Source organism: Podarcis cretensis (assembly GCF_951804945.1).
Source record: "Podarcis cretensis genome assembly, chromosome: 8".
Classification (NCBI taxonomy): domain Eukaryota; kingdom Metazoa; phylum Chordata; class Lepidosauria; order Squamata; family Lacertidae; genus Podarcis; species Podarcis cretensis.
Window position 1 is genome coordinate 56,453,761 of NC_137177.1, and position 72,089 is coordinate 56,525,849.

Genomic DNA, 72,089 nt, shown 5'->3' on the forward strand with positions numbered 1-72,089 from the left:
AATTAACCTGTCTGCTGGTGAGTTTTCATAAGATCTCTGTTAAAGCAGGGGTTGGTTTTGTGGGGGTGGGTTGGGTTAAGTTTTGTGGGGTTTTGAAGAAGCAAGGTGTGACCTCTGTCTCTATACACAACAATATTGTCTATTTTATGCATTAGGGAGGAGTGGGTCTGGTGTTTTCAGTTTCTCTTTCTTTCTCATTTTTCCAAGCTGAAATTCAGTTCTCCACATTGCTACATAAGGTTGTGGGTTGTTTTGTTTTTTTAATGTCTTCATGAAAATTTACCTGCTAATTTCTCCCATTTTGTGTATGCCATTTTTGCCAAATACTTTTGCAAAACAATGTTCCCAGCTATGATGCATTTTTGTATGTTATTGTCATTAATATATGCTCTCACTCTCTCTTTTGCACACTTTACCCTAATATATACATTTTGTACACATTACTTGGATGGAGAACTGCATTGCAAAATTCAGAGAAGTGCATATTTCAAACACTGCCTGCATTTTTGGTTCTCATACTGTTTTGGAAAGCACCAATTAGATGTGCCTTTAAATGTGAACTGAACTGAATTTCTGCTCCTTCTCCATCTACAGTGTGCAGATGTGTGTCCCGATGTGCACAGCATCATCATGGCAGACTCTGTGTCAGTCTGCTGCACTGCCTGTGCACAAATATGATTCTTCCATGTACAAGGTGTGAAATTTGTCTCAACAATGGGCCTGGCAAAACCTTAACAGTGTATATCTGAAGCACAGTTATGTAAGACAGTGCATAGCTGGTTGTGTTTGGGGTTCTCTCTTGTGTGTCTATGTGGAGGCATGTTAGTGTGAACAGTTCCTCTGCAATAGCTTTGGCTAACCCTGGTTCTGTTTACACTGTAATTGTAGGTAAATCCTGAGAACCCACATTTATCTCCCATTTCATGCATATGCATTCTAGGAACTATGCAGAACAGGAGTGGGGAATCTTTGGTCCTCCAGATGTTGCCGAACTTCAAGTTTCAAATCCCATTGATTTTCATGAGAGGGAAAAACATGTACTTAACATTCTTCTTATGCTGAAATCAGAGAAGTAAAAAAAACCACACACCAAAAACTCTTGATTTGGGCTAGATTGCCCCAGGGCATGAGATGTGTCACTGTTGCCCACTGCCTTGAAGGCGCACAGATTGGTTAGGCAGGTGTTATTTTTTAAATGCATTATTGACACTGATTTCCCTACCCTTTGTTGTTTCCTACTCTCTGATTCCAAGCTGAATTTGGCTTGTTTTTATTCTTTACCCTTCACTCAAATTAAGTGGAACAAGGGCAAACATTTTATAGCACAAATTGGACCACTATTGGATTGCGGTTTGAGCTTGAGAATGTGTGTGTGTGAAAGAGAGACAGACAGACAGATGTCTGCTAAAAACACGGGAATAGCTCAAGAACTATGTTGGGTGAAGACTATGAAGGGATGGAGCAGGGAGAGGAATTCACTTCAGATCTCATTTAAAGATGTAGATAACTTCTGAAAGCAATATGCACACCAAAATGCAGCTTTCTTTTAGACTTCACTCTTCACCATATTTTGGGAGGAGGTGTGAAAATGCATGTACTGGGGGAAAGTGTGCATAAAAATGCACATATTGCTGAAAATAACACATGAAGATGCATCATACTAGGGGAAATTACTTGCCAAATATTCCATTAGGCAAGATTGCAATCCCAAAAAAATGTATATAGTAGGAGAAAGTTGAACTAAACTGCTGATGGGTTTTCATTAGGACTTTTTGTTTTTGTTTTTTTAAAGCAAATTGATGTGGAAATGTGGAGAACTGAACTGAAGGTTTGAAAAATGAGACACTAAGAGAAACTGAAATCAACATATTTGCCCATTCATACTGACATGACATAACTATTCCAGAAGGAATTAAAGTCACCCTCTGGACTATGTTTGGATTTTGTTGTTTGGGGAGGGGTAGTACTTCTGGTGGAGGACATGTTGTGCTCCTTCTGGGGTAGTTTGTCCAACTTTGGTCGCCGCATTGCATTTTGCTCTCACCTGTGCCTCCTAAAAGCTGTCAGCATGGGAGAGTGGCCACACCCCAAGAATGGCTTTGACTAGCTGGCAAAATCAGGTGAAGGTAGTCAATTGGTCTCAAAACACTTGGCGAGTCAGGGACTTCCCCTGCATGCAAAGACAGGCTCTGGTGGGTTGAGTGGATGAGACCAATAATGGGTTCAGTGGTCAAGAAGACAGTTTCTGAATGTGCTGTAGAGGGAAGTGAGGGGCACATGAGGCTCATTAATCTAGGAAGGTAGCCCATCTAGGAGAAGGGAAACTATGATCCTAAACCTCTGCTGCCTTGTGGGATATCTTCAGGAGAAGAAAATGCTAAGGAGTAAACCCTACACAAATCCAGAGTGGAATCCTTAAGACTGTTGGATGGCACCTTGCATGCCTCTGTCCAGCAACCCCTGCAGCCAAGCTGGTGCCAAATGTATTGCTCTGCTTTCCTTTGGACCACATCAGTGAGGCGGAGAGCCAGGTATTGGGTAGTTCACTTAAGTCAGGGGTCGGCAAGGTTTACCTCGCAAGGGCCGGTTCACTCCAGCAGAGATCCCTCTGTGGGCCAGATTGTGCGCATGTGTGAGCAAGCGTGCCCATGATTTCCGGCATCTGTGCAGGCGCAATTTCCAGCACCGTGGAATGAGTTACCGTGCTGAGCCGCACCAGTTTAGTGCAGTGTGCAAGGACTCACCGAGCGGGCGGCTTGGTTCGGGGACGGTTCGTGGGCCACTTAAATGACCCCCGTGGGCCACTTGTGGCCCATGGGCCTTAGGTTGCTTACCCCTGACTTAAGTGCTGCTAATGCAGCGGTTTGACTTAATCCACAGAGGTGCACTCCATTGTCTCTCGAGACAGACAGATGCCAACAACGTTTACTATGTTTGCTTTGAGTGTGTGTAAGCTGCCCTGAGAATATTTTTCTTTTTATTTCTGCAATTGAAGGGCAGCATAAACATTTTTAAAGTAACTACAGGCAAACAAATAAACACACAAGGATGGCCCTATTCCAAGTCTGGCAGTGTTGCATTGTAACTGTGATTCTTGGGAACAGCAATGCTGATTTCTCTCCATAGAGATGCCTCCATTCTTCCACAATTTCCTAACAGTGCCGTTACTTGAGGATAGAGCATTTGCTCCAAATGAAGCAAATGGAGCAGCAATTCTGAAATAGTAATTATCATAATTATTTATTGATGTTATTGGTCACTTTTTAAAAAGTAACTCAAAGGCAACTTACAAAAATAGCACATACCATAAAACTAAAACAAAGTAAAAGCTAAAGACACTTTCAAATTTATGAAAAGGCAGGACAAAAACATCCCACTCCTTGAAGGAGGCCACAGGTAATTTAAAACCAAAGACCTGGCAAAAAAGAAGCACCGTAATGAAGGTGACAGGTGGGTTTCCTTGGGGAGAATAATCCATCCCTAGTTCTTCTGCAACAGTGGTGGAAACCTGTGGCCTTTCAGGCATCGGTGCCAACTCCCTGGGGCCCTGGGTGCCCAAGCACCCACAAAATTCCCCATGAAAGGGCCAAGTACCCACAAATTTGGGGGCCAGGACCATGGCACCCACAGCCCTGGGCACCCATGGTCACAGGGCGAAGTTGGCACTCCTGCTGCCAAGTGTTGCTGAATGTCAACTACTATCCTGACCATTGACCATGCTGGCTGGGGCTGATGGGAGTTGGAGTCCAACCACAGCTGGAGGCCTGCAGGTGCCCCATCCCTGATCTAGAAGAAGTGTGCAGAAGTGTGTGGGCTGGAAACTGGGAGGCAACGAGATATCCCTGAGCAACGGGGGGGGGGGGGGGATCTCGTCTGAAGGCAAGGGTAGGCAGTCCGAATTGTGTCTATTAATCGATGTCCACGATTCTAGAATCCACGCTGATCATTCTATCTGTGTGCCTAAAGAATCTCTCTCTCTGGCACTTAGCTTAGGTGAGCAATATGAGCAACATCCCTTCCCTCCCCTCTCCGCCTCGACGTGCGACTGTGCGCCTTGGGTAAAGCGGTGAATCCCCAATTGAGGGTGGGAAGCTAACAGAGGCGGGAGAGTTACTCTGAATCCCAGGAGTACCGTTGCCTTGTGCCCTTCCGTGGCCACCTGCTTGGTGCGGAGCAGGGATGGGCGACAAGGAGGAGGGTCCGCTCCGCTGGCGAGAAGAAGAAGGCGCAGACGGTGCACGGCGGCGGCGCCTGGAATCAGGGACCGGTTTAGTTTGGCCCCCGAGGTGGAGGAGGCGAGCTAGGGTTTTGCTTTTTTAAAAAAAATTAATAATAAAAAACTGGGGAAGGGTGTCAGGAAAGCGAATCGCTGCTTTTTCCATTTTTCCTCACACACCCGCCTCATTTGCATGCCCTCCTCCCTCACCGCCTCCTTTCTCCGAGGCGCGTTTTTGCGCTGCGCTCTTGGAGAGCCCTTGCCAAGAGCGCCCTTGCGCGCTCCGGGGGAGAAGACGAAGGGGGCGCTTCCGTTCGCTCCCACTTCTCGCCAGTCTGCCTCGCCTCCCACTCGCGCTTCGCCCCTCCGCTCTCCCACGCTGAGCTTCTCTTTCTCTCTCGGTGTGTGTGTGTCTTTCCCCCTCCCTCTTTCTCTCTCCTCTTGGACGTCTCAAGGCGACAATGACCAAGTCCCTGAGCCAGCCCGAGCAGAGGGACTCGGCGGTGGCGCCCTTGCGGGACTGCTCTGACCCGCCGCTCCAAAAGAAGGACGTGGAGCTTCTCCTGGTGAAAGAGCAGAACGGCGTACAGTACACCAGCAGCAACCTTCTGGAGACCCGTAGCCCGCGCTACAGTCCCACCGCCGCGGAGCCAGAACGGGAGACGTGGGGCAAGAAGATCGACTTCCTCCTCTCGGTCATCGGGTTCTCGGTGGATCTGGCCAACGTGTGGAGATTTCCCTATCTCTGCTATAAAAACGGAGGAGGTAAGAGAAGTCTCTCCTCTCTCTCTCTCTCAATCTCTCTCTTGTACACATACGATCTTCTCTTCTGCATCTTTGTGTTTCTCCATAGCATAACCGACCCGACTAGCCTGTGGAAGTTTTACGCGAATGGTTAGGAGAAGGTTTGGAAGCCAGGGAGTGGAAAGCAGGTTCTTGTCCCTCTGTGCCCTCCCTCGATGCGCACGAAGGCCCTTAGCAAGTCGCATGCTCCCACCCTCAGTTCCTACCAGGAGAAGGGAAACAGCAGGGATCTACCTCCTAGGGTTGTTATGAGGGTGGCCGTAGTAAAGAACACGGGGGCACCCTGATCTGAAACACGGTTGCTTACTTAGAGTTTATTTATTTGCTTATCCTTCACACCTCTTCCTTTCCCTTCTTCCAAACAGTGTCAAGGAAGTAAACACCACCACCTCCTCTTTTTTAAAAGAAATTATATTGAGTGACAGGGTTGTCTTGGGATCTCCTAGAACTTCACTGGATGAGTAGAAATTTGAATCCAGCACATCATGCTCCTTGTAGTACTGCTAACTGTGCATTTTAAACTGTATTCTAACTTTCATTTTAATCAACTGTTTTTGTGTGTGTGTTTTAATGTTTTTACTGTATTTATATTGTGTTAGCTGCCTTGAGCCCTGTCTTGGCCGGGGAGGGTGGGGTATAAATAAAAAATTATTATTATTTATTATAGGATCTAACCTTGACAGTCCCAGCTGATGCATGTTTTACTTGAAAGGTGCAAGGGGTTACACCTATGTGTCATCCTATGCATGTTTACTCAGAAGTGAGACCCGCTAAGTTCGATGAAGCTCAGCAACATAGTAGGGATTCCCACTGAGTCTTACCCCACTGATAAGTGTGTTAAGGACTACAGCTTGTGTTCAGGATTGCAGTATGAAACTCTTTGCAGATTAAAGGGGAGTGTAGTGGGAGCAGTTGGTGGAAAGGGCAAGCTGTTTTAAGCACTTCTGTTTTCCTTGACTATGAAAGAGGGAGAGAGCTGAGTTACAAACTGACTATGATGAACATTTCTATACAGATCCGGGACTTCAAAATTTCCCAGCATCTTGGGGCTGATTCATTCCCTGCACTCTAGTCAGTGTCTCATTGCCTGATGACTCTGAATGGGTGATCTGCTGTGCTTTCAAAGAGAATTGTGTCTTTTGGGTCATGAAACAAATACTCAGATTGCTTTTCATGATTGTTATATTAATGATTACATTTTTTCCCTTTCTTCCTCCAAGGAGCTCAATACAGTGTAGAGAGGTCTCTTCTCCACCCCTTCCTTTGTTCACACCACAACCCTGTGAGGTGGGTTAGGCTGAGTGAGTGATCAACCCAAGCTCAACCAGTATCTTAAGTAGGATTTGAACCCAGAACCACTACTTTTGCATAGCCATCACTTGGGGTGCAACAATCCTCTAGTGATTGATGTGGTAAATCTATCCTAAAGAAAGTACAGAAAGGCTGCTAAATCAGAACTTTGTTTTTTGTGAAATAGATGTGCACCAATCCACCCACTGTGGCTGTCCCAGAGAAGCTTGACTTATTTTGAGAGTGGATCAAATCCAGTCTCCCAGTGATCAGTGTAGGGCTGTGTACAGAACCCCCCCCCCCTGTCCCTGTGAAATTACTACCCCAGGGACTCCTAAACTGTGGTCTTCCAATCACCAGTGGTGCACAAGCTTCATCTATGTGGCCTGTGGTGTGTCTCTAAAAAAACAATCGCTATTTGAATTCTATAGAATTCAATTGGATTTGGATTGCAATGCAATCCAATACTACATAGAAGATAAACAGGGAATAAAAATGCAAATTAAAATCTATTACAGGGCACTGCAATTGCTACAACAGGTAGAATATATATATATATATATATATATATATATATATTCCAAGTGGTCTGCCAAGACCTCGACAATTTGCAGGTGGTCTGATGTGTGTATGTGCAGATTTGGGAAGTTTGGCCTATCCAAACTTTTCCGCCTTGCTGTATTTAAATTTGGATGAAAGCTTGGATGTGATTTCCAAGCTTCTCTGACACGCAAAGGGGTTTGCTGGATCACATCAAGGACCCATCTAGCCCACCTTCCTCCTTCCCACATCAGTCTCCTGCTGGGCCCTCTCAGCAACTGGTGTTCAGTAGATGCTGCCTCTTAATTCCAATTAGCCATCAGGGCAAATAGTTGTGGCTCACCCAACAGCTCATGCACCCATTTCTTCACCACTGCTGGATTTAAGATTAATTTAAGATTCCATTTCCATGGCTATGTATCTGTGGCTGCATACACACCATACATGGAAAACACATCTGCCTGGAAACTGTAGTTTGTCCCTCACAGAGCTACACTTCACAGCACCCTTAAGAAACCATAGTTCTCATGGGGTTTTTTGGTGACTTTTTCTTGTGGGGTGCTTTAAATGTGTTGTGTGTGTGTGCAGTCTATGTCAGGGACATGTGCTCCCTGCTGCCATCCCACTTGAACAAGAACTCCCCTTCATTGCAGAAACTGCAGGGAACCATGAGGACTAGGCAGTTGTGCAGAGTTGCATGATTTGACAGCTGTGTAAATTTGTCACAGCACAACCAGGTGCAGAGCAATGAATTAGGACAGTTCAGATTTCATCTGGTCAACAGATAAAAGGGATAAAGGCAGGGCCGGATTTAGGTTTCATGAGGCCCTAAGCTACTGAAGGTAATGGGGCCCTTTATATGTCCAGCTGTCCTTTGTCAACAACAAATTGTCGCTGTTTTTTTGTGTTGAATATATGCTATATGGTAATTTATGGACCTAATAGGTATCTGAAGCCATTTGCACATTACAAAATATGTATTTTATCAAAGTAATTGTTGAACTGAAATACAATTAAGAAGAAGTATATCAATAGTGAAATAATTATTAAGCTCTAACTTAAAATGATTTTTTTATTCATAACAAACTTAATAATGCAAACACATTGGCATTTGGCAATAACAAAAGTTCCTTTAGAAACACAGTTTACAAAGACTCATAATGAGCAAACCAGGGATATTTTAGGGAGCAGGCTAGCAGGCGGGGCCCATTACTTACATCATAGGAGCCTACACAACACAAAACACTGTTGCTGTTTGTAGGTTTTATTTTATTTCTTTTTTTGTCTTATATTTTGGAAACGTAGATCCAGGTTTTTTTTTTCCTTAAAATTTTTTGGGGGCCCCCAAGAGAGTGGGGCCCTAAGCTATAGCTTGTTTAGCTTCTACATAAATCTGGCACTGGATAAAGGTGCTTCTCCTTAAGGAGAGGAGCTGTTGCTCAGTGGTAGAGCTTCTGCCTTGTATTCCAAAGGTCCCAGGTTCAGTCCACAACATTTCCAGGTAGGGCTGGGTATGTGCCTTGTCTGAAGCCCCGGAGAACTGCTGCCAGTCAGAGTAGGTGATGCTCAGTAAGATAGTTCAAGGGACTGGTTTATATAAGGCTGTGTACACACAGGAGGCCCAGTCCTTCTAGCATCTGTCTAATTGGACTTGCTTTTGACAACAAGATGCCTTCTGCATGCTTGCTGGAGTAACTCCATCTTTGGGAATCTGCCAGTTCCATGCTGGAGGAACAGAGAGCATGGCAAACAGATGGAGAACTCTTGGCAAGACTGGGGTAGACGTTTGGCTACAAGGGAACCAGCAACAGAAGACACAGCTATGCTATGAAGCCTGGACCACTTGGTTGCCAGATTATAAAACAGTAGCTAAACATACTTCTTGCTTTTTAATAAATGATTTTTATTGAGTTTTAGTCAACATGCAATAAACACAGAGCAATATAGGCAATATAGGGACACAGGTGGCGCTGTGGGTTAAACCACAGAGCCTAGGACTTGCTGATCAGAAGGTCGGCGGTTCAAATCCCCGTGACGGGGTGAGCTCCCGTTGCTCCGTCCCTGCTCCTGCCAACCTAGCAGTTCGAAAGCACGTCAAAGTGCAAGTAGATAAATAGGTACCGCTCCGGCGGGAAGGTAAATGGCATTTCCATGCACTGCTCTGGTTCGCCAGAAGCAGCTCAGTCATGCTGGCCACATGACCCAGAAGCTGTACACCGGCTCCCTCGGCCAATAAAGCGAGATGAGTGCCGAAACCCCAGAGTCAGTCACGACTGGACCTAATGGTCAGGAGTCCCTTTACCTTTAATATAGGCAAAGTACGTTATAGGAATGTCTGCAACAGGATTTGGAGTGGTATTGCAAAAGTTCATAGCACAGAATATCTGTAGCCGTGTGCGGTGATTCAGAGTGGACCAATATAAGCAGAAGTTCTCAAGCAGAAGGTAGACATTATAGATATGCCCTCCACAATGTAAGCTGACTCATTGAAAGTTGCAGTGGAAAATAGAACTCAAAGGGGATAGGTGAATGTGCATTCCCCATAGCTTGGTGGGAGAGCATCTGCTTTGCATGCAGAAGGTCCCAGGTTCAATCCCCAGTATCTCTGAGTAGGGCTTGGAAATGCTAGATGGACCTAATTGAGCTAGATGAGTCAATGAACTAAATGGGCCTGCTTCTGCAAACCTTTACAATAATGTTTTTTACAGTGAGTTTTGATAGGTATAAATTAGAATTGCAAGGGATGGAACTAGCCTCCTAGAGCTTATGTTTTAGGGCCCAGAAAACAATTTCCAGTCAGAAAACTTGCTTTGTTCAAGTTTACTTACACTTGCTTATGTTTCTGGTTACAAATGCAACATAATGTTCACATTCTGAAACTGAAGAGTGTTTGGCAAATTTGTCATGTGCCATTCACACAAGGAGGACATCACTTGCTTGCCCTGCATATGATTCCTGTGCATTTGATATCTGATGGCTGAACTTGTGAACTGACTTGGCTGAAAAGCTTTGCGTTTGAGATCATGGGGTGATAGGAACTTTCAATTTGTTCTTTTCTTTCTTTCTTTCTTTCTTTCTTTCTTTCTTTCTTTCTCACACACATGTACCACATAACTTTATGTAACCATTGACAGGTGATGGACACCCATATCTGAACCAGTTATATGTGGGTCACCAGAACCCTCAAGCTATAATCTTGTCCACATATTACACTCAATGCATGAGCAGTCTGTGTACCTCTGCACAAAATAGTTGATCTGTACACTCGTACAGTTATTCACATGCAATGTGCAACTGGTGTACAATTTCTATACCTTTATACACAGTAGTTGAGCTGTACAAATCAGCAAGTGTACACTCTTCCACACAAATGTGTGTGTAGGGTCAGCATGTACCTGTATTCAGTGCAACATGTGTCAACAAGCCAATAAATAAATATCTTTCCCAAGTTAAGTAATATGCATGGACATCCAAACCAGTCATAGGCATTAGAATGATTATTCCCTCATCTAGATAGCTGTGGTTATCCCTACAAGTCCTCTGGTGACTTGCTCTGACAACCCCACACCTAAGCAAGCCCTGGGCCCATTGTCATTTTGAAGTTGGAGATATATCAGATTAAAGCTCTCTACCAGCTAGCCCATGAATTTGGGTCTTTCATTTTCATGCACAAATGCCGGATGCTTTAACTTCAATCACCTGGGTTTAAAAGATTTGGCCCGATTCCCCAAGTAGTAGCATAAAGATATTTAAACACACACACACACACAAATCATTTCCTGCATTCTGGGGCTTTGTTCTCTGGTGATTTATTTATTTATCGTTTGCCTTGGGAAGGTCATGGATGAGAGTTCTGGCACAGTGCGTCCTTTGTGCAGACGGCTTATCTCTACTAGCTCTTGCAGTAATTCTCCCCAAAGCATGACAAAGGTGAATGTAAAAGTCCATTTTCTTTGTAAAGGGAAGACATTATGGGTTGTCTGGGCTCTGCAGGGCTAGTGTTGGGAGCTGGCACTGCTGGGAACCTGTCAAGGCCTTCGCACCAGATAGCAAAACACATTTTTTTCTGCTCTGCCCTGTATTCATTGCATGCAGCGTGGTTTCCATTCTGCTGCAGTTCATCTTCCACCAAAGCCAACCTTTTTCATATCAGTGTCTGCTGCAGAAAAATTGTGCAACTTATGTACTTTATGTAATTTGTGACATTGTTCCACCCTGTTCATTTCAGGGCAAAGAAAAAACAATGCAAAGGGAGGAATGTAATCAATTACATATGATTTTGCAAACTGAAAGCAACAACAATGGCAAACGTAAATTGCATTCACATGTTTGATATTAGTTCCGAGCATCGGGTAGCATTCAATGTTAGGGTGGCACAGAGCATACCCACTGAAGTTAATGAACATTATGATTGCCGTATTTACTCAAATGCAGTGCTTTTTTTCTTTTAAAAATGTTTAGGGATACTCTCATTTTCCTACTCATATTGAAATACTGCCCCTCAAGGAGGCCAGTGTTTAGATTCATGAAATGTTTAGGGGTATGCGTACCCCTACGTCCCCCCAGAAAAAAAAGCACTGCTCAAATGTAATGCACACCTTTTTTGGCCAAATTACGTCACAGAAATTAGGGTGTGCATTAGATTTGATGGTGCATTAGATTCGATTGCAAGCTTGAAAAACACCCTCTGACTTGGCAAATACTTTTTTGGTTTCAAGGTTTTGAAAAGAGAGGTGTGCATTAGATTCAATGGCACATAAGATTTGTGTAAATATGGGAATTTCATAAGGTCTACTCTGAGTAGGACTAGTGTTGCACACCACCCATAGAATAGCATATCATGAGCATTTGCAGTTTTCACTCCCTTTTCTGTTTTCATCTGAATTCTCTGAGATCCCTACAGCCTCACTTGTGTTGCTTCTCATCTTTATCCTTGCTCTTTGCAAGTCTGTGAGTTGTAAGAAGTTCGAGGAAGAGGAGGAGGCGGCTCCACATAACTTTGCTCTCTCTTGGGTTGTAGTGTGGAGAGTACAAGCAATTTAATTTTTATTATTATTATTTATTTATTTCTTTGCTCAAGGAACCCCAAAATATGGAGCAAATACTGAGTTGCCTCTCCGCCTAGACTGGGAATAATTTAATGCTAATGGTGCACTAGATGGTCTTTGAGCAACTGTGAATCTTTCATGCTCCAAAATGCATGCAAATCTTAACAAGGATGCTCCTGCTCCACAAGATTTTAAGCTGAGATGCATGGTCAGCGGCGCTGGATGGTGCAGCTCTTTCTAGACTGTCCCAGTTCGAATTTCAAATGGGGAACTACATATTTCAATGCACTCCATGTAATAATGTGATACAGAACATTACAGTATAGCAAAATAGGGGTGGGGTAAAAGGTCAACCCGAGGGTCACATTCCCTCCTGGGCAACCTTCCAGGGGCCACATGTCAGCGTGCCCTTGGACTCTAACACCTTCTGCTTCCCTGGATGAAGGTTATAGCAGTGAGTGTGTGTAGAAACTAGCCTCCTGTACAAAGGTTAGAATTTACATTTGTTGCTGTGTCCACTTGTCTCTGGCTCTGCCGATCTCTGAGATATGGAGCTCAGACGTTTGCCCAGAAATGAATATGGCCTTTGGGATGAACAGGGTTCCCCATTCTTGGGATGGGGGTGATCTGAATTGCTCACCCAGGCACACACTTATGGGTGTCCATACATCATATGTGCCTATCTTTCTCTGCCTTGATACTGTGTGTGTGTGTATGCGTGTATATATGTGTGTGTGTGTGTGAGTGCGTGCAAAGCACTCTGGCAAATCACAAAGCCATTCACCTGACATGTGTCAAAAACCTTCCTATTGTTCCACGATCATTCTATTGTTCGTTGGTTGGTACTCTGCTCTGCTGGTATGTGTGTAATACGGGGAATCTTTTTTGCTACTGGAGAGCTATTCTTAGCTGATGGAAATAAGAGCCCAATCTATGCCTGCTGTGTCTTGAACCGCTTCCTGTAGAAACTGCATGCCACACACTAGTCGAACGGCAAACTACTGGGGGAAAGAGCAGTTTGGAGAGCTCCTTTTGGAGCTCCCCAGAATCTCATTTTTCCTCAGACCACCCTGATCAATTTGGTGCCACCAGGAAACTTGGCTGTTTTGCTACTTGCCCCTAACTCCAGGGCATTTATGAAAAAGTTACAAAGCACAGGTTCCAGAAGTGATTCTTTGACAGGGGGTGGGGATCCTACTTTTTACATCCCTTCATTGTAAAACAAAAGTAACAATAACTCTGTATATTTATTCTGACTTTCTGCTTCCTTGGAACTTTGGAAGGGAGGTCCAACAGCTCGCCTGTCAATCATCTGACATAGTTATGACATGTGCATTATCCTGCCCACCTGTTGAAGTCCTTTGCTCAGTATTTAATAAGTGCTCAACTGCCAGCTGGTTGTTGGGCACTTGGAAAGTGCAGTGCAAGGTGTTTTGCAAACCATATGCCCAGTGCTTGGGAAGTGCAAGGACTGGGAAAAACTGCAGCCTCATGGGACAAATTTGGCCTGCAAGTTGTAGGTTCTCCATTCTTGCTTTCTGCCTATAATATATATGCTCTCATTTGAAACCAAGAATTCCATCTTACCCATCTTGGTTTGGATGCTTCTAGCATTAGCATATGAATGCTTTCAGTATTTACAGTGTTTTTCTCTCCAAAAGTCTTTGGCATGTTCACTTTGTTCTATGGTGCTTTGTACTCCTCGAATTGCTGTCATGTCCCCCTTGTGCACGCTGATTCCCTAGTTCTACACCACTCCCATTTGCACCATCCTAAACAATTTAACCCTCATCCCTTGTGGATGATTTACCCTGAACTGGAGAGTCCTCATCTACTGTCAGTTTTCTGAAAGTTGCTCTGCCAGAATTTTGGCTGTCATGTCCAACAATCTGTTTCCATTCTGATTCACACAGAGCCCTTCTTCTTTGTATAGTCCTGGCTTGTCCCAAAATGCTCTCCAGCACCTACCAGATCCAGGCATCTTTTCCTGACACCAGTGTCATGGCTACCAGCCATGATGGCTAAGCTCTGTCTCAGGGTGGCCCAACTTTTCATACCAAGTGGGCCACCAGAGTACTTTGACACAGAACCCACAGGGTGCACACTGCCTTATTGCACCGGGGTGTGTGTGTTAATGATCACTTTCCCCAGCCCTTGCACTGCTTTCCCAAAGCTGGGAAAGCACTAACTAGGCTTTGGGAAGGAGGCAGGAGGACTCTTGAACCCTGCTACAGCCCCGTGTCTCTTTCCCAAAGCCCAGCACCATGCTTGAGGGCAGGGCCGTCTTAAGCATAGCCAGCGCCATGGTGCAAAGATCCCTCCGGCGCCCCTTCAAAACAAGGGAGGGGGCAGTGGAAAATGTCCTCTGCCTTCCCCACTGCCCCAATCCCCAGCGTGGTGGCCGTGATCAAGCAGGAAAACGTGCTGGAGGACATGCTCTCTGGCGTCAGAGCACCCGAGAAGGCAGCCTAGGAAGGCTGCACACCGCCTTTCACCAGGAAGCAGAAGGAGGACAATGACCGGGAGCAGGTCTGTCTTTAGCAGATGCAGAGGCTTGGGATCCTAAGTCTCTGTGGGGATCGCTCTCCTCCTGCAGAGGCTTGGGAGGGAAGCTGCCCGCCCGCCAGCCATATAGTTAGCGGGGCGCAGCTGGCGGGCATGCAGGGAAAGGGGAGGCTGCCGGCAAAGCCACACAGCTCCCCCACTCGCTAGAGTGCCCCAGAGAGGTCAGCGCCCTGGCGCAATGAACCACTAAGAGCAATGGGAAAGACAGCTCTGCTTGAGGGCTGGGCTGGGGTTGTCAAATGTTGCCAAGGGCCACCAAAGAAGGCCTTGGGGGCCGCACATTGGATCAGCTTGCTCTTTCTCCATGTGCTTCTGAATACCAGTCATTGAAAACCACAGGGGAGAGTACTCTTGTGTTCAGGTCCTGCTTGCATATTTCTCCTCAAGCACCTGGTTGACCACTGTGAGAAAAGGATAATGGACTAGATGGGCCATTGGCCCAATCCAGCAGGGCTCGTCTTATGTTCTTATATCCAGGTAGGGCTAGGACAAAACTTACCTGAATGAAAGCCTAGAGAGCCACAGCCTGTCGTTATAGACAATACTGAGCTAGGTGGCCAATGGTATGACTCAGTATAAGGCAGCTTCCTTTGTTTCACTAGGCACATGCCCACAACCTCTATCCATCAGGGACATTCTGTACAATACATCCGGCAATCTACCAGCATACAAGTTATTGCTGTTTATTGAGATAATTTTATTTGGAGCCTGGGTCATGAAATGGTGAGGTGAGGATAGTCTGTCCCGGCCTTATCTCACTGCTGCACTGAACTCACACAGCTGCCCAACTCACGTGTTTCCTTGTCTTGCGGATTAGGGCCTGAGATGCTTCTTCGAGTGGGGCTCTCCTCTTGCTCACAGAGCTGTGATCAAAGCTTCCCTGATGATTTTCTATAGAATGAAGAAAATGCTGCTTAAGAAGAGGGTGGGAGGGAATCATTAGCAGTGTGGGAGGATTCACTCTTCTGTTATGTGTTCAGTCCCTTTCATTTGGGGGAGCCTCAAATATATATATTATTTTCTTCAGGCCACAAGATGGAGCCATGTAACTTTAAAATAATAATTAACGTACAACGTATATAAATGTATATGCTACATATTACCAGCTCCTGAAGAAGTCAAGTAGATATTTTCAGGAGTCTTTCTTTCTTTTTATTTTTTTGTAGTACAAAATCTTTGGTCATGTTTTCCCAACCTGGCGCCTTCTAAATATTTGGACTACTCAGTGGTGCTGGCTGAGACTGAAGGGTTGTAGCCCCAGTCCTCTGGAAGGCACCAGTTTGAGAAAGTCCTCTCTGGAATCGTAAACATGTACTTTACAGCTGGGAAAAGGACAAATCTGCTGAGCACCAGTTTTAAACAGCAGCCATCTAGATTAAATCATCTGTACATCATATTTAGCTGGTCAGACCTTCACGTGTACCACAGAATGAAATCTCCCTGATCCCGTAGAGCTGAATTTCAGCCTTCAGTTCAAGGCAAATGATGCAACTCCTGTGTTGAAGGTAACCAGGTCTTGTTCTGTGTCTGAGGCTACTTGGAAAAGCCATGATAGAAGAAATGTGGATAATAGGTTTGTGAATAAACACAATCCAATTAGCAAACTTGAGATTGGAGTTCTCTTCAGCTTTTGGTGCGGTATTACTTTCAGAGTAAAAACGGGTGTGGAGCCTTTTCCCTTTCCCTCAGAAGTAACTTTCTGTATGTCCATGATAGGTGGGGCTGGAGCCCAAAGGTGGGCAGGGCCAGCAGTAATAAGTAGGCAGAGCAACAAGTGTGACTCTCTAGCCCTTTCAAAGAGGGGCCCAGAGAGACCCAGGTTTAAAAAGGTTGCAACATTTAGAGAAAAGACAAGTAAGAGGTGATACAATAGACGTATTGTGGTAAAACTGGATAGAGAAAAGTTCCTCTCTCATATCACTAGAGCTCATGGACATGCAATGAAGCTGAATGTTGGAAGATTCAGGACGGATAAAAGAAAGCTCTTCTTCAACCAAAGCAGAGCTAAACTGAGTCACTGGACCTGTGGCTGCTACTCCAGACATAAACGGCAGCAGATCTGACCTGGTGTTTGTTTTTGTTGTTGTTTTATTTGGAGTAGCTTCTGCTGAAGTAAACGCCTGCAAAGTTTGGAGCTATGCAGAATGCTTTGTTTTCATAAGCAGCATGGATGCTTCTTTTATCCAGTGAACAATTTCTGTATCATTCAGAGAATGGATACCTGCTTTGTATGCAGAGAAAAACAGATTCAGTTAAAGCTCATTTTCTGTTGTATCATTTTATACTTTACATATTGTTGTAACAAGCACCCGCTCCCCTCTGGATGAAATTGCAGAGCAAGAACTATTTCTTAAAAGGCTGTGAAATCTTGAAAGCAGAATTTCCACCTTTACAGGGCACTATGTATGTTTAATTTGGAAGGGAAACAGACTATTTAAAAAAACAAAAACAAACCTGAGGTTTATGAGCACTGTTACAAGATGTGAAAATGTGTGTGTGTGTGCCAGGTGGCGGCGGCGGGGTATAATTTCTCCCTTACAGTGTCTCATCTTGCACACTTGAGCTTTTCAGGATAAGACTTGTAAATGAACACTTTGATGTCAAATAACAGTCACGTGGTTTGGAATAACAAGGGTAGGAAGTGCTCTGTCAAAGCATTCGGAAGAGATTGCAGGATCAAAAGGGAGCAGCTGGATGTGATTTGCATCTCTGCAGGACTTTTTTTGCCAACATTGGGAATCACAGCTCTTCCTGGGGGTGGAGGGGTCAGCCGTGGCTGAAGGAACTGAAATATTACACTGATATCATTAGTTGCACGGCTGTGTAAACCTTCCTATGAGTACCTTAAGGTGGGTGTCCAAAGAGGCTCACTGTTGCCACAGATCAAAGCTGAGGGACACCTTGAAGCTCCCATCTTTGAATTTTATCTGTACTTGAAATCTGTTATGATCTCCGGTTGTGTACCTGCTACAGCTTCATGGGTTGCTTATTTCACAAAATCTGTATACTGCTTGAATGAAAGAAAACAACAACCTAAAAGTGTTTTACATAAATAATAAAACAAAACAAACATCACTAAAAAAAGAGAGAGTTAAAAATGACTTTAACCATTCCAAAAAGATTGAAGTCAACGATGAGCTAAAAACCAGACTAAAGTGCGTGTCTGCTAGTGTTTCACATGTCTGGAGAAACTTGCCTAAACAAAAATGGTTATCAGGTGCAGAAAAGAGTACAATGAGTTTGAGGGTGTGGACGCTGCCATATGGTGTTCTTAGAAATGTGGAAGTGGCTGAGTGGAGATATATAGGGTAAAGTGATTTCTCAGGTCAAGAATATGGGAGAAATTTGATTTAGTTTGTCTTTAAAGGTGGAGTTACCTATTTTGCACTTTCCATGACAATGCGCATAATGAAAGACAGTCATCTTTTGAAATTCACCGTTTTTGGAATTTTGCAATGCTTTTCTCTAGTCAAGTCATGTGTTCAGAAAATTGATATAGTAGGGTAAAATGTAAGTGAACATACAAAAATGCATTCTGTTAGGGGGAATGGCTTTACAAAAATGTGTATGTTGTGACTCTTCACTTTAAGAGATGCATCCTGTTTCAGCTGTTGCTTACTTAGACGGTGTCAGGGAGACTTGAACCTTCTGCAATGGCTCCCATCCAGTTTGAAACCATTCCAGATGCTGCAAATGCACTAGCAGTTTTATTGCTGGACCACTAGGAGATGCATTTGAGGGGCAGCAACGTGACATCCTTGTTCCAGAGGGGCACTAGTACCATGGGCTCATCTTGCCAACGTATTCTAGGGCCTGCATTCCATGCAAATGCTTCTCTTGCTTAGAGTCCTCTAAGACCTGCTGCCTCCGCGTAAGGCTTAGTCTAAGGCTGGTGCTTGCTGAAGCAACATCAACATGACTCTGAAGGGCCACGGACTCTTTATCTGTGTTATGATGCAAGCACTCACTTTGTCATTGACAGGGGTGGGAAAATGGTCCTCTGAGAAAGGGTTGCAGCATTTGGGGCTTTTATAATTGAGGGGGAAAGGGTGGGGCATGATAGAGGTGTATGAAATTATGCATGACATGGAAGAAATGGATAGTTTTTATTTTTCTCTAGTTAGAAACCCATTGGGGAATTCACAGACTGACAATGGACTAAGGTAGTACTTCTTCATGTATTGCTTGGTGAAGTGCCAGTGCTTTTTTATAGAAAAAAAGGCTCTAGAACTGCCCCCTCTCCCCTGCCTTGCTCCTGCCTCGCTCTTACCCCCCTGCTGTTAACCCCTTCCATAGCGGGCTGCTGCTGTGGTCACAGTGATCAATATCTGATCGTGGTGGTGGCAGCAGGTTTCTTGATGGGAGGCAGAGGCGGGCAGAGGGAGTGGGCAGGGGCTGCCAAGTCAGAGCCAACCAGCCTCTAGGAGGGAGAGAGAAGGGGAGTCAGGAATGAGAGGGAGATAGAGAAAGCAGGGGAAGCGGGGGGGGGGGTTCTGGAGGGGAGGACAAGGGGATGATTTAACCTAGAGAAGAAAATCTCACAAGCACTTCTTGGGTAGAAAACCAAACCATAATAAATAAGGAGGGAGAGAGGTGGCAATAAAGCAGAATGAGGCGGTGGTGGGTGGAAAACTCAGACAGCAGTGGTAGCGGTGCTTCAAATCTCTCGGAAAGGCTGACCCAGCGGCTGCTGAAGGGACAGGCAGAGATTGATTTTTTTCCCCTTTTCATATGTATATATAGTGCACTTCTTTGGGATGGGGGGGAGAAAAGGTGCCGGGACAGTGCTCCAGTGCACTCTGGCTCAAAAAAAGTACTGCTCTTAGCCTAAGATTGCCAGATTTTTTTTCAATGAATCTGGGGACACTTTTCAACTTCAATGGATTTTGTATGGGGACTGATTTGTAAATCCGGGGACTGTCCCCGGGAAACGGGAAAATCTGGTAACCTTACCTTAGCCACAGGGAACATAGGAAGTCATCCTGTACTGAGCCACACTATTGAGCCTTCTGCTTCTATGATGTCAACACTAACTAGAGCAGGGGCTGTCCAGGGTTTCAGGCCGAGTCCCCCCCCCCCCAGTCCAACCTGGAGATGCCCATGATTGATCTTGAGAGCTTCTGCATGAAAAGCAGATTCTCTACCATGGAGCTGTGTGACAACCCTTCTCCTGCTACAACCTTGGAAGGTAGAGGCACTTTCTGCTTCAGTTGCTTGGCTGCAGAAACACCACTTGTGAATTAAAACACAGTTGATTGTGGCACAGTGATAAGAGCCTTAAGTGTAATCTTGAGACATTTGTGTTTTTTGTTTGATCCTGCTCTGGGCAGAATTTTCAATCATCTACCTCCTATTGGCTTCTGCATTAATCCTCTTGAAAGACCCACGTAGCTTATTTCAGATGTTTTAAAGCACTTTTCTTCACCTTAGTGTGCAGTGGCTCTCAGTGATCCTTCTCCTCTCTGCCCCTCTTGACCCTTTTCTAAGAAGCTATTTTCTCTTTCCTCTCTAGAATGTGCTCCTTTCCGAATGGTTGTCTGGAAGCTTGTTTGCTTATTTGGGTTTTTTCACTCTGACAATCAAGGAGGAGTGAGCTAAAAAAAGAAAGTATTAAAACATTTTGAAGATCTGACTTAAAGAAAGAAAGAAAGAAAGAAAGAAAGAAAGAAAGAAAGAAAGAAATGCCTTTGCAAATCCAGCCTCTCTCCGGCAGCTGAAGTGTTGGACACTTTAAAGTAGCAATCCAGTCTTAAAGGGATTTATATGCAAAATTTGGTGGAATCCAAAATGACTGATCTTTGTTCACAGCAGATCACGTCTTGCATATTTTAATTTATTTGTTTAAAAGCATTGCTTGACAGCTTTAATATGTTAAAAATCTCTTAAGTGGGTGTATTCTTTACACTGATTTATTTATTCAGCCTATCGTTAATTTATTGATTACCTTCCTTCACCCTAAAGTCCCAGGATAGGTTTACAGCATTAAACACTACATAAAAACAATTTAAAACAGCTATGCCCCACCCTTGCTCCAGAAGGTTACCAGGCCACCAAACCTAATAATAATAATAATAATAATAATAATAATAATAATAATAAGCATTATAAAATCAGTTAAAAACAAACTCTCAACCAGTGATTTCAGGGTTGCCAAGCATGGTATTGTTCTGAGCTTATAGTGTGACAGAAAATATTTTTGGAAGATGCTCTTTTGAAATACCAATCCTCCGGTTACCAGTACCTCAGAGGGGCCTTGGGGTGGGGGTTGTTGGGCTTCTTTGTTTTGTACCACAGTGTCTATCAACTCCCCAAATGGATGCATGCAATCTGCCTGATTCTTATTTTATTTGATCTTGAACATCCCCCATTAACGCTTGTTACACTTTGATATTTAAATTAGCCGTGTCCTGATGAGAGAATGCATTTGCTTTCCCAGAGAGACTGTATCGCGGAGATGGATTTACTCAGCCAAGTGTTGTAGCTATTGCTGTATACACACACACACACACACACACACACACACACACACACAAAACACACCATTATATTATATCACACAGCTGGAATGTTGCTCAGTGCATTGAACACTGTCCAGCCACACAAAGCTTAGCAAATGGGCAGTTGAAAAGTTGGGGGGGAGGGAGACAATGCGAGGTTCTGTGTCTGCAGTGGAAAATGGTGTGGGATGCAGGAAGGGAATCCAGGGACTCAGCTGTACAGCTGCAAACAACATTTTAAGTGTGTTTTAAGTGCATTATTAAGGGGCATGGGTGGCGCTGTGGGTTAAGCCACAGAGCCTACGACTTGCCGATCAGAAGGTCAGCGGTTTGAATCCCGCGATGGGGTGAACTCCTGTTGCTCGGTCCCTGCTCCTGCCAACCTAGCAGTTCGAAAGCACAAAAGTGCAAGTAGATAAATAGGTACTACTCCAGCGGGAAGGTAAACAGCGTTTCCGTGTGCTGCTCTGGTTCGCCAGAAGCGGCTTAGTCATGCTGGCCACATGACCCAGAAGCTGTACGCCGGCTCCCTTGGCCAGTAAAGCGAGATGAGCGCCGCAACCCCAGGGTCGGCCACGACTGGACCTAATGGTCAGGGGTCCCTTTACCTTTAAGTGCATTGTTATACAAATGAGTCACTAGATGACGATGGTGAGCTAATGGCAAATTCAACATATATTTTAAAACTTTCTTTTAAAAGAGCGTTTTCATAGTGCTTTTTTATATATGTCTAGATTCAGCCCAGGAAGCATTGCCTGACTAGGTTAAAATGGGTTGCATAATTAGAAGCAAAGAATTGTAGAGTTGGAGCTTGGTTGAGCTCTGTCTCGGTGCTTCTGTTTCCAGGTGCCTTCCTCATACCTTACATACTCTTCCTCGTCATTGCTGGGATGCCCTTATTCTACATGGAACTAGCTTTGGGCCAATATAACAGAGAAGGGGCTGCCACCGTATGGAAAATCTGTCCACTTTTTAAAGGTAAATCCCAGGCTTTCTGCTTAATACATTTGCAATATCTTCTGGAGTTTCTTGATATTGAACACATCTCCGAGGCTTGCATTGAAAGTTTTTGGCAAGACCAGAATAGCTAACATCTGTATTTTGAGAGTCACTTGTCACTAATGCCTTTATTGCTCATCAGCAAAAAAAAATAGACTTTAGGGCAGCCTTCAGTAACTTGGTGCCTTCCAGATGTTTTTGCACTACAATTTCCATCAGCCCCAGCCAGCAATGGTGCACTGGCCGAGGCTGACAGGAGTTGTATTCCCAAACATCTGGAGGGCACCAAGTTGGTGAAAGCAGATATAGCAGGAAGATAGGCACCATTTTGCATGACGATATATAGGAGATCTTAAAAAAGGTTCCTCCAGGGAAAGTGTTAGCTATTTGACAAGTCTAAAAATATCTGGGCAAATGCTGATGAACTATCCCTGCCCAAAAGCATCCACCTTACTAACAACAAAAAGATGCCGTGCTCATCAACAGGTCTGCATGAATCTCCAAAACAAACGAGTCTTTAATAAAACTGTAGTGAATTATTATAAGGATGCTGGATTAGATGGCACATTGGTCACATCCAGGAGGCTCCTCTGTTCTTTTGCTGCCACCGTTGCAAAACTGGTAGCAAAAGTGAAAATAACAGCAGGGGTGGAGTCTGGTGCAACCTCACCCTGAGCTAGGCCAAAATTTGGTGCACCACCCCTGCAGCCCTCATGCAATGCCAGGCTTTGGGAAGGATGTGGGAGGCGCTGGCAGGATCCTAGAGGCTTCCCTCCTCCTTCCCAAAGCTGGGAAAGTGGTAACTAAGCTTGGTGAAGGAGGTGAGAGGACTCTAGGCCCCTGCCAGAGACCTCAAGCTTCTTTCCCATAGCTGGGCAAGTGCTTCTATCCACTCAGTACCCAACACAGGGGAACTGGCCAGGCTGCCCTAAAACTGCATCTGATGATGATGATGATGATAATAATAATAATAATAATAATAATAATAATAATAATAATTTGTACCCTGCCCATCTGGCTGTGTTTCCCCAGCCACTCTGGGTGGCTTCCAACAAAGATTAAAAATACATTAAAATGTCACACATTAAAAACTTCCCTGAACAGGGCTGCCTTCAGATGTCTTCTAAATGTCAGGTAGTTGTTTATTTACCTGAAAGGGTAGGGAATCAGGGTCACTCCTCTTTCTGCCATCATTTCCCACCTGCCTCATTTTTAATCTGGAACTTCCCCCATGAGAATTTTGTCTCACTGACTCACTCTCAGTTTTCTGTTTTTTCCACAACACCCCCAAGTTAGCAATCTGGGGTTGCCTGCCTCACCTGAACAATAGTAACAGCCATGGTGGATCTCTGTGTGTTGCCATTTAAATTCTAGTACATTTGGACCCAGAGTAAAAATGTAGCCGTTGATGAAATGCTGATAGTGGGAAAGCCTTGGACAGAGCTTGGTTCAAAGCTCTAGCTTTGGGTGTCATGGGCTGCAAACTGCTCCAGAGCTCTCATTTTCATGGTTTTTCATGAATTTGAATCTTTAGTGGCGATGATAAGTCAACAGTTTATCTCTAATTAGTTAAAAACACTTCTAATTGTGGGGGGGGGAGAGGAGTTGGCTAATTTTAGTTTGCTGCACCTGGAAAGACCCTTTGGACCAGAAAGCAAACAGACATTAAACACAACAGGCTAATATTAGCTATAAATGGCAGTGCTGTAAAATCTGGGACTTAGTGGTAATGATGTGAGCCCGCCGTGTTTGGCACCAGGACCGTACCCTGCAATCACTGTGGAAGTATTCATTCAAATGTTGGGATAAGAAGGCTGCCTTCAACCACTTGGGAGTCACCCAGCTGTTGTAAATAGCAGGCTGTGTCCAGATTTGCTTCTCAAATTTACTCTAATGACATGCTAGAATAATATACCCCAAGGGTGCTATTCTGGATTTTCAGTTTGGGTTTACACTACTTTTGTACACATTTTTGCTAGGACTGACAAGCCAATCAATTAACCGGTCAGATCATCAGTTTACTCCTGTTTGTTTCACTACTGTTAAATGTTGTCAAATATTCCAACATACAGGTCACAGATTACCTTTGCAAGAGCCTTTCAAAAGTTGCTATTACTTTCTACTATTGGAATTTTTGTATATTTCAGTAGCTGGGCACCTTTGGGAGGAATTGCAGGAGTAATAATAATAATAATAATAATAATAATAATAATAATAAGTCCAAAACATGACCCTGCTATAAAAATCCAAGCGAAGAACTATGCTATGAATTATTTGCATTTACAGTTTCCAATAATTCACTGCACTTTCCTTAAAAAGTTAATTTAATTGTTCTCACAATATGTTAGCTATTTTTTGTAATTAGCATAAGTATTTGGGTTGCTTGTTTTAATTATGGTGATTTCTCCCCTACCTTTCAAGTAAAAGGCTCTCGGTTTTCTGCTGTAGGTATTTAAGCAGAGACTGGACAACTCATCTCTCAGGGATGCTGCAGTTGCACCCTGCACTGCAGATCCTGCTTTGAGCAGAGGGCTGGACTTGATTACTTTCAAGATCCCTTCCAACTCAATTTCTTAATTAAATTTGGCATCTGTATGGTCAGAAATACAACAAAGCAGGGAAACACAAAGGCTGTGCCTTGATTGACCAGCCTATGTACCCCACCCTGAATGAAAGCCGATCTTGCTTCCCAGCACCAAGCAAACACCTTGGTGTGAAATTATTATTGTTAATAATATTTGGCAAATAGTTGGTTGGGGTGATGAGCAATGGCACCCTCTTCTAGCCCTCACTAGGAAGATGAACCTAATGTGACTTACAGCTTCATGTGTAATCTGGTTTTCCTTTGTCTTCAGGTGTAGGCTATGCTGTGATACTCATAGCTCTATACGTGGGTTTCTACTACAACGTTATCATAGCTTGGTCTCTGTATTATCTGTTTGCATCCTTCACACTGGAGGAGCTTCCCTGGACGAAGTGTGGCAACCCCTGGAACAGCCCTAACTGCATAGACCCCAAACTCATCAATGCCTCAACATTTGCTGCTGGAACCACTTATTCCAAGTACAAGATAACTCCTGCAGCTGAATTTTATGAGTAAGTTTGGGGCTCCTTGTGGCTCTGACTTTTGGAAAACAATTTGCACTTGCTCTGGGATGTATTTAAGGGCCTCTTCTGACATCCCTTTAAATATGCATTCATGATGATTTGTGCTTGTGATGGTTGTCACCAGTGCTTTTTTTCTAGAGAAACAGGTGCCAGTACTCACCATGAAGTTGTTACGGTAAGTGTCACACTTTTTAACAACAACAACCCCCCCAAGGTGCCAGTACTGCGTACCCTTGAGTACCCTGGGGGGAGCACTGGTCATCACAATAGTTATACACAATCTCACTTTCATTACCATTTGAACCTGCTAAAATTTAGGGTGGCCAAGCTGCTTCATTTACAATTGGTGCATGCCCTGTAGCTTCCTGCTCAAACCCTGCAACATTTTATACCACAGTTGTCCTGGGTTTGTGCATTTCTCCCACTTTTGTAGCTCAAGGCAACAATAACCTCGTAACATTCGGGAAACATCACAGGAAGACTAATAAAGCTGATTGATATGTGGGCAATCCAGCATTTAAAAAAAGGTAAAGGACTCCTGACAGTTAAGTCCAGTCATGAACGACTCTGGGGTTGTAGCGCTTTTCTTGCTTTACTGGCTGAGGGAGCCGGCGTTTGTCTGTAGACAGTTTTCCCGGGTCATGTGGCCAGCATGAGTAAGCTGCTTCTGGTGAAACCAGAGCAGTGCACGGAAACACTGTTTACCTTCCCGCCAGAGCGGTACCTATTTATCTACTTGCACTTTGACATGCTTTCGAACTGCTGGGTTGGCAGAAGCTGGGACTGAACAATGGGAGCTCACCCTGTTGCAGGGATTCGAACCGCCGACCTTCTGATCGGCAAGCCCTAGTCTCAGTGGTTTACACCATAGCACCACCCGTATCCAGCATTACTCTACCACTAAATGCACTCTTACTGCATCAATGACTTGTTGCCAACCTCTCCACTAGGCTCCATCTGAAGGGAGCCTAAGTCATGCCCCACCAATCATTTTTTGGCATGGGGGCACATGCATATTTTTGAGTGAGTATTGTGGACACCACTGCCTCTAGCCACTTATTTTTCCTCTACCCCAGATCAGCCGCTTTTCCTGGGGACAAGAAGCATGATTGAACCTGCACACAAACTTTGCTTTCAAGAGATCTTGATAAAAGTTTTATCTAACAGAATTAACCTGAACCTTGAAAAACACATAGAGATGAAAGTGGAAGTGGGAAAGAGTGTCCTTCTTCCATCCTCCTCCATCTCCTCCATCTACTTTTCAGGGGAGAAAAAAGTAACCAGGGGGCAAGCTAAACCCCTGATATCTCCTGGAAGGGCTGGAAGAGAACCCTATCTGCAGTCTTTGAGAGCTGCTGCCAGTCAGGACTGAGCTGGAAGAACCAATAGTTTGACTGAGTATGAGTCAGCTTCCTGTGTCCCTTTGTTCCCCTGAACCCACTCAACAATGGAAATAAGTTTCCTGAGTCTGAATGCTGTATTCAGGATGGAGCAATTGACGATTCAGATCCTCTTGTAGCCATTGATACCACTGTTTGTGGACTGCTGCTGACATATCTTTGGGACCTAGTGGATGCTTCAGTTTCATTATCTTTGAGCCCCTTTCGGTCTGTGTTATTAAATGGCACAGAATTCATGATTGTTACTAGCCAAGGCACAATGTAAAATACTAAGTGGATGTCTATTGCAACACACCCACACCCACCCATAGGTCTCTATTATTTGATCTAGGCAGTAATTATGGCAGTGGAAGTGGAAATAGACGTGTAGTGTTTTCTATTATTTCCTCCATAGTTGTATCAAAAAGATAACGCAAGAGAGAAGTCCGGAAAGTGGTGCTCCTTACTCAAGTTGGCCTCACAACACAGGGATGGAGCAATTTCCCTCTCAGCAAAGTTTATTTGTTTAACAATCTATTTCGCATTGTAGTATTAATGTGCTTTCTTTTTAGAAGACAAAAAAATACATTGACCAGTTTTAGAACCATGGGATCATTTATTACCTTTAAACCTTTAACCATTTCCCCTCATTATTTTGATAAGCTTCAACAGGCATAATCAAATGCCACATAATACTAAAAACAAATAATAAAAATAAAAGCAGCTATTTTCTCCCACCGTCTCTAATCTAGCACATTTCAGATGTTACTGGACTGCAACTTCCATCTTCCCTGACTGTTGGCCATGCTGGCTGGGGCTGATGGGAGTTGGTGTCTGACAACATCTGGAGGGTTAGAGGTCTAACGAATGTTCATAATGGTTTTGCCATTAGTAGTAGTAGTAGTAGTTGTTGTTGTTGTTGCTGTTATTTATTAAATTTATATACCGCCCTTCATCTGAGGATCATAGGGCAGTTTTCAATATAACAACACAAGAATACATACTACAGTAACACACAATAACCCCTTCACACAGTTTAAAAGACCATAGATTGTTTAATTAGCTGAACGCCTTGGAGAAGTGGAATGTTTTTGCCTTGTGCCTAAAGATATGAAACGGAATGAAGGCCTGATCTAGGGCACGGGGAAAATGGGGAAGGCTGTGTTGTAGATAAAAACAGCCAAGAACAGCTTTATCATTTTCTTCTTGCAAATGTAACATCCCACATTAACCTTGGTTTGGTTTGGTTTGGTTTGGTTTGGTTTGGTTTGGTTTGGTTTGGTTTGTATGTGTTTGTCTCATGAAGTTCTGTTTTGTTATTTGGGTTATATAGATAAAATTTAATAAAAATATTTTTTTAAAATCAGAAGTTTGGAGGGACACTTTTATAGTCTGATTCACAGCTGTAAGGCTGTGCCCCTGAATCCATGTGCTGACAGAAATGACTTTGAAGTGGAAGCCTTCATATATACAGCTGTGCATACCAAAACTCACATGCAATTGGTCCATGAAAACATAGGAGGCATCATTATACCTGGTCAGTCTATTGGCAGCGGCTCTCCAGGGTTTCTCCAGTTGTCTCTCCCATCTCTACCTGGAGATGCACCTTCTGCATGCCACTCAGATGTTCTACGACTGAGCTATGTCCCTAATCACTGTTCTAGTTTTGAGATAACTTATGAGGTCTATTTTTGAAGAATGTGTCCCCATTGCCTCTCTGTCCCAGCATGCCTCTCAGCTTCCTTTGCCCAGCTTCATTACTCTGAAAGCAATTCCCTTCAGCCATATCTTAAGCTTGAAACAGCTGCATGAGAGGTTTTGAACCTGTTATTTTCTACATGCAAATTTGTGGGTGGTGAAAACTGGGGAATTATTTTGCTGAGTTTTCCCCCAAGAGAGGAGAAAATCTCTGAACAATATCTATAGAGATATGGTTTCTACGTCATGTGTTTAAGAGTAGGGTGTTTGTTTTTTCTGGCTCCATCTTAAAGACCAAGATTGAAAAACAAAGTGGGCACATCTCATCAAGGCATTTCACATTCTTTTAAATTCTGTTTCCTGTTTAGGCTTCATGTCCTTTTAACAGCGACATAAAGAGTGGACTTTCAATACAGCTCACAAAGGAAAAAATTGAATCCACAATAGAGGGCAATCTAAGGGTCTTGGGTTTAGTTTGCATCCCTAATGACCATATACCGGTATATATATTTTTTGTCAGAGGTCTCTAAGGCTCCATCTATACCATGTATATAAAGCTGTATCATACTCCATTAAACAGCCATGTCCCCCAACCCCAAAGTCCTGGGAAATGTAATTTGCTAAGGCTGCTGGGAGTTGTAATGAGACCCCTATTTCCCCCCAGAGCACTACAAACTACACTTCCTACGATCCTAACCCTCTATTTGCCTCACCAAGCTACCATTTCCAGAGTCCCCTGGCAAGAGGAATTGACTGTTTTAATCACTCTGAGTATTGTAGCTCTGGGAGGGGAAATGAGATGTATTTATGGAAGAACAAATAATGCACTTTGCCCAGGGCAACAAATTCATGTGAGCATTTGCAACACCACCGGGGGGGGGGGGGGCTGAACTCTTAGCTTTCATTTTCTTAAAGTTCTCTCCACTATGAGAAAAGGATGCTGGACTAGATGGGCCATAGGCCTGATCCAAGAGGCTCATTTTAGGGTCTTGGGCTTGGAGGGATGAATTTACCCTTCTGGGCCAGAGGTTCCACACCCCTACTCTAAAGCAAGAGTGTATATTCGGGGTATTTTCACAGCTAAGGCAAAACCTGTGAAAAGTGACCCACTTGAGTATGCATTTTTGCTTAAGGACACAAGAAATGCCTTGATGGAGCAAAAAGAGATCCACCTAGTCCAGCGTCCTTTGCAACAATGCCTGAGTAAACTGCCTGAAATTGATTACTAGCTCACCACTGAACATGGTCTACATCGTTGCTTAAGAGGAATATGCCTGGGGGGTGCAGGAGGGCTCCACCTCCAATCTAGGAAACCTAGATGACCAGTCCTGACATCAAACTGAGCTGTGTATTACTTTCTTTTTGTTTTTACTTCTATGTTTTTCAGATCCCTTGATGAGATCTGATCTTGACAAACAGTTCACTGTTTGTGTGTTCAGAGTCAGAGACCTCCCCCCTAAATAAACACACATTTGACTCAAATTTTAGTTTTGGTTTTTGGCAAAATTTAGGCCACAACTTTATTGATTACAAAAACTGAGTGGTTGCAAAAGCTGTAGTTCGACTAGCTCCCTGCACCCTTGCAGGTAGTGCTGACCCAGAGCTCTATCATAGGTTAGCCAAGGATGAACACCTGAGGTAGGTGGAAAGCCTGGGAACAGACTATGTCTACTCCCCAGATGCTCCCTTGGACTCAGGCATGGGCACAACCCCCCTCTCGGGGGTTGACCAAACCAAGTTGAGTCCCTGGATCCCTTCACATAGGGATGGCAAGACTGTTCTCCCATCCCTATCACCTGAACCAGTGCCTATCTACAACCTTACAAGTTGTGATGATTTGCTATGCGGCAAACGAAACCCAAATGGCAACAGCCAATCAGCCAAGTGGGGAAAATTCCTGCCGTGCCCCTGTCCCAATGACAGATGATGCACAATGGCATAACAAGGTCAATCACAAATACCCTAAATATAGGGAGAGGTGGGTGGGTGTTCCAATGCATGAGCCGAAAGAGGAAGCTCTGGGTCACGTGCATAGGTATATATAGGTCCCTCGATCTGTTTAGACTGCACCCCAGTGGCCAGATTAAACCCTGCAATGAGGGACCTACCAGTCGGATGTTGTGGCTGTCCAATTAACCCACTCACAACACAGGAGGTCAGTGTCCAGGTCTCACTGCAACATCTGCCCTCTTTTAGGGAGGACATGCTTTGCTGAAACCAAGTCACACCACTTCAAATAAATGTGGAGCCAGTTAGTGATTGTTTTTCCATACAAAAGGATCTAACTCAATCCCTCTTCTGTCTCTTTTTGCTTAGGCGGAGAGTTCTACAGCTTCACCTAAGCCGGGGGATTCATGATATTGGCTTGCCCCAATGGCAGCTCACACTGTGTCTCGTGGTTGTGGTGATCACTGTTTTCTTCAGCCTGTGGAAAGGTGTGAAAACTTCAGGAAAGGTTGGCAAATATTTTCCTAATACATACATTTTTTCTTTTAAAAGGGCTTTTCTATTAGGGTTTTGGTGGTTCAGATGTAACATCAAACCATGGTTTGTACAGAACACTGTCTACTTTCAAGCCATGCTTTGTGTTCCAGACATATAGGCACACAGTGGTTCATGCAGCTTCTACCTTCCCTTCACCTTCTCTGATGCTATGCCAAGCAGTGGAGTACCCCCTAAACTGTGATCCTGTCATGAACTGGCTGGATGCAGAGTTGTGGTGGGAGGCACCAGCTGGGGAACCCCCAAGGTTAGAAGCCAAAAAGGTAACAAGGTTGGTGAGCAGGAAGAGGTTATGGCAGAGGGCAGCTCAGACTCTGAGGCAGAAACGGAGGCTGGAGGAGAGTGGGGCCAGAAGACAGAGAAGCAGACTGCTGAAGAAGCCAGGGAGTCTCCCCCTCCTGCTGTGGCCAGCTTCCCTTCCCCTTGGGTCTCCTAGAACACAGAGAAAAATGAAGAAAGTGGAGCACAGTTTGCAACTGCTTGGGAGGAGGAGCCTTAGGGAAGGCGAGGACCATCAATCAGTCCCTTCATTTGCCTTGTTAGAACAAAACCTGCTGGGAAGAGTTGCTGTTATGGCTTCTGGAATAAAGAGTTAACTTCACTGACTCTGGGTTGATTGCTGACCTACATTTGACTCTAGCTCCTGACAGCCTCAACCCTTCTAAGACTGACCTTACCCCACTCACCACACTTTTGTATTGTCTCAATTAAGTTTCAGCTTCTTTGTCCCCATCATCCATTCCAAATTACCCAGGCTATATCCAGATACCTGTTCAGACTTCCATAGCCTCCCTTGATTAGGTGCCAGAGACTGAACATGGTTTGATTGAGGTTTGTTTTATGTAACCACTGTTAGATCAAGCCACAATTTCCTGCATTTAGACTTAATGGCAAATTCTGCTTAGTTCAATCTCTCTTTATACATGAAAAGCAGAAGGGAGAAAGGAATGGGGAGCAAGACAACCTTGTCCTGATGTATATTTTGCTCTAGGAGGTTTAGTTTGGCCAGAATCAAATATACACTCCCAGAGTTGGCACTCATTACTGCTATGTGAGCCACCATAGCCACTAGAAGGCCATGAAAATTTGTGCCCTGGGCTTTTAAGACTCGTCTACCCATGTATTATCTGAAACCAAAGGGGCACATTGGTTGCCAGATGTGAATTCCCCCCCCCCCAGCTCTCCTACCTTACTATACTGAAATGGAAAGATGCTGTTCAAATGGTTGGTTGCATTTCTTTTTTAACAACGAAAAAAGCAGTCAAAGAAAGAGGAGCATCTCTACCCCCATCGTTAAGCCAGGACACTGAGGTCCAGCTCCCAAAGGCCTTCTAGTGGTTCCTTCCCTGCGAGAAGTGAGGTTACAGGGAACCGGGCAGAGGGCCTTCTCGGTAGTGGCATCCATCCCTTGGAACGCCCTCCCATCGGATGTCAAGGAAATAAACAACTATCTGACTTTTAGAAAACATCTGAAGGCAGCCCTGTTTAGGGAAGTTTTATTGTGCTTTTAGTATTCTGTTGGGAGCCACTCAGAGTGGCTGGGGAGGTCCGGCCAGCTGGGTGGTATATAAGTAATAAGTTGTTGTTGTTGTTGTTGTTGTTGTTGTTGTTGTTGTTGTTGCAGTAGTAATGCTGTGTTTGCCATTCAAGAGACAGATCAATATTTTTTGTTGCTTGTCTTAACTTAATAGGTTGTATGGATAACAGCCACATTGCCTTACGTTGTTTTATCCGTACTGTTAATCCATGGACTGACATTGCCTGGTGCGTATGATGGAATCAAAGCATACCTCAACATTGACTTTAGAAGATTAAAAGAAGCCACAGTGAGTGCTTGGTTTCAACCTTCTCATTTAACATTGAAAAGGAGATTACAGTAACAAACCAAGTTTGTTCATTCACATGCAGTTTCATTGGATAGAGAGATGTTTTTATGCCTCTTTCATAATAACAGAACAATTGGACATCCAACGAGGCAGAATGTTGACAGATGGAGGTCTGGTTAAATAAAGCACGTCTTCATATATTGCATGGTTAAGCAATGGAACTCACCCCCCCCCCCCACAGGAGGCAGTGATGACCACCATCTTGGGTAGATTTAAAAGAGTATTGGACAAGTTCGTGGATGAAGATATCAGTGACTAGCAGCCACTATGCTTATGGTCCAATGTAGTAATGCTTCTGTACACCAGTTGCTGGAAATCACAGGTGGGGAGAGTTCTCTTGTGCTTGGGATCTGCTGGTCAGTTTCTCAGAAGCATCCGGGTGGCCAGTGTGAGAAGAGGATGCTGAACTAGATGAGTCATTAGCCTGACTCAGCAGGCTCTTTTTATCTTCCTAATTAACAACAACAAAATTCAGTACACCATGTTGTATTAAGAGCTTTCCATGTGCACTCATGCTAAGTGATGCTAGGGAATTGCATCTGTTAAGGGTCATGTACTTAACAGATGTGTTGTTTAGGTAATTCAAGATGAACCTCTGCCTTTTAGAACTGGGTGGCTTGGTGGACCTAAGTCACAGCTTTGTCTATTTGCTGTTCATTTCCAGGCCCAATTCAAGCTGCTTCATATTTGCTATTCTCTGGGGTTATCCCATATCTTCTCAAAGGTACCTGATACTGAACAATGAATCCCTGTGTCTGGAATGCCTACGGCAGGAAGTAGTAACCTCATTGGCTCCCCAGCAATGAATGAATTGCTGTCCTGCAGACATCTAGTGTCTCTTTCACAAAAGGAGCAGCAGTAGCTATCCAGTGAAATCTGAGATGCCAGGAAGAGTGTGTCTCCCTTCTTCATTGTTCTCTGTGAAGAGCTTCCTGCAAATACTTTAGTGTTTGTGGGTGCCCTGGTTGTTTTTCTCTTCCTCAGGCTATAAATCTGCCTATGATTGTTTGCCAGCAAGAATCATCCATTACCACAATGGCGTAGTAATGCTTGCAATGACGCAATGCTGAAGCTTAGAAGAAGAGACTGGCTGGCACCTCTTGGGAAAATATTTAGGAAACTTGAAGTAGTTTTGGGTAAACAGCTCTGTGTAGTACTAGTGCTGTTGAAGTCAACATATAGCACAAATGTCGACTGCAGCCTGCAGCTGTGGTGTACTTGGAATTAAAACAAAAACAACAGTTGGATTTATTTTTAAATGCATATGGCATGTGTCAGAGGTGAGAAATAAAAGAGTTTTAAGCTTAAACCATGCAGGAAGTAAATTTATTGGTGTGGGGGGAATGGAAGGTCAGGGAACGGTTATGGTGGAACAAATTATCTGAATTAGATGTGGCTTAAGGTTGAAACAGGGACATGGGTGGTGCTGTGGGTTAAACTACAGAGCCTAGGACTTGCCGATCAGAAGGTCGGCAGTTCGAATCCCCGTGACGGGGTGAGCTCCCGTTGCTCGGTCCCTGCTCCTGCCAACCTAGCTGTTCGAAAGCACGTCAAAGTGCAAGTAGATAAATAGGTACCGCTCCGGTGGGAAGGTAAACGGCGTTTCTGTGCGCTGCTCTGGTTTGCGAGAAGCGGCTTAGTCATGCTGGCCACATGACTCGGAAGCTGTACGCCGGCTCCCTCAGCCAATAAAGCGAGATGAGCGCCGCAACTCCAGAGTCGGTCACGACTGGACCTAATGGTCAGGGGTGCCTTTACCTTTACCTTTAAGGTTGAATCAGATGTAATATCTGCCTATTGGAATGACTTTTTTAAAAAGTACAGACTGACATGTACATATAACATGGGCCCTAGGTTGGCATACCTGTGGGCCTCTGAATGTTGTGACTCCAGCTCACATCAGCTCCAGCCACCATGGCTAATGATAAGGGAAGATGGGAGCTGTAGTCAAGTAACCTCTGGAGAGATACGGTTTCCTTACCCCTCACCTAGGGCACAGTAATTGCTAGGTACATCACGCTTGGTGTCAACCAGTAAAAATAAGAGCATAAGAAGAGCCTGCTGGATCGGGCCAAAGGTCCATCTAACCATATAATCATACCAGCATCCTATTCTCGCCCACAAGCAGGACCTGAGCACAAGAGCACTCTCCCCTCTTATGGTTTCTAGTATCTGATATTGAAAGGCATTTGCTGCCTGGAGGCAAAGCTAGTAGCCATTGATCGCCTTTTCCTCAATGAATTGTCTAATCCTCACTGGCCCTCACTGCCTCCTGTGGGAGGGAGTTCCATTGTCCCATAACTGTGTGCTGTGTGAAGAAGTTATTTCATCTATCGATCAACATTCAGCTTCATTGGATGTCTATGACTTCTCGTGTTGTGATTGTTTTGTATTACTCATTGCCTGAGTCCAGCGATCCTCTGCTTGAATTCTGTGTCACATATCCCCAGTCCTATAGCATTTTTATTGGTTACCTGTTTGTTTCCAGGTTCAGTTTTGAGTGCTGGTGCCAACTTTCCAATCCATTAATGGCCTAGAGTAGCCTTCACTGACATGGTGCCCTCCAGATGTTTTCCATGCCAGCTCCCATCAGCCCCAGCCAGCACGGGGGAGTTTTCATCCAAATTGTCTGGAGGGCACAGTCTCTCCTAGTACAAAGATACATTAAGGACCATCTTCTCCCCCACTCAAACATGTCTAAATCTTAAGGGTGCACTTTCCAATGCAATACACAAACCTGAACACAGCTGCTATTTTAAATAACATGCTTCTCCGAATTTTGTAATGCAGTTGTCCAGCCAAGTAATGCATACAAAATGCATATGTTGGGGGCAAAGTGTTCACAAAAATGCATCTGTTAGTGGCAAAAATCACCCCATTTGTAATTTAGGCAAATGCATACAAGCATATGCATATTAGAAGAAATTTGCACCAAAATGCCAATGAATTTTCATGAGGACTTCTTTTTTTTAAAAAAATCATAATCATTAGCAAAGTGATTTGGAAGTGAACACTGGAAAAATGAGAAATGGAGATGAACTGAGAGTGACAGATTTGCCTATCAGTCTGCCCTCAGGAGCCCAGTTTTCCTCCTTTGCTTCATGCCACAGATGTGCCTGTCCCCTGTTCTTAAAATACTAAAGTAAGGCACCTGGGCTCAAATTCTTGCTCACCTATGCTTTCTGGATTTCAGCAGAGCTTTCCCCTATTTCTTAGTTTTAAATCCATGAAATGGATTCCCCCCCCCTCCCCAAACAAATTATATAATTGAAAATACTGTTGTTGTTGTTGTTGTTGTTGTTGTTGTTGTTGTTGTTCAATTTTGCTATAATCCACAAACTACCTTCCTCTGTTCTCCTTATGCAGGTATGGATTGATGCAGCCACACAAATATTTTACTCCTTAGGGGCTGGGTTTGGGGTCTTAATTGCCTTTGCCAGCTACAATAGATTTGACAACAACTGCTACAGGTAAGCTACAATGCTGTAAACCTACTCATGTCCCTGTAATCAATTTTATTTGTTTAAATAGATGAGGAAAACATATTTTTGATTGTTTGACAATTTTATTTTCATGTATGTGTGTATGTTCTTAATAATAATGTACAGAGCCAGTCTACCTTTACATTCCACAAACTGGGGAAATCAGCAGGAAAAGGTCAAAACAGGGCCTTGGCTTGTGAGCTTCCTAGAGTTATGTGGCTCAGTGGTAGAATGCCTGCTTTGCACGCAGAAGCTCTAAGGGTCAAGCCTGACATCTCCAGGTAGGGCTGGGAGAGACCTCTGCTCAAAACCCTGGTGAGCCACACCAGTCAGTGAAGACAATGCTAAGTTGGATGGACCAATGGGCTGACTCAGTAGTAGTCAGCTTCCTATGTTTGCATGCATGTCTGTACAGGGCTGCCATAGTTCTGGAAAGAAGGTATTCATTCCTGAGGTTACTGAACTTAAGAACCTTACTGGACCCAGCTAGTCCAATATCTCGTTTCCCACACCAGCCAATAAAAAGCCTATGCAAAGTCCAAAAGAGCAACCACTTTCTCCTAATGTTCTTCCCTAGTGACTGGTTTTGTAGGGGCATGCAGTCTCTCATTCTGGAAGGTATCACATCACTTAGAGACAGGAAACCTGTTAAAAGCTTAGCAGGGCTGAGTAAATATCAAGATATTTGTGTGGCATCTAAGCCCCCGTTCCGTGACCAATAAGCACATGGCGCCTTTGCCCGGCGTCGCTGTGGCCCATAGATTTGCAGCAAAATACTGGGCAAGGTTTCTTCTCTATGTGATGGGCTCATGGGAAAAAGCTGGCCCATGAGCCCTTGCTGCAGAGGGGAGGGGAAAGCCTATATAAGGCTGCTTCCCCTGGATCTCACAGCCATTTTGCTTTGACAGCATCTCACCCACCCTCGAGTTAGAGCCTTCACTGAGCAAATTTAGGTCATTGGTTGACAGGGCCAGAAATGATTTTCTTTTCTCTCAACCTGATTGGCACTTGGTTGGGGGTTTTTTCACCTTTCCCTCAGTGTAATTACAGCTTTCTTTTGTTAAGCAGAAGAACATTGTTTTTATAGCATTGGTCAGGATCAACATAGTATAGGGCTCCCCCATAAGGGGCCTGAGGGAGGGTTGACCATGGCAAACCCAAACGAGAGTTTGGTATGTGCCTGGTTGGAATATGTACCCTGGTCCCACAGTGAGATCTTGCTTGCTTGCACCACGGCAAGGTTCAACACTGGCTGACTCCTGTTGTGCAGGTTTGGAGCAATCCAAACCCAGCAGATCCATTCCATCAACATGGGGCTTGTTGAAGGATGAACTGATCCTGGGACCCAATGCCATGCCAACCCTTGCCCAGCCTGCTGCTGCCAATAAAGATCTGGCCTGATTTTATCCCATCACCGTTGTACAGTCTGTGTATTTTGTTGCTCTCATGGGTCACATAACGCAGCTGCCTGGGCAAAAGTAATTAAATTTGACAGCAGATGAGCCTCTGGTGGAAAAACATTCCACCTCTGGGGCTTTCTCCCCATTCACCACTAGCCTAATCTTTGATGGCAGTGGTACCTGGTGAAGGACTCAGAGGATGCTCCTAGAAACTGCACATGCATATGTGGCAGTTGCTGGACCACAGCTCCCATAAGCCCTGACCATTGCCCATATTGACTGAGGCAGAAAACATCTGGAGGGCCATAGGTTTCCCAATCTCATTTAGGATGGATAACTGCCCCAGAGTGGCTATGTATACTTCCCTCCCTCCATATAAGCATCCATATTTTCATGCATCCTCCAAACTGTTGTCAGTGCAAGTTATTTGGACCAGTGTGTCTGTTCCACTGAAGTAATGGTACCTGTCTCTGCTAAGGCACAATGGCTCCACACAATTGGAGGCAGTTACGCTTCTGACTAGCAGTTGCTGGAAACCGCAGGACAGGAGAGGGTCTTGTGCTCGGGTCCTGCTTGCGCATTTCCCACAGGCATCTGGTTGGTGACTGAGAACAAGATGCTGGATTGGATGGGCCATTGGCCTGATCCACCAGACTCTTCATGTTCCACGAAATTCAGAATGCCGCAATGAAGCAAATAGTGGCTTTGGCAGTCTGCTATTTTGTTTGTTTCAGATTTGAACTGGGCTTTAGATTTCCAAGTAAGATATTCCACTGTGGCAATGAATGGGCATCATCTTGCAGCAGAAGCAACACCTGCAATCACATGCAGTTATCCAAATGACAACCATCTGCCTTTTTTTTCGCAATTAGATTACCATTAACCAATCACTAGGAAGCATGCCTTTAAAATGAGAGAGAGAGAACCGTTTCCTGCATAATTGCTTTTATCCTGTAATCTGAGTAAATTTGCCATGAAACATCTAAAACAGAGTGGGGATGCCATCCCACGCTGGATAAGAATTGCTTGAGGCGATAGTCACTATTGCATTAAATTCTTCAAAGATTAATAATCCTGTCTTCCACTCTTTGGATCGTGTTATTCACTCTCTTCCATATATATAGCCTTTAGAATTGATGCAGGGAAAGTGGTCCCCAGATGGACTCCAACTTCCATCAGCCCCAGCCACAATAGGCAATGGTCAGAGGTGATGGGAGTTGTGGTCCAACAACATCTGGTGAGCCACAGGTTTGCCACCTCCACTCTCAAACAATGTTTGGTCCTGAGACCATTTCAATTTATATTACTCTGGGGGTAAGGCAGTAATGACAAGGAGACCGAGGAGACAGTTGTGTTGGCCATATGGCCTGCCCTCTGCCCTCTCCTCGGGTGCTGCTGTAGGATCTTGGCCTATTGCCATTCTCACCACCTTCTGTTTCTGAAATTGGAAGGTGGAACCATTTTGCCCTTTGCCTCAGCTAACCAAATGTATTGATATGTCCCTGCTCTTTCCCCTTCATTTATCCCCCTCACAACAACCTTGAAAGGTAGAATAAGCTGATGGGGACTGGTTGTCCCACAGTCACCCAATGGTGGTGAAAACCTGCCCTGCAGTTTCCCAAAAGTTTTCTTCCCTCATGAAAGCGCCTTCTGTTTCTTTCTGCTTCATCTGCAGGGCATTTCAAAATTTATTTAGAATCATTAAACTCTACAAGTCTAGCATATATATATATTATATACACACACACAGTGGTGCCTCGCAAGACGAAAAACTCGCTAGACCAAAGAGTTTTCCGTCTTTTGAGGTGCTTCACAAGACAAATTTCCCTATGGGCTTGCTTCGCAAGACGAAACATCGGGCGAGTTCTTGCAAGTTTTTTCCTCCCCCCTTTTTCTAAGCCGCTAAGCCGCTAATAGCCGCTAAGCCGCTAGGCCGCTAAGCCGCTAATAGCCGCTAAGCTGCTAAACCGCTAATAGTGCTAATCCGCTAAGCCGCTAATAGCCGTGCTTCGCAAGACGAAAAAACCGCAAGACGAAGAGACTCACGGAACGAATTAATTTCGTCTTGCGAGGCACCACTGTATATATATATCTCCAGTGGCCTCCTTGAAAGTGAGGAAAGCACTCTACCCATGAGCTTTTCACTAAAGTTTCTGTACATTTTCAGTACAGCACTACCGAGTGATTTTTGAGGCTGAGTAGGAATTTGAATGCATGTCACCTGGCTCATCGTCTTAACACTTTAACCACTTTGCCGAAGTAGTGTGGAGATCTCTTGATATTTCTTTTCACTCGGACAAGGCCCATTGACTCTACCTGAGCCTTCTGTTCCTGATACTTGGAATATTAACACACTGACACCAGTCCACTCAAAATTGCAATCTACCACAAGATGTCACCTCAAAACAGATGCTTTGGTCAGCAGAATTTGATGATCTGCATGTAAATTGATCCTGGGTGGTAGCATTAAAAAAACAGTAGTCAAATTGTATAAAGTACTTCAAATTTGTGTTTAGCTCTACTAAAATGACATTGCATGAGGTTCTTAACTGGGTTTGGCACTGGGATCTGCTTGCTGCCTTTTCATCATCTCCTGATTTCTCCTAGGGATGCGCTGATGACCAGTACGATCAATTGTGTCACTAGCTTCATCTCTGGATTTGCCATTTTTTCTATACTGGGCTACATGGCACACGTATACAAAGTCAAAATTCAAGATGTGGCCACTGAAGGTAAGAATGCATCTGCACACTTTCCTTGATTCAAACTACATAAACCTATGCACCTCTCCTTTTTTAGTTGAAAATGCCACATGACAGGATACAGCCAATGAATCTGAATGTTGCAGAATTCAGGACAGATAAATGACTCATCTATACAGTTTTAAATGTGCTGTAAAGTGCAACATACAAGCGTGACACTAGATGGCAACAGTGGGCTATGCAAAATTCAATGTATTATTCAAAACATTTTTTTAAAAAAAGCATTTTCACAGCATTTTTTATATGTGTGTAGATTCTACCAAAGAAAGCCCTTCTTCACACAGAGCATGGTTAATCTATGGAGCTCACTCTCATAGAAGGCAGTGATGGCCACCAACTTGAATGGCTTTAGAATTAGGATTATACATGGAAGAGAAGGCTATCAATGGCTGCTGGCCATCATGGCTATGCTCTACCTCCATGGCTGGAGGCAGCAATGTTACTGAATAATAGTTTCTAGAGACCACAGGATGGGATAGTGCTACTTGTGCTTGGGTTTTGCTTGCGAGTTTCCCACAGGCATTTGGGTGGCCACATTGAGAACCGGATGCTGGACTAGATGGGCCATTGGCTTCAACTAGCAGGCTCTTCTTGTGTTTTTAAATGCGCTACCAGCAATACCAGATTGGGTCCATTACTGTGTTTACACCACATTGACCACACTGCCACCTCACTCCTCCTCCTCTCTCTCTTGGTAAGTGACAGTGACCCACCTACCCAGAAAATATAGCAATGGTATACTGTTATACAGTATGTATAGTCTGGTAAGCCTGCTGGTTGAAAGAATAAAGTATTGTAAGGTTTATTACTGCAGGCAAAGAAAGCCATTCTGAGTACAAGATTGCATGTGGCCATCATGGAGTCATGTGGTTCGCAAAAAAAGGTCTAACACTAACTAACTGGAGGAAGAAGAGGAGGAAGGAAGCACAGCCTGAGAATAAATGATCTACAGATAGTTACTTGTAGACAACTTATTCTTCCCTCATCGATTCCATCTTGCCTTTCTGTTTATTCTACCCCCCACAACTGGTTCCGGTAACCAGCTTCGCTCCCAACAAGAAGCACATATCTAGGCTCCAAAGTACAATTTCTGGCTAATGTTTGTGTGTTCCCTCTGGGATTTATTTCCCTGGTCTATATGCAATGTCTATCTATTTGTGCTGTTGACAAAGCCACTTCTGCACCAACTTGAAGCAGTACTTTTCTCCTTTTTCTCCTCTCGATTTTCACTTCTGGCCTATGTGCCTCTCTCAGTCTTCTGAGTTGCATGCTGTGAAATGCATGTGGTCTAATCCTGCAGAACTGGAAAGATTTCTCTGTCTCATAAATGTTTTAAGAAAAGACTGGTTATTTTCAAGGCTTGTTTCCTTATTCATTTTATAGGGAATAATATTTTATTGTATCACTTGATGTTCTTATGCCAGGTGACAATGTGGCTACCAATAACAAACATGAAAACAGCCAATCTTTTCTTAACACATTTTGGGCCCAAAGCAGAAGCCTTTCCAGGCAGGATTAGGCCACATACATTATGTTGCAAGCTGTGCAAGCAGCACTATAGTGACACCTTCTGACATATTACAAGCACTACAATGCAGCATATATAACTTTTAAGCCAAGGGTTGGGTGGGGGTAGGAAGGGAAGCAACTGAATTAGAGACAATATTAAAGAAGGCTCTCTAACCAAGGCATAACCAACCAATATTAAATATAAATATAAAATCTTGCCTTAAAGTTGTGCAATTAGGAAACTATTTTTCTTTCCTTCTTTTTCAGGAGCTGGATTAGTTTTCATCATTTATCCAGAAGCTATTTCAACCCTTAAAGGATCAACTTTTTGGGCAATAGTGTTTTTCATAATGCTGCTTTCACTGGGTATTGACAGTTCTGTAAGTATATGTTATTTTTCATTTGCAACATTCTTTATTCACACACATATATGAATGGCACTCCCACGCTGCTGCTCCATTTATGTAAGAGGTCCCACAGCAGAGATCATTCAGTTTTTAACTTAAGGGTTAATTATGTTATCAGTAAGCCAGGCCAACCAAGATGGTAGTGGAGGTGTTGCTTAGCCAGCAAGCAGAGCAGCATGAAGTTGCTGAGTTAGCACACTCTCTGGTTGATTATGTAGTTCTGGGGGAGCTTTCCTCTGTGTGGTTAGTTGAATATCTCTCTGGTATGTAGAAGGCCTGAAATAAGAAAGACAAAACCCCTATGTTCTTTTCTCAAATCACACACTGTTTTTGTTTAGCTGCCTCAGAAAAGTTTTACCAGGATTTCATTTCTATCTGGATTCAGCCTGTGTTTATGGCTGGTGCTTGAACAATAATAGTTAAATGAATCTCAGTCATTTCATCATGGATTTCAGTGACCTAAATGTAATTTCACAATCAGATCTCTCAACGTCTGTTACCATATTAAGAGAGCTTTAGAGAAGGGGGACCAGTGGCATGGGGGAACTTTCATAAGTGTCTGTCTTTACTTTCTTTAACTGGGATTAAGTGGCTTGCTGAAACTTCAGACTTGCCCCATACATTCAGAGCACTCTAACTGCACTCAGTCCTTCTTGTTCTTGATGCTGGAGTGGCATCAAGATTTCTATATTTAAATCAAGAGTGAGTTCACTTCTGGGAAAAACAAACAGAGCCTTCAAACTACAGTTGGGTGACTGACTGACTGTGATGCACTTTCAAGAGGAATAAAAGCTTGAAAGACACCAGTCATTTATCAGGAGGAAGCAAGAGACCCAATGGATGTCAGCATAAGGTAGAAACCGGAAGTTGTGTTGGAGCCCGTGCTGTGGGTGCTGTGCGCCCCCCCCAAAAAAAACTTATGGGTGTCCGGGCCCCCAAGGCCCCCTATAGTTGGCACCTGTGCTCCCCTCATGAGGTTTCCAGCAACTAGTAATCAGAAGCATTACCGCATCTGACTGTAGAAGTAGAGCAGGCATAGGCAAACTCGGCTCTCCAGATGTTTTGGGACCTACAGTTCCCATCATCCCTGACCACTGGTCCTGTTAGCTAGGGATCATGGGAGTTGTAGTCCCAAAACATCTGGAGGGCCAAGCTTGCCTGTGCCTGAAGTAGAGCATAGCCATTGTGGCTAGCCTTCTCCTTCATGAATTTGTCCAACCCTATTTTAAAGGCATTCAAGTTGGTTGCTATCACAGTGCCCCTCCCCCATGGGCGGGAGTGCCATACTTTAATTACTGTATGTATAAATAATAAATTATTATTATTATTATTATTATTATTAGTGCTGCATGGAGAAGTAGTTTTGTTTACATGTCCGAAATCATTCCTATGAGGAGATGTTGGCTATAGAGAGTGGTTGCTGTTGTTCCCTCTCATTTTACTAGCTCTTGGATCATGATGAAACTAATTGGTAATAGGTTCAAGACAGGCCCCCTCCCCCCCAAAAAAGGGGGAAAAAGGAAAAACTTGCACAACAGATAATTGACTTGCGAAATTCAATCACACAGGATGTGGCATTTGGTCATACGCTTAATAGGTTTTCTTAGTGAGGATTAGTTAAATTCATGAAGGATTGGTCTGTCCATTGTCATTAGATGTCATATGGAACCTCTCATGTCTGGATACAAGATATCTTTGGTTACCAGATATTTGTGGCAAACAGCAGAAAATAGCCATCTCCCATTTTGCTCATCTGATGAGTTTCCCTTGGCCAATTTGACTCTAAAGGTGGCTCCAGAGTTAGAGACAGAAGCCAGATTTGGTGGATCTTGGATCATGGAAAGCTGCCTTATACTGAGTCAGATAATTAATCTATCTATTTCAGTATTGTTTATACTGATTCACAGTGACTCTCCAAGATTCTTGGAGCTGTAGTTTCTTAAGGGTGCCAATAATTGTCAGGCGACCTCCTATTCCCCTGCCAGAGCTACAATTTCAGAATGGTTTAACAATCAATTCCTTTTCACAGAGAACTCTGGGAATCTTACTCAGAGTAGACCCACTGAAATAAATGATCCTAAGTTAGCCATGTCCATTTACTTCTAGGTCTACTCTGCATAGGACTTGCATTGGATGCCACCCTTGGAGTAATTAATTTATACCAGTTTTTTTAAAAAAAAAACAAATGGGAGAAGGTTAAATGATAAAGCATTTTTGCTAACCTGCAATTTTCTTTTTTTATTTTCTTTTTCTTTTTAGATGGGTGGCATGGAAGCTGTCGTCACCGGCTTAGCAGATGATTTCCACATCCTAAAAAGACATAGAAAACTTTTCACATTTGGGGTCTCCTTTGGCACCTTCCTCGTTGCTCTCTTTTGCATAACAAATGTAAGTGTCCCTTTGGGAAGTCTGTGCCTATTCTTGGGCAACAACTCAAGTGACTACCAAGTGGATAGCTGCCAATCCTTCCATCAAATTTTGTGTCGGGGAGTTAACGATTTGGCACAATGGCCAGAAACTGCTGCCGATCCAATACATAGATGATAGAGAAAATCCTGTTGTCTTATGCTCCAGTGAGAGATTCAAATTACAGAATTAAAAATTAGTAATGTATTTATTGCATTTATATCCCCCTCTCCCCCACTCCCGGAGTTCAAGTTGATGTTCTTTACTTATCATTCCCCATGACTGTTTCTTTTAAATCTGTCTCTTCCTACTTTTACTCTGCATGATTGGCCAACAGCCTCCAGGATGATAACCCAATGGTCTGTCCATCACAGACACCAGGTTAGGGGGAAAACCTGGTCTGTATTGAGTCAGAATCTCCTAGGACTGAAATAGATTGGTTACATGGGTTGTCAAGCAAATTAGATCCCATCCAATCAGAGCTTTGAGTGTTCGAGTATTTCTGGGCTGCTTGTTTTATTGGATGCTTTCTTCTTGTTACTTAGGGTGGAATCTACATACTGACTCTGTTGGACACATTTGCTGCTGGGACGTCCATCTTGTTTGCTGTTTTAATAGAAGCCATTGGCGTCTCCTGGTTTTATGGTGAGCCAGCGGTGGGGGAGGATTGTTCCAATTGTTTATGACTGCAACCAGTCAGAGTAAACTGCAGTGTTTCCCCCCAAAGTAATTGCTACAGTAACATCATAGTAGTTTAGAGAAAGGGAATGTGGATGAGCAGGAATCAAAGAAGAAGAGACAAAGGGGCTATCTAGACCAGCATTCTTTTTCCACTGAGGCCAACCAAATTCCTATGAGAAGCCCAAAGCAGGGCATGAATGCTGTAGCCATCTCCTGCAGATGAACCTCAGCAGGTATGTGCTGGGTGAAGAAGTCCTTCTCCCACCATTCAGCTTCATTGAATGGCTCGGGTTCCAGTATTACGGGGGGGGGGGTCTACATCCTAATTAAAAACACATCTCATGAAAATTCGCCAGAAATTCTAGTGAAGATTTCTCCTGATCATCATACTTTTTGTGCGCAGTTTTGACTAATGTGCATATTTTGGCCGTTGTTTTCCCTAACATAATGTGTTTCTGTATGTTGTTTTCAGTTGCTGATTTTTATGCACATTTCACCTCTGACATATGCATTTTGGTAAACGCTGTTTGATTTGAATAATTCTAAGAAGTGCAAACTTCGAGAGACAGCTGTGTTTCAGTTCTCATACAGTTTTGAAAAGTGCATGTTAAGGAGGTTCACTATTAAATGCAAGCTGAATTGAATTTCTCCTCCATCCCTAGCTCTGGAATGTATGACATCAGGCTGCAGCTCATGGGATCAGTGTGACTGCCCATTGAACAAAAGTCTCCATTCCCATATACTAGAATATGCACGTGAAAGGCATGTTATGGCCTTTCTCCTCAACACCTAGTTTTTAATAGGCTGGTTTTTCATATGCATTTTATGTTATATACAAATCAATATAATATTGTGAGCCTCCCATCAGCCTTATGCAAAAGTCCAGTCCAAACAGAGGTGTTTCTTTTTTCTTTGACGTCTTCATCTGCTGTCTATCAGACAGAGACCAAAACATCAGGTCAAAAACTCCCTTTATTTACACACTCAGCTCAGCTTTTTGAGATTAGTTGCAATTCAACATCAGAGAACAGAGCTTTGCCCTCTGATGCTTTCTGTATGTCAAATAGCCAAAGGACATAAACACAGACCAGTGGAGTAAAGGAGACACAGAGAGATTAATTTCCCCCCTCTTTCCCACTGTGTAGACGATCATAACACTGCCAGCCAGCCAGATGTCTCTCCTCCTTCTCCTGCAAATGAAAATGAATGCGTTTAGATAACCTGGGCTTGAAAAGCTTGCTGAAGCTGTATTTATTATAACAGCTCTTTAGAGAGTTTACTAAACACAGCAGGGCAACCTGGGGGGAAATGGCTTTTTAATCACACATGCGCCTGCCAAGAGGTAAGAGCGAGGAAGCTTCTGACCAACTACTACCTTGAAGGCTGGGAGCACAGCGTTAATTATGCCCTCAATTACACTGTTCCCATCATGTTGTATAAATGCATGTGATTGCAGGGCATCTCAAGCTCTGCTAGGACAGCGTTCCTTGGGGAGAGAGTTGGATAGTTAAACCACAGTCAGTCCCTCTTCCCAAGAATCTCTGGGGATTGTAGCAAGCTGCAAGCAGAGTAGGGCTCTCCTGGCAACTCTCAGTACCCTTAACAAACTACAGTCTCCAGGAGTATTTGGAGGAAGCCATGGCTGTTAAAGTGGAATCATATGCTTTAAATGTAATGTGCCTAAGACTGGATCCCTCTTTCTTTCTTTCTTTCTTTCTTTCTTTCTTTCTTTCTTTCTTTCTTTCTTGTGGGGAACCTAGTACCATCAACAAGTTGTTGCATGACAATTCCCTTCAGTCCCAATGGTCAGAGATAGAAAGTTATAGAATCATAGCGTCTGAAGGGAGCCGGAGGATCATCTTGTCCAACCTCCTGCAATTCATGGGAGCAAAGATCCAACAACATCTGGAGGATTGCCTCTTCCCTATCCCTGTTTAAAAAAGTTTGCATCAGTGGAGGTGCTCCCTAGCCTAGTCTGAGCCACGAGACCCTTCCCCGCCTTTTTGCTAAATTTCTTCTCTTCATTGCTCCTTCAAAATTATCTCCCATTCTGTTGAAACAAGAGGTCCGGAACTGAGAACGCTCCACATTATTGCCGTCACAGAATGAAGTCTACCCCCACACCACCACCCTTCCTTTTTTTCCTGGTCATAGCCAGGTGTCTTCTTAAATGGTTTTCTTATGAACTTTCCTCCCTTTGTTCTTACCATTCCTTTCCCTCATCAAACGCCTCTGCCTGGTCACACACATTCTCATCTTTCAGTTCTTCTGCCAAAGACCTCCTAAGTGCTTTGGCAACTCCAAAAGCGCATTGAGGACACAATCATCCAAACAAGATGATGCGGGTTGTTGCATGCTCCCTCACCCCTTTCCCCATCTGCATTAAAAGGCCTGTAACCAGGTTCATGGAAGTAATTCGTCATGCACCATATCATTTCAAACTGTCCCCATAAAAAGCTCGACGTTAATCAACACCTTCCATAGAGATTGCATTTCTTCTTCATCTCTTTGACTCACTTGTTAATCCTTCAGATTCTTTCCTCTTTGATTCAGCTGTCTCCTCTTCAGTATAACGGACAACATAGCTTCAGTCCTCTCAAAGTTGAAACAAGGTCAACGTTTGTTGTGTGAAATTCATCCTATGCCTTCTGCTTTGCTGCTTATAAATGGGCCTCTACTCTCCCTGCATAAGTATAAATGCTGGGATGTGACTGAGGTTACGGCATATCTGTTGGAGTTTGCTGATCAAAGAATATGACATTAACAACATCCCTATCTTCTTTGGACTCAGAAGTTATTTACTCCCCTGAACTCTGATTTACTGGCCTTTTAGAATAGCTTCCTTTTGGTTGCGGTTCATGTCATTGACTCTCTGCAATTAGCCAGACTCTGTTCATTTCTTAGAACTAGTTCTTTCCTAATTACTACCATTCTTCCTTCTCTTGCTCATATCCCCTTCCCTTTGGAAGTTCTACACACAAAGGGCCCCAGGTTCAATTCCTGGTGTATCCAGGTCAGACTGGGAAAATATCCTGCCTGAAACCTTGGAGAGCAGCTGCCTGCCAGTGTAAACAGTGATGAGCTAGATGGACGAATGGTTTGACTCAGTATAAGGCAGCTTCCTATGCTCCTATTCAAATTTACTGCTGCACATAGCTCAGTGGTAGAGCACACATTTTGTATTCTAAAGGTCTCAGGTTCAAGCCCTAGTATCTCCAGATAGCACTGGGAGAGACCCCTGCCTGAAATCCTGAAAGGCCACTCCTTATCATATAGACAATAAAGGTAAAGGGACCCCTGACCATTAGGTCCAGTCGTGACCGACTCTGGGGTTGCGGCACTCATCTCGCTTTATTGGCCGAGGGAGAGGCGTACAGCTTCCAGGTCATGTGGCCAGAATGACTAAGCCGCCTCTGGCGAACCAGAGCAGCACACTGAAACGCCATTTACCTTTCCACCAGAGCGGTACCTATTTATCTACTTGCACTTTGACATGCTTTCGAACTGCTAGGTTGGCAGGAGCAGGGACTGAGCAATGGGAGCTCACCCCATTGCCGGGATTCGAACCGCCAGCCTTCTGATTGGCAAGTCCTAGGCCCTGTGGTTTAACCCACAGCATCACCTGCGTCCCTATCATATAGACAATACACTGATCTAAATGGACCAGCTGTCTGACTCAGTGAATAAGGCATCTTCCTATGTTCCTGTGTTCAATGGAGTTTAAAAGATGTTTAGTGGAATAGACCAGTGGTCTGGGTGGGTAGAAGGCAGCTCCCTACATTAGACCAGGGTCATGACTCAGTGGTGGAGCATCTTCTATGCCTGCAGAGTTCAATTTTCAGGTAGGTCTGCTGCCTAAAACTCTGGAGAGTTACTACCAGTCAATGTAGACAGATATATGATCAGCTATAGAAGGTAGAAGGCTGATTACCCCCTGTGGATCAGTATGAGGGGAGACTTTCAAGTCAACTGTTTCAGGAAGCTAAGAGATGGTTTTTGTTGTTGACACATTGCTCTGTAAAACATAATTTATTATGGCTGTAGGGAATGTTAAAATTGATCATTGGTTAAATCTGGCATGGCTCTGCCTATCTACTATCTTCAGAGTTGATCTCTCTCTCTCTCTCTCTCTCTCTCTCTCTCTCTCACACACACACACACACACACACCAGCTATCCCCTTCCTTCAATGCCCAGTTGCCTTATTGACCAGCAGAAAACTCTGTTTAGCTGAAAGGCGCACTTGACATTTTAGCACCAGCCAAAGGAAGTTTTTCTGAAATGTTTTGATGGCAGCTTAAGCTGTGTCTGTTGATGTGGGGAAAGAATGACTGCATGTAAGAGTTTTTACAAAGAATGATTACAAATAAGAATTTGTTATTACAAGGATAAACTGTGGTGTTTGCAAATTGAGTGGATATTCTTATATGTTTGACTGTCATTTTGGGCAACAAAGGGATTTTAGGGAGGGGCAAAGCCATTTCTGAGCCTCGGGAAGAGAGGGGGTTGCGGGCTGGCCCCTCCCACATGCGTGGGGGCTGGATTTCAGCCCCCGCGAGATCCAGGGAATCCCCGGGCGTGCCTGCCCCCCCCTGCCTGCCAATCGGCGGGCCAGGGAGGCATGGCCTAATACTATTTAAGGCCAGGCACGCCTCGGGTCCGCCCTCTTTACTCCTCGGCAGCCGAGAGGTTTTCCCATCCCACCCACCCGCAGGTTAGGCAGGCTTGACCTTGCTATGGACTTCGGTTGGTCGCCACAAGGGGCCTGGTAGGAATTTTTCCAAGTTGGCAAATTTCCAGCCTTTTGGTTTTTTCGCCTACCTCGTAGCAAACGTCACAACTTTAACGGTATTTGGCGGTTAGGCATTGGCAGGGGTCAATTGTTATGCAAATGGACGGGGGGGAAGGAAATGCCATCACCTTCCCCCAAGGAAAAGGGTAGTCCGGTAGAGGACTCCGGGGGCGTTGCCTTGTCCGAGACCTAGTAAGGTAAGGGCCACCGGCACGCCCACGAGCGGTGACACCCGTGGGGTCCTAGTTGGCGTACTTCAACAGGACACCCACGGTTAGTGTTCAACCCTTCCCGGTCACCGTGCCGGGTAGTTGATAGGAGCCAATGCCTAAGGCCAATACCTTCAATTCTGTAATCAATAAAGTTGTGGCCATTTACGCCCATTAACCTTAAATAACGTGTCCTGTGTCTTCATTTCTTATGGGGGAGGGAACTTGCCACGCAAAATGTGCACATGTTTCCTTCTGGTTCTCTGGCATTATTTTCCCTCTTCCCTGCTTTAGTTCCATTTTCCTGGGCTGGCTTCTTCCTGAAAAAGAGGCACATGGGAGAACCCAGATACCATGGACAACTTTAGGGGTTAGACTAGATGACCCTGCGGGTCCCTTCCAACTTTCCAATTCTATGATTCTAACATTAGGAACTTGGTGCTGTTATGGTGCTGCATTGCAGATGTTGCTGCATGATGCCTTTCCCTTTTTGGAGAACTCCTAGAAAATCATAAAAAGAAGTGACTTTTTTGCCATTGCAAAATGGAAAAATGTGCCCATTTCAGCAGAACCCTAACTAGATTTGCTAATTAACATTGTAAATATTGGTACTTTGTTTTTAAAAACCCTCATACTAACAGATGTTAGGAAGTTTTGTAGAATTAAGGGACTTTGCTTACAACAATTGAGCTGAATTAGGGTTTTAGAGAGGACAAACCTTTGCTGTGATTTGCTACTTGACAGCATTCCAAATGTATGAAACCTTACCAGAGTTTAGTCCCTCTCTCCCCCCCCCCCCCCCCGAGTTCCTGGGACTTACTCCCAAATAAGCACACACAGGAACTGCAGCAAATTGCTTAAATTTCATTGGATCCAGTAACTTCAAGATGACAGTTATGTGGCCATCATTTCATAAAGCAACATCCTTTTGATGATGCCACAGAACATGAGTCATATTTGAACAGCTTATCAGCTTTAAGTGGGATGGCAAGCAAGTAGTGTGGACATCAAGCACTGCAGTGGCTGTTGTTGTCAAATGTATCCATGCGCTGTCTGCTTCTGTCTTATATTTGTGGTCAACCTTCAGGTGTGGACAGGTTCAGTGAAGACATCCAGCAAATGATGGGCTTCAAACCAGGCCTCTACTGGAGACTTTGTTGGAAATTCGTGAGCCCTGCTTTTTTATTGGTAAGCCTTTCAAATGTTTTAATAGGAATTATAGAGCATGTGAATCTATGGCAGGCATAGCCAAAGCAGTGCCTTTCCACATGATGTTGGGCTTCAGCTCCCATCAGCCTTATCTGACATGACCAATGGTGACAGAAGCTATAGTCCAGTAGCAACGTATGAAGGGAACCACATTGACTACTCCTGTGACATGGTTTGCTCCCCTGCCTCTTCTGGTATAGATCAAAAATGTGGGTCCTGGCCCAGACATGTTCATGTATAAGAAACCTACAATCAGGTAGAGTAGGGATGAGCATGCTAGCTTCCATGAACTGGAGGGTGACCGTATAAAATGGGGAGCCTTTGCTGTTCATACAGACTTCCTGTGTGGTGTAGTACCCTAGAAAATACCATATTTTTCCATGTATAAGACTAGGAACGTAAAGCACCATAGAAAAAATAAATAAAATAAGCATTAATATTAATCATAGAGTTGTAAAGTTGGAAGGCACACCAAGAGTCGTCTAGAGCAACCCTCTGTGATGCAGGAATCACAGATAATAACTGGCTAATCAAGAAAGTTTAAGCAGCTGCAAAGGCCAGGCAGCATAAAAAATAGTGTTCAAAAGATGCCTGAAAGTCAAAAGCAAGATGCCTGCTGCATCTCTGCTGCAAGAGTATTTCAAAGCAAGGGACCAGTGATACTAAAAGCCCAACTTCTCATTGAAGCTAGTCAGGACTCTGTAATATTGGAGATAGCTAACTGTGCTCCTCTGGATGATGTCAGTGATCAGGCTGGGATGTAAGAGCTCAGGCATCCTGGACCCAAGCTTTTTAGGGCTTTGTATAGTAATACAAGAGCTCTGAACCTTCCCTGGTAGCATCAAACAGACAGTGCAGATGTTTTAGCGAGGAGGGGGGTCACACATGCTGTCAGTTGCCTGCACCCGCCAGCCATCTGCAATATCAAAAACCTTCTTCTGCGTTTGAATCTCCCTTGACCTTGGACACCTTCAACTTGAAATTGCTCTGCACAGTTCTACTGAAAGGAATGGGGCTTCAGAACAGCACGTGTTAATGGGTTTTGTGCAAGAAATAGATTGTTCCATAGGTGCAGGAACATGAAGATTAATGGGAAAGAGTGATCAGTAACTGGACTGTTGTTGAATGGAAGTTTCACAGTTTTGTTTGTGGGTCTGGTCTTGTTGTTTTATTTTCAATCTTCAGCCACTGCAAAGGTGCTGCTGGTGGGAAATAGAATCTGAAAATGAGATATTTGTTTATTAATTTTAAAAGGGGGGAAAATGGTAAGCCGTTTGGCGTCATTTAAAATTTTTAACACATGGAAGATGTTTCTGCTTGGAACACTCACAACCCACTTTTGTTAACATTTCCCTTTTTAATTTCCCACTCAAAATCTGAAGATCCCCCACTCCACTACTTCTAATCATAGGACTCTGTAAGACCATTAAGTGCATCTTTTTCAAATGAAATATAAATAAATAACAGATGTGTCCCACCTTTCTGGGCTCTTTGCTCTCATAAGATTTGAAGAAGATGAAAACGCACATACTATCTAATTGCAGTGATGAGCAGCAGATGGTTTCTTTTTTCTTTTTAATTGGAAACAAAAAAAGAGCAGATCAACCCAAAACCTCTTTAATTTTTTTTATTCCAGATGTCAAGTGAAGTGAGTGTGAATGTAGTGGATATATATATTAAGGATAAATGTGCTTTCAAATGCTAGTGGCAGGAGAATTGCAACCTGATGTGGAAAAGGGGTGGGGGAGGGAGACTGGAAAAATGAGGGAAACTGAAATTGAGAAATTTGTCTATTTCTAGTCAATAGTAGCTTCCTGGAAGCAAATCTCTTGCTTTAGTGTAATGATGGAGTTGGGTAAGTTTAGGCTGGAGAAGAGAAGCCTGAGAGGTAATATGAAAACCGTCTTCAAATATCTGAAGGGCTGTTACATGAAAGATGGAACAAGTTTGTTTTCTGCTGCTCCAGAGTGTAGGACTGTCAGGTTTGCATTTATTGGTACAGGAAGTATTGGTTTAAAGTGTAGAGATCTTTCCTATTCTAATTAATTCAAGAAGGTTCTAGAAACTTCTCTGTATGAGACAAGCTGGTGCAAACTGGAAGTTTCTAGCTAACAATCAAGCTTCTATCCTGTCTGGAAACAAGCAGAAGGTTCCTGATGTTTGGGTTATTCCTTCAGAGAAGCTGAACATTTGGTTCAAGCTGGTTTTGTTAACTATTTCTGTCAAGGTCATGCTGACTATAATAATAGGCCAGAAGGAGCCTCGATTTCACTTTCTGTCTCTCTTTCCTTCTGGTGTGGTGGTCTGTATGTAGTGTTAAGGTTTTAGTCTTTTTCTAAGTTTAAGTTGAGTCTGCTGCAACTTGATTTCTTATGGACTGTGATAATCCTGAAGACTTGGATTTGTGACCGTTATGTTCATTTGCCTTCAGTCGTAAAAACTCTGCTGGATGAAGTTGATTGCCTGTGGCTTATTTTTTGGGAACCCTGCACCGTGTTTAATTTTTTACTCTGCTAACTATATGTTGGAGTCTGCTCTGGATCAATATGGAGCAGAATCATGGCAAGGACCTGAACCAATGGGTTCAAATGACAGGAAAGAAGATTCTAGTTAAACATTAGGAAGAACTTTCTGATGGTAAAAGCTGTTCAACAGTGGAATGGACCACCTCAGAAAGTGGTGGGTTGGCCTTCACTGGAGGTTTTTAAACTGAGGTTGGAGGGCCATCTGTCAGGGACTCCTTAGCTGTGACTCCTGATTTGCAGTGTGTTGGACTAGGTGAGGATACCTTCCAACTTTATGATTCTATTGTTCAGCATCCAGGTTTTACTGGGTTATGGCAGTGGTGTTTTTGTTTGCTTGCTTGTTTTCTGTTCCAAAGATGGCATGCTATCAGCAAAGACTATAAACTCAGGCTGAAGCCTCTTCTCCGACATCTAATGCCCTTAATTTGATGTTTGAGCGACAAGCCTAATAGCTAACATTATAGGCAAATCAAAACCCTTTCGGGCTTTTCTTCTGTGACAAGATTTAACTTGACACTCAATATTAAACAATGAGGTGCATCGGGTCTTGTCCCCTTTCTGAGGTTGCCATTTGCACTCATGCTGTTAAGTTTGATAGCTGAGAATGCCACAATCGACAAGCGCATGGTGAGGCTAGACAGCAGAAGCAATTGGAATTTTGGGATGAGAGAAGACACTGAGTTTTTGGATTGTGATACAGAAAAATGGGCTCCCACTACAACATTGGTGTGCCTAGGCCAGGGGACATGCAAAGCTCCTCCTTTTCAGGTAGAAGACTGTTCGGGGCAAGTCAATGGGTAGGCACCTTCGCACATCAATATGGCGTAGTGGTTAGAGTGTCAGACTAACAGCTTGGGGACCAGGGTTCAAATCTCTGCTCAGCCATGAAGTTCACTGGGTCCCCTTGGGCCAGTCACAGAGTGTTTGTGAGGACAAAATGGGGAAGAGAACCATTTACAGTACACCACCTTGAGTGCTGGGGGGGGGGGAAAGTATATGAATGTATTAAATATATAAAATAAACATCTGTACACCCCTTTGTCCACCCCCCTTTCCAGTCACTTTATTCCACTCCTCCCCTTCACTGGGTTTGACACTGGTCTTTTCTTACATATTTCACTTTCCTGTCCTTAAAATCGTGCATGTGTATATACTGTTCCTCTGTAGACAGGGTAAAGCCCGGCTGTGAGTCAACTGTAAAGCCAATTCTCTAAGGTGATTCTATCATATTACTTTTCAAGTGGAAGCATTTATAGGAAGTTTGATAAGCCGCTTGGTGACTAACATAAGTGCCAAGAATTATTGTGTGGTCACTAATATGATTGCAGATAAATATTGTATGTTTATTTTACACTAAACCAGTCATCTTCAAATTACAAAATAAGCTTCAGAGTTCTACAGCAGCCTTTGCTAATTTTGTGTCCACAAATCTTCTTGGATGACAACTCTCATCCTCTCCACCCAGCAGGGCCAATGGACAAGTGAGGACAGGAGTTGTCATCCAATAAGATCTGGAAATCCAAGGTTGGGGAAAGATTCAGAGGATGGAGGTAACCATAAAGACTACCTCCTTCCCTGCAGACCCTCCTGGGTGCTGAGAATGGCAGAGAAGGCCCTCTTGGTTGTTCCATTGCCCTCAGAAGCATGGGTGGCAGCGGCCTGGAAGAGGGCATTCTCTGTGGAAGCCCCTAAGTTGTGGGACTCCCTCCCCACAGAGGTGTGTCTGACACCTTCATTACATAGCTTTCATCATATACTGAAGATACACCACTTTATCCTGGCTTTTGATATTTGAGAGATAAATATCTTAGGACCCACCTTATTTCTGTGATTGTAAATTCTTCTAAAATGTTTTTAACATTGTGCTTTAATTGTTGTAAGCTGCCTTGGGACCTTAGGGTCAAGAGTGGCTTGTTGTTGTTGTTGTTGTTGTTGTTCTGAGGAGACACCTGAAGAGTCTCCTTTGTTTCATCTTGGAATAAACATATGGTTCAAAGGAAATTGATCATAACTTTCTCCTCTTATTTCCCAGTTTGTGGTAATAGCCAGCATTGTCACTTTTAAACCTCTGACCTACGATGAGTATGTCTTCCCACCCTGGGCCAACTCTGTCGGATGGGGAATAGCATTGTCATCAATGATCCTTGTGCCTGCGTATGCCCTCTATAAATTATTGAAGGCGCGAGGGACCTTTAAACAAGTGAGTGGCCAAGCAGTGAAATGTCATGGAAATGTTCTTTGTGAAATGAAAATCGCCATTATTAAGCTAAGAGTTTGCTTTCTTTAATTCCACAAACACTTTTGCAGATAGGTGACCTTTTGGAATCAGCTTTTAAGTAATTTGCCATTTCAAGAAGGGATTTAGGACTCTTTTTCTACTTCCTGTTCTGGAAGTTTGGAAGCTAAAACACCCCAGGACCTGACCTATTAAAGGACAAACTAGGCATGAGAGCCATCATCTCATTTTCTAGCACGATGATAGCCAATTTGGTGCCCTGCAGGTGCTGCTGGACTCCATCTCCCATCAGCCCCAGTCAGTGTAGCCAATAGGCAAGGATGATGTGAGTTGTAGTCTAGAGGGCACCCTGTTGGCTCTGCTAGCAACTTGTTCTTAACTTCAAAACATCTGCAAAGATTAGATTAAGGAGTGGAATTGGTTGAGCATTTCTTTTATGCCATTTCTATTATTTGAAATTTGCTCCTTGAATGTGCCGGGACTAATAGAAGCTTCAGACTGGGAGGGATGTGATTCCAATCAGAAAAAAACAGTGTTGGGGAGAACCATTAACACCCTCCCACCCCCAAGTGCATCCTTGAATGACTGTTTTGGCATTAAGTGTTATATCAGTGAATAAAACGTGATAATAATGTATAGAAGCAAAATATAATGGGGAAGCTTTTAAGATACACTTCCTTGCCTTGGATGTGAAAATAAATTCTATGACAGAAAATGAGTTACAGGAAATTCTTCCACACACCAGATGTGAAAATAAATGGGGGGAAACCCTTCTCTGCAGTTTTTTCACACTTAAGTTGTTAATGGAGGCGAAACACTTGCAAAGTAATGGGAATGTGGCTTGAGCAAAAGAGGTCAAGACAGAGGTCAAGGCTGGGACAGACACGGTGACAGTGACACTCCTTTTCCAAATTTAAATCCCAACTGTTATTTCAAAACTCTCTCTGTAGACCAGTGATGGCAAAGGGTTCTAGTTCAGTGGTAGAGCATCTGCCTTGCATGCAGGCCCCTCCAGGTTCAATCCCCCAGGTAAGGATGGAAGGAAGCCCTACCTGAAACTCTGCAGAGCCACTGGCAGTCAGTGTTGACAATTCTGAGCTAGATGGACCAACTGACTCAGTATAAAACAGCTTTCTATGTTCCTAACCTGTGGCTCTCCTGACATTGTTGGAATACAACTCCCATCGCCCTGACCTGACCATGCTGGCAAAGTCTGATGAGAGTTGCAGTCCAACAACTTTGGGGGGGGGGGCACAGGTTAACCAGCACTGGTATAAGGATATAGAACCCAAAATTTATCATATTTGGTTTATCTATACTTTCTAAAAGAGCCTTGTTTTCTATGGTGAAAAAATGTCTCCCATTATTCTGCATTGCAATTGCACTGTGCTCGCTTCCCAATTACCATCCCTAAACTGTGCAGAATTAAGTTTTGTGATCATATTAATTTCCCTGTCACTGCCATGGGAAAGTCTTCTCAGTGCTGTCACGTTCACTTTAGATGTGCTTCAGCCTTTCAGTAAGAAAGCATGAAGGCACAATTTTCCCTCTCTTGCTTTTCACTTCCCAGCATCTTCTATTGCAAAGCTGGTTCAAAGCAGGTTATGTTATTTGCCACTAAGCTTTCTGTGTCCCACTCCTGCCTTTTGTTTAAGGTGCTATGGTGTCACAGAATCCTCACATGCAGCAAAAGATGTCTGTGTAACTTGTGATGTGTTTACTCCCGCACTAACTAAAGTGTGTTTTTATTACTAAAAATAAAAATAGAAGTCAAAAGCTTTATTCCGTCATCAATATGCAAGTATAATTTTCCTTAAAGTGATTCTTCTCCTCTGCCTGTGCTCCTTTGTAGAGACTAGCATACTGCATCACACCTGAGAATGAACACCATCTTGTAGCAGAAGGGAATGTGCGGCAGTATAAGGTTTGTATTCTTCTCTGAACTTTATTAATTTGTAAATGTACATTCCTTGAAAAGATGTAGAGTGGTACCTCGGGTTACATACGCTTCAGGTTACACACTCCGCTAACCCAGAAATAGTGCCTCAGGATAAGAACAGAAATCGGGCTCCGGCAGCATGGCAGCAGCAGGAGGCCCCGTTAGTTAAAGTGGTGCTTCAGGTTAAGAACGGACCTCCAGAATGAATTAAGTACTTAACCTGAGGTATCACTGTACAGGGTAATAATGTACATCAAACAGGAATATATGAATCACAAACGTGTATATGTGTACAGGTAGACAGATGGGTTTAAGAATATATATATATATATATATATATATATATATATATATATATACACACACACACACACACACACACACACACACACACACACATACATGCATACACACAAACATACGCCAAACTGATATTTTGATTCTGAGCCATTGTATAAAAGTTTTATTAGAAAGAAAGCCCCTTGGATTTATGTAGAGCAGGGTAGCCAATTTAGTCGCTTCCAGCTGTTGGAGGACTACAACTCCCATCATCCCTAACATAGGCCATGCTTTCTGGGACTGATGGGAGTAGGTGTCCCACAACATTTGGACATCCTGATATAGTGGGATCCATGTCATTCTTGCAAAAAGCAGTTTGGACCTTTTTGCTGAGAAGCTTTCCAAACCCAAAGAAATTTGTAGTTCATAGGCTGTACTTACTGATTTTATATTTATTGCTCACTAGCCTTCTCTTCAGGTTTTAGCCCCGTGAAGTGTGCAGGGGAGGGAGGTCTTCGTTATTGTTTTTGCTAGAATTTAGCAATACCATTAACAACATCACCATAGTATTCAGACAAATCTTTTCTTCTTCTTCTTTTTCCCCTTGCAGTTCCAGCATTGGCTATCTATATGATGATTAAGAAAAGGAAAGCCAGTACCTTATAAAGATAAATTGGGAATACCTGTGAAGTCAGTGACAAAGCTCTCAATCATGCTTGGTCCTGGCAGGCTGGCACACTCCGAAGAGTATCTCCAGCTTTCTTTGGGCGAAGATTCATCATTCACACCCTATCACACAATCATTCAGTTTGTCAAATGAACTTCCCAGACCATTCATTGGTTTTTGTTTAAGGTTTACAGGGTGGGTGGGGATTAACATATAAGTTCTCAGTGTGCTGATCTTGATCCTGACCAAAGGAGTCATCTTTGCTAATGACTGAAGCAAAAATGGGGGAGGGGGAGGGAGATAAAAATCAGCATTCAGCTAAAGGTTGTCTTATCTGGGGGCAGAAAGGTCAACAACATATTTCAAATGCTTGTTTCAAAGGGAGAAAATGGGAAGGTGCCTTATACCAAGTCAGATCATTGATCCATCTAACTCAATAGGGTTTCAGTTAGGAGATATTCCCAACCCTACCTGGAGACTCCATGGATTGAACCTGGGACCTTTGCATGCAAAGCGGGTGCTCTGCCCCTGAGCCTCTGCCTTCTCCCTTTAAAGTATGTCTGACATTGGTCTGACTAGACAAAATTCTAGTCTGTGAAACAGGTATGTCCATCTGCAAATCAACATTTGATTGTGAAATCATAGACCCCAGTCCCACTGTCAAATTGCTCTTAGCATCAAGATGTCTCCCCCTCCCATGTTCGGTCAAGTGGGTGACTTGCTTAGGTAGTACTTTGGAACACTCCCTTGTCATTTCTGGTGTGATACTTTTCTAAACAAAGGTGGTTGTCTTAGTTGCACATATCTGCCTTTCCTGGAAAGTGGCCAGAGTTGGAATTAGGTTCCAAGCTCTTGAGGCCAAATGGCAGAGAATCTTTGTGTGTGTGTGTGTGTGTGTGTGACTGGGCAAAATCATTCCCTAGTAGTTCCTGTGTTTTCTACACAAGTGGAAGTGGAGGACCAGAGAGAGAGAGAAAGAGAGAGAGAAGTAATCAAATACTCTTGCTATGCTTTGTTTATACTTTGTGCTTTAAAAATATTATACACACACACACACACACACACACACACACACACACACCAAATTCATTATGCTCACACACACATAAAATAAAAGGCACCACCAGCTGGCTGCATGTCAGATGTGGATATGGTGGCTCCTCTGAATGGGTTGACCTATTCCACAAACCATCTTGTCAGTCCTTTATAACTGAAACATATAGGTGCTCCTTGCTGATATACCATGATCTATCTAAATTCTAATGATCTTCTGCAGAAGCTAGAAAGACAAAATTTGGAGGGGTGATAATCCATTTTAAGAATGGCTAAATTCAATAGCTTTTAGGGGTTTTAGTGTATGTCGTATAGGGAGCCCCCCAAAACCTGGTGGCTAGAATGTCGGATTTGATGAATGTGGTAATCCCAAGGTCATTTGGACAAATCATTGGCTTAGTTCTCACTGAGATGGTAAAGCTGTGCATTGGCTCTACCAATTTAGGCTTTTGTTTAGGGGTTCACATGATGTAATGTTCCACCATACCACCCCCAGCCAAATTTCTAAACAAGGTGCTTATCAACCTTTTTCAACCCAAGAACTACATTCTCCCATGGACAACCTTCCAGGAACCACATACCATGGGCAGGCAGCAACCTGAGGATAGAATGAGTGGAGCAATGCAATTGGCTCTTACCTTTAGCACAGTAGGCTACAGTCAAGCTACATATATATTATTTTCAGAAAGGCAGCCAGCCCCTCACAACACACATTTCTCCATCCAGGAAAGCAAAAGGCATGCCCACATCAGGGACACATTCCAGCCAAGGAAGATATGGAGCAGGATAAGTGTAGCTTGGGGAGAAGGAGGTATAGAAGGACAGTGCCTGGGGAAAGTCCAGTAGCTTTGAAGTTCCAACTTCTCTCAAGCCTTCCTGCCTACGACCACTTCCTGACCCCCTCTTTCTCCCTCTTTCTCCTCCTTGCTACCAACAACAGATCTTAACTATCAGCATTCTACCTCAGAAAGTTCCTTCTCCTCCACCTCTCCAGCCTCATTTCAAGTAGAGTGTGTACACACTCATTTTCTCCTCCACCACCCATAATAAGTGAAGCCAGGCTTTCAGAAGTTATTTGCCACAGAGGAGGGGAAAATGTTGCCCTTATGTGGGGCTCTGGGAGCAGTTTTTGCTCCACTGCATACTCTTCTACACATCTGCCCAGCACATTGATTTCATTTCAAGAAATCCAATAGCAAGAAGTCCATCTGACCCCAGTGTGCCTTAACATCATGATGTGCTGCTTAGCATTAGCATGACATCCACACCAAATCAGACTGTTGTGCAATTAATGCACCTCAAACACTTTGAGTGTAGATGATTTATGATGTAACCCAGACAATACAAATCTCAATTCTTCACTTTTCTATACATTGCTTTCATTGTCCTCTCTTTTCATCTAACATCCCCTTGAGAGTAAGTGCTTTAGATCTGAGGAACCATCAAACCTTCTAAATGATTGTTTCAATACACTGTTGTTATATTAGTGCTGTGCATGAAGGGCAATTTGGAACTGGATAGAAATAGGGAACCTAAGAATACCGTCACCCACCTTAGTATTAAACAAACCTCATCCACATGGCCAAGTGCCAACATCAGTCTCCCTCTAGCAACACTGGGGAGGGAGACCAGCTACACTGTTGAGGACATGGAACAGAAGCTTATGGTGGAGAAGACCCAAATATGCTCAGTTTGGGTCTTTCCAAAGCCATGTGCAAATCCCAGTGTTGGACCGATATTTATTTGAATGGAAGAAGCAGAGGCACTTTTGACAGGGAACACCTTCCAAGACCCACCTGTTCTGTTTTGTTTTCCATCTTTAAGATGGATTCTTGGCAATAATTTAATTCTGAGTGTTTCAGCAGGCAGAAGACCAATAACTTTATGACTCTGTGATCACAGACTGAAGTCAACACGAGTCTACACAAAGTCAACAGCTTCCCCTTTTGGACTCAATATTTAATTCATTGAAGGAGTATCAGAAATAGCATTTGAAAACCGTAGCAGAGGATTATGCCTTTGTGTTACCTCAAATCATCTTCACAGATCTTGGTGTCGTACCCAAATGAATCTCTGGAAGAGTGTGCAATGCTGGTGAGGGGAGCCTGGCTGTTGTTGAGACTCACCTGCTGCCAGTCTTTTATGTACCTGTGGATCAGCCTTTCAAAATTATAAATGATCTGCTTCTGTATAATGTACCTGATAGCCGGGATCCAAAGGGTTGTTTTAGCCAGGCCCGGTGGGATTTTTGACTCACTTTACTTTGAATAGCAGGAATGAGTTTTACATCAAAATTTCATAAGGGTAAAATTTTCACTGTGAAAGTTGTCATCTCAGGGTGAGACAGAGAGGGTCACCTTCTGCAACTTGCAGTATTCTGTATTTTTTTCTTCTTCATGCTGGTTGGCAGCTGGTTGACTTGCAAAGAGGTGTAGCAGCACACACATAGCAATACACACACACATACATTCACAAAAAGAGTTCCCAACTTGTTTTGGCTCAGCACTAGCAAACATCCATACTCATGAATTATATCCAACTAAATTCTGCTCAGAGTAAATCCATTGAGACTGATAGACCTATGTTAGTCCTGTATGTTAATTTCAATGTGTCTAAACTGAGCAGAATGAACATTAGATACAAATGCTAATGATCACCTGCCTTGAAGCTCTCTACAGTTTCAGAAATGGTCATGGATTAACTGAGGCGAAGAGAAGTAAAAAAAAGCCCCTTAAATGTGCATACCTAATTGTGTCACCCTTTGGATCCTGGCTCCTATGATCTTTTCTCAATCATGCACTTCATTCTATTAAAGCAGGAACCTTTTCCCAAATATTGCGCAAGTATCTTACACCATATAGTCTTTTCAAGTTTGCCTTACTGAGAAGAGCTTTATAGTTAGCATTTACTTGGTTGCTTTCCCCCTCTCCTTTTGCTTAATTTGTAATGCCTTTTTATAGCAAAAGGTTCAATAAGGGTACCTCTGTGTATATCAATATTTTTATCAGTTTTTTATTATTTTTTCATAAAATGAAAACAAATGTATATTGTAAAATGAAATGTTTTATGCTTTTTATGTGGGAAGCTCCCATCAAACCCAATCTGATTAGCCAATCTAGTTAGATCTGGGCTAGCAGGATGGGTTCGCCTTTTTTGATTCACAGTGTAACGTGATAGAAGGAGAATAAAGCATTGGCATCAACAGTGTTGTGATCTGCAGTGCAATATTCTCCAAAGCTGCCTTAATCTGATAGAGGAAGTCATGTGTATTTGTAGTCTATATTCTCCAGAAACCAGAGAGTATTTTTGTGTGTGTTTATTGGGAAAAACCCTATATGTAACCAAAATTGGAAGTGAGAATGGAAAACCCAACCCATTGCTTTGATCTAGCTTTCCATGTATAATCTGCACGCACAAAACACTTAGGCTCAGGTTCCCATTAACTGAGCCGCCAGTGCCCCAAAATGCATGTGTGTCCTTATAGATCATCTCCCTTAATGGAAATGATGGGGGGGGGGGAGCCATTCTAGGTAATCTTGTGTATTCATTAAAAAGCACCCGCTTCACTACTATAATGGACAGAGAACAGGGCTTGGAGCTAGCAGTGACTAAGGTCCAGATCTCTTCTCAAAGCAAACTTGGTGGCCTTGGCAAGACTCTTGTCTCTCAGGCCACAGGGTTGTTGTGAAAATCAAAGGTGACCCCCCCACACCAACATCTAAAGTGTCCCACAAACCCTTTGGAGAAATGGTGGAAGACAAATGTGAGTAACAGACTCATCCATCACTGGATTGGGGCCAATTTGTTATTGAGACTCTGTGGAACCTGAAAGTTCTCCAGGGACATCTTTGGATTCTTCTGATACATTAATTAAAGATGAATGAGAGCTCACTCATCCCCAAAGGCGTCAATCTCAATAGAGTACTTGATATCACGAGAAGGTGTATACAACTGCCCAGGCAAGTCCTGGAAGATTCACAGCTCTTTCCATTGACTTCAGCCCTCTGTAGGTGCAGTCAGCAACAGTTTTAACACAGCCCTGTTATTACTTTAGGCAACTGAAAAGCTCATCTTATTATATTCCTTTCCCACTACCTGCCCCCCATGAGAGTAGGGACAAAGCTGCATCCCTTGGTATGGAACCTGGAATAGTCACGTCCCCTATAATTATGGATTTAAGTGTGATGTATGCACTGGTTGACTATATTCAAGATGTAGGTCAAGTTGTTGAGTGTGAAATATTTGTCCTCTTTTTTTTAATGTCCTCCTATGGGTCACTGTAAATAAGAGTCAGTGTTTTTGTTTTTTGTTTTTTTTTTTAAAAAAAAGCTGTGCACTGTAAATGTTAGGGGATTCTTCAGATATTGTGTTATAAAGTCTTATTTAAGTTGACATAGAAATATGCACTAAAATGAAGTATATCAATAAAGAGTATCTTCTGTACCAATAAAACTGTTTTGCAAGGTGTTGTATTTTACAAAATAGAGGTTGTGATGTTCTTGAAGGCATCAGTGAGGTTAGATTACTGCAATACATTACACGTAGGATTGCCTCTGAAGATGGTTCAGAAACTTCAGCTAGTGCAGAATTCAGCAGCCAGGTTGCTCACCTGGGTAAGACAGTTTGAGCATATTACACCTATCCTGGTCAAACTGTACTGGCTACCAATTAGTTTCTGGGCCCAATTCAAAGTGCTGGTTTTGACCTATAAAGCTTTAAATGGCTCAGGACCACAATACCTCAATGACCACCTCTTTCCATATGAACCTACCCAGAACCTAAGATCATCTTCTGAGGCCCTTCTTGGTATGCCTCCTCCATGAGAGGTCCAGAGGGTGGCAACACAAGAACAAGCCTTTTCTGCAGTGACTCCCCATTTGTGGAATGCTGATCCCAGGGAGGTTTGCTGGGTGCCTTCATTAAACACCTTCAGGTGCCAGGCAAAAACATTCCTTTTTAACCAGGCCTTTGGTTGATTGACATCCAATGCCCTTTCAAAATGTGTTGGGGGAGGATTTGGGTTTTTTTAAAATCTTGATTATGTATTTTGTGTTTTTATATTGTGGGTTAATGGGAACTGTCATCCAGAACATCTGGAGGGCACCAAGTTGGCTACCCCTGAGGTAGGTCTTTAGTCAGAACCAGCAGAGTTCCTCTTATGCTCTTTCAAAGGCAATTCCTGTGCTCTTAAGAGGACATACTCGGGGTCATTTAATTTAGGTTTGCCTGATAGGGTTGCTATGCACCTCGAATTTCCTGGACATACCCAGAATACTGTATCCAAAAGCAGTATTTAGGCACAAATCAGACTCAAGCTTCATAATTCATTGGCTGGGAATATGAATCTCGGTTACCCGGAAAGCTCACTTGGAATACAGGGTGGTTTAAAAGAAATTAAAACCCATTAAAACTCAATTAAAATTGCACTATCTGTGGAGCTCTGGAGCCAGCTGCCTGACCAGTCGCCATGTTAACCAGAAGTCCCAGTTCGGAATACAGAGTGAGCATTGTAACTCCCTGCAAGTTCATCTCCGACTTGGGCTTTAATCCAAACTAGAGAGGAATTCCTTGCACAATTGCTTACCTGTGCTCCAACTTCCCACCCTCTACTTCTGAATTGCCAGCACACACTCCCATTCCCAACAACCTGCTTAAATTACAGTGATTCTGACTGGTATGAGGTTAAAAAGGGAGTGGGTATGCCTCTCTGCCCACTCCCATCTCCATTGCTACTACAGCAGCACTCCAGGCACCAGGAGAACTGGGTGATTGCAATTTCCCCAGTGCTCCCAAAATGTGTCTGGGTTACTGGGAAAGCTAAATTTCCCATGCATCCTGGTGTGAAGTCCCCTGCATTGCCAGTGCCAGGCTTTCTTCCACTGGAGCTTCAACAGAAGTGAGTAAGTGAACATGAGTATGGCAGGCTCAGAAGTGAGCAAAGAGTGTTCATGGAGTAAGTGGGAGAGGAACCAGGCTGTATTACCAGCTTCACACAAAGTATTTCAGAATAAGCCAAGCTATTGCCTGATCCATCTACATAATTTTACATCGGATAAAGCTTACATACACAACATACATTTAAAGCACTTTTATAGCAGTGCAACAATCATGCCTCCCTCCCTTAATAATCCTGAGAACTGTAGTTTGTTAAGGGTACTTAGAGTTGTTAGCAGACCCTCTCACAGACCTACAATTCCCAGCACTCTTGGCCAACTACAGTTCCCAGGATTCTTTGAAGGAAGCCACAACTGTTAAAGGGGTATAAGGGTGCTACAAATGTATTGTGTAGTGCAGTGATGGCCAAACTTGTCCCCCCAGCTGTTTTGGGACTACAATTCCCATCATCCCTGACCACTGGTCCTGTTAGCTAGGGATGATGGGAGTTGTAGTCCCAAAACAGCTGGAGGGCCAAGTTCGGCCATAACTGGTGTAGTGTGACCAAAGGAAGCTAACCTGCATGAGTCTTTGGATATTATGTGCACACACCATTAGTCTTCACTTTAGAGAGACTAAGGCAGCACAATCCAAAGCACATTTATTTGGCAGTAAATTCCGCTGGGGTCAGAAGGATTTATTTCTGGGCAAAGATGCTTAAGACTCATTACACTTCAAGTATAGATTTTAATGTCTTTAATTGCTCTCCTTAAGAACTGGAGAGAATGAGAGCAGAATGAAATAAATGTTCTGGTTCACGGAGGATGACGACGAAAATATGGCGAGTACCACTGTCGCCACAATAACTATGGATTAATTCCAAAGATCTGATCCGATGACACTGAATTATATTGAAGGGAGGAAATTAACCAAAAGGAACAAGAAATGGCTTTAAATGGTCCAGCTATGCTAGCAAATCACAATGGAAAGAAAAGTCACAATCAGTTGCACAGCTGTGATTTTGCACAACCCACCATGAAAGCTTGAGTTTAAGTGACGGCCATTGCTTATGCTTAGCAAGCTACTGATCCTCATGAATGCAAGGGAAAGCTCTTCATTTTAAAAAATTGCTAAAGGTTTTGCAAAAGAAGAGTCTGGGCAAAGCGTGGTGGTAGGAGTTGCTCGCTCATAGCCTTCTTACCTGGAGATGTTTGTGCCAATGCATGGATGTCCAGGGGGCAGCCACAGAACTCTGCTTCCCATTCCTTCCTTTGACCTTCCTTCCTGTGAGTGAAGAGGGCTATCACATGGCAATGCCTTCCCCTGCCTATAGTTATCTATGGCTGTATAGAACCATGGTCCAATAAGAACACAGGACTATTGTCAAAATTTTCTCCAGCACTTCCTTCTTTTCCCCACCATTCTCCATCAATTAATGAGAAAGGGAGTTGCATTTAACACAATCATTATTATTGTTAAAGGGGGATAAAATCTCAGTGAAATTGTCAGGGGTCTGGTACAGGGCTTTTGTTGTTCTTAGCTTACTTTCAAGGTGGGCTAGGGTGCTTGTGGGTGTCCTGCCTTTCAATCAACAAATCATCTTACCAGTAGCCTGTGCTCTGCAGGATTCTTGGGTGCCCACATTTCAATTAAAGCTCAGTGAAAGATATCCTGGGGCTGTTTCAGATCAGTAAATGTGGGCAGCAGGGTGCCAGGGTGCTTACTGGGAAGGAAACACACATGCCACTCTTGGCCACTCATGGAGCAGAAGTATCAATGGGTACTAGTCATTATGGTTATGTTCTGCCTCCATGTTTGGAGGCAATATGTTTCTGAATACCAGCTGCTGAAAACCACAGGAGGGCAGAGTGCTCTTGTGTTCAGATCCTGCTTGTAGGATTCCCACAAGCATCTAGGTGGACACTGTGAGAACAGGATGCTGGACGAAACGAGCCATTTGCCTGGTCCAGCTGGCTCTTCTTATGTTCTTATGCCATGATAAAGTTAGCACAAACCCCAACACCTCCCCAAAGTATATAATAATGCTTAAGAAATTCTCAAAGGGCCTGAGAATGAAGCATAAAAATGAAGCCTCTTTCACGGAGGAAGAAACCCTTTGAGAAACCGGAAGACAGATTTGCACACAGCACTACACAGGGCAGCAGATGAAGTTTTGAGCTCAAACACAAGCATGAAGACATTTCAGAGCAGCAGGTGTGCATGCGCGCGCACACACACTTTGCTGCTCTCCACCCCTGTGCTCAGTCTCACCTAATTATTTTTCTAACTCGCAAGGAAAATGGGGTTGGTTTTCACTTGGCTGGAGCACTAAGAATAAGGCATGTTTGTGTGCAGCTGAGCTAATGCCAAGCCATTCTTGGGCATCTGGGCACTAAATTAGAGTATGAGGTGAATGTCAAAGCACACAAGGAAAATGAAGTTTGGGTAGGAGAGAGATTTGTGTGAAGTCATTAATACCTTGCAATAAGGCCAGCTATGCTCTGCATTGCAGAAGGAAGACTTCAGGAAGAAGGTCAAAGAAAAGACTTCAGAACTTAACTGTACTGCAGGGGTGGGTAACTTCAGATACTGAAATCTCCACACTATTCCATCTTCCCTGGCCTATTGTAGTTTCACAGCCCCAGAACACTGTGGCTCCAGCCCATTTGAAGATTGCTGCTGAAAGAGTGAAAAGACAGCCATTTTCTCCAACCTCAAGCCAATTTTCCCCCAGGCTTTGGAGTGGGCTAGCTGCAAGGTGAACAATCTTACAGACTTTAGGTTGAACCAAAGGAAGCTGGGAAGCTTCTCTGCAGATAGATGCATTGGCTTCTAACCAATTCAGCTTGAAACATAGCCTTGGATTTGAAATGCCTTTTAATTGTGCACAGAAGCTGGAGTTTTGTTCTTAAGCCAAAAATACTTGAGGTACCATATTCCTACAGGCATCTGGTTAGCTGGAATAGATGGGCCATTGGCATGAACGAGCAGGCTCTTCTCCCCTTACCATTCCTAATGCCGGCCCTCCTTAGGTGCCTTTACTAGGCTGGAATGTGCCCTGGAACTGTGATAATGCCTCTTGCTTGCCTGGATGGAGGGTGGAGATGTGGCCTACATTGTTATGCCACTCCCCATTTAATCCCCACAACAGCCCTGTGAAGTAGGTTAGGCTGAGAGGCAGTGAGTGGCCCAAGGCCACCCAATGAACTTCATGGCTGAATGGGGACTTGAACCCTGGCTTCACAGGTCCTAGCTCAATATTTGAACCACTGCACCACACTGGAATGTAGCATCCTCTGCTCCTCCACATGCAGCTGCTGGGTGACCTTGGGCTAGTCACACTTCTGTGAAGTCTCTCAGCCTCACTCACCTCACAGAGTGTTTGTTGTGGGGGAGGAAGGGAAAGGAGAATGTTAGCTGCTTTGAGACTCCTTTGGGTAGTGATAAAGCGGGATATCAAATCCAAACTCTTCTTCTCTTCTTCATTCTATGCAAAGGGTAAGAGTCCCATCCATTGCTCTGAGTGCTGTTACCCATGGCTCTGCCCAGTTTCTCATTGGTCCCTTCCCACGACTGGCATGTGGTCAGCAGACAGCCTATGAGAAAGTGTGGCTCACAGGTGGAAAACCTCCCCCCACCACTGTACTGGCTCATACAATCCTAGCTGAACATAAATCTAGTGAGAGGACCTATGACCCATCCACACACCCAAATTCAGATAACACATTTGAGTAGTGTTTTGTAGATAGCCAGGTTTGGCCTGGAGCCAGGGAGGTTGGCAACATAAGAGTTTCACTGCATCAGACCAAGTACCCTTCTAATCCAGCATCCTGTTCTCATTGTGGCCAACCAGATGCCCACAAGCAGAGCCTGGCTGCAATGCCAATGCTCCCCACTTGTAATTCCCAGATTGCCTCTGGCCCTAGATTCCACTGGCATGCCATTGGATTGCACTGATTCCATAACTTTAATGTAAAGGTAAAGGACCCCTGACAGTTAAGTCCAGTCGTGGACGACTCTGGGGTTGTGGTGCTTATCTCACTTTATTGGCCAAGGGAGCCGGCGTACAGCTTCTGGGTCATGTGGCCAGCATGACTAAGCCACTTCTGGTGAACCAGAGCAGCGCACGGAAACACTGTTTACCTTCCCGCCAGAGCGGTACCTATTTATCTACTTGCACTTTGACGTGCTTTCAAACTGCTAGGTTGGCAGGAGCAGGGACCAAGCAACGGGAGCTCACCCCGCCGCGGGGATTCGAACCACCGACCTTCTAATCAGCAAGCCCTAGGCTTTAACCCACAGCACCACCCTTTAACTTCTGAGCCCAGGGAAAACCATATAATACCTATTTCACAGAAGTGAACTTGTGATGCTTAGAACCTGACCCCAAACAGGCAAAACTCTTAAACCCAACCCAAAACAAACAATGCAGATTTGTTTTAAAGCAGGCAACAACCCACTAAGCACCCCCAAAAGGGCAAAAAATCATTTTAAAATTTGGGGGACTTTGCTAGTTCTGCTATCCTTTTTTTACCAGAGAATGTTCCTATATTGTTGGTACCAGGCTTTAAACCTGGTTTTGCTATCATTATGTCTAGTGGGGAAACCAAGTGCCGGGTGGGTAGATAGAGGCCACATGGCTCTTGTCAACTAAACCCACCCAATCCAAATAAAATTTTAAAATCCTCAAAAGGCACAAGTGACCCTTTGTAGTGAGGAAAGAGTTGCACGAAGCATTTCTTATCACCACCTCTTCAGATTAATGATGTGTCCCCTAGGCATTCCCCATTAAAGTTATCTTTCATGTGCTAAGTTGCAACTTCCTTTCAAGTTGTAGGTTTTATGTGGAAAATTGCAGCTTGTAAAATCCTTGCACACTACAGCCAGTAATTGCAAGCAGATGTGCAAAAGCGACCTCAACTTTGGGTTGTGGAGATGATAGCTGGCTGCAAGTCAATGGTAAGACGCTCTACAAGCTGCAGCATAAACTCTCCATTCAGAACATCTGTCCATCCTTTTCTCATTGAAGTGCCAAATGGATCTCATTGATGTCCAGAATGTTCTGTCACTGCTGGCAACATGCACTTAGAGAAGATACAATGTGGCCCTTGGAAATTTTGCTGCTTTTTTTTTTTTTTTTTGGCTACAAATAATCCAATTTTTTTTTAGGGCTGCACAGAAGATGATTGAACGATTAAATGACTCACTACTCAAAACACACAATGGGATATTAAAACAGCAAGACAGAAAAGCAATTCAAATGCAGTCCAAAATCTGACAAAAACCAATTTCTAGCAGAGGGTTGCCCACCACTCCCCAGAAGATATTAATCAGTTGTCTCTAAGCTGGTGACCTCAAAAATGTTTTTCAGTACAACTTCCAGCAGCTCCAGTATAAATGGCCAGTGGTTAGAGATGATGGGTGCTTTACTTCAAAACATTGGTTGGGCACCAGTTTAGAAAGGCTGCTCTACCTCTTGGCTTTTGTTTGTTACTTGCAATGGAGGACAGCTTGTTTCAGTTTAAATGAGTGCAGAGTGCAGAGGAGGACCTTCAACAAAATATGGGACAGTGATTATTGTAATGAATTGGGATGCTACATGCACTTTTATAGAGACAGTCAATTGGAACACAATAGATTCAATCAGGACCCAAGCAGTTGTCATGCAATCCCAAAACATTGCCCCCTGTCCCAAGGCCAGTGTGTGCTGTTCTAGTCTGGTGAAAAAGGCTAGAAGACAATGTGGCAAGATAGGCCAGGAGTTTCAGCACCACGGAGAACTCAGAGTAAGCCACTTGAGCTTTTTCAAAGCCTCTGCCCCAGACCACATTTCCTAGGCTCTGGGCACTCCTACATTCCATGGCCTTCCGTCTGGTGAGCTCCCTGTGGCACTGGACCAATAACATATTGTGGGAAGCATCTGATTCCTTAGGCTCAAAGAAGGATGACCATGAGGGCATTGGCTCTGGCTGTACAGGCCCTGTTGCTATGGGAGATGGCTCCAAGGGCTCCTGTCTGTCAACCTTAGGCTCAGTGGACTCCAGTAGCAGATTCCCACTGTAAACCTGGCCTGGCTATTTAAATGGTGACTCTGCAACCTCTGACTCTGTGTCTTGATCACTGCTGGA

The 72,089-nt window shown here is 43.8% G+C and overlaps 1 protein-coding gene across 1 annotated transcript; it reads left to right on the plus strand.

The window, feature by feature from the left end:
- Nucleotides 1-3,962: 3,962 nt before the first annotated feature.
- SLC6A2 (solute carrier family 6 member 2) lies at nucleotides 3,963-59,202 on the plus strand. The gene is made up of 15 exons (XM_079988803.1): nucleotides 3,963-4,066; nucleotides 4,672-4,981; nucleotides 21,807-21,938; nucleotides 24,815-25,055; nucleotides 30,461-30,599; nucleotides 32,338-32,472; nucleotides 35,899-36,002; nucleotides 40,022-40,146; nucleotides 41,953-42,065; nucleotides 44,352-44,480; nucleotides 45,044-45,143; nucleotides 51,267-51,367; nucleotides 55,946-56,113; nucleotides 58,002-58,073; nucleotides 58,978-59,202. The coding sequence occupies exons 2-15, from the start codon at nucleotides 4,678-4,680 to the stop codon at nucleotides 58,999-59,001; spliced, it is 1,887 nt and encodes a 628-aa protein (XP_079844929.1). The 5' UTR covers nucleotides 3,963-4,066; nucleotides 4,672-4,677; the 3' UTR covers nucleotides 59,002-59,202.
- Nucleotides 59,203-72,089: the final 12,887 nt, after the last annotated feature.

Coding starts and splice junctions, on each gene's coding strand:
- SLC6A2 (XM_079988803.1), top strand. CDS start 4,678: ATGACCAAGTCCCTGAGCCAGCCCGAGCAGAGGGACTCGGCGGTGGCG. Junction 21,939..24,814: donor AATCTGTCCACTTTTTAAAG/GTAAATCCCAGG, acceptor CTTTGTCTTCAG/GTGTAGGCTATGCTGTGATA. Junction 30,600..32,337: donor GTGTGAAAACTTCAGGAAAG/GTTGGCAAATAT, acceptor TTAACTTAATAG/GTTGTATGGATAACAGCCAC.